Here is a 51,726-nt window from a genome sequence, read left to right on the forward strand (position 1 = left end):
GCATTTATATTACGAGGGCTTTTTAATTTGTGTACAAAATGCAAGTTGTGCAGCTAATAGCATCGCCAATTCTTCTGGAAATTCAAACCAGATGCAGCCGCGGCTGGGCAGAGCCTGCGTGACTGGTAACTAACCGGTGCTGAAGGAGCGGCGGCCGATGCCGGCAGCAAAGCAGACAGCTGTTAGGAGACTAACGCAACTCTCAAGGGAAACATGGAAACAAAACACTGCAGACTATCTACATCGTTTTAATTAATCAAACCGCTCTCCATCGTGCTCTAATAAGGGCATTAGTAGTTCAGAGTAATGCACGTATTTCTGTACACATTTCAATTCGGTTATAATTTCCTCTTCACCTCTAGACATGGGTTCAAACGTAGCAAAACTTGGCTGGATGAATGTGAGCCAGACGATTGCGCAAACACACACAAAAACACTTTAGAATTTAAAAGTGAATATGATTTCTAATCATATTCCACTGCCTTGAGAGGAACTTTTGGGGAAACATTGAGAGAAGTATTTCAAGGAGACAGCAGGAAAAATGTTTACTAAAGGAATATTAATTATGCCTCCTTGAGGTTAAAGCAATGTTGACAATGAGCTTATTTAATTAGCGTTTCATAGCATTGTGTCATAAGCAACTTAAACCCTCTATGGAAATACTTGCCTGTGCAGCTGCTACAGGGATGTCATAAGATGACTTGAGAAAGATCTTTCGAAAAAGGTTCTTGTGTTTAAAAGAAACAAAACAACCTCCCCAAAAATCCCCCCTGAGTTCAGAGCCTAAGCCGTATAAGAGCTTAGCGAAGAGGAACAAATATTTCCCAGTTTCTTCACCTTCGCTCTCCCAATCAAAGTACGAACCTTTCAGCTAGCTAAGAGAAGTACTGCAGGCTATTAGAAAAATCGGTTTCCACGCTGAGCATTACATGAACAGAGAGGACTTCAGATGTAATTTTAGTTGTCCAAAGACCGAAGTAGACTTTGAAAAGGAGAAAAAAAAAAGGTTCTATTAGATTGAATTACACAGCATTAACATACAAAGAGATACAAATAGCAGAGGACTGTGGTATAGGCATGGCAAAACTCCCTCTCCACAAAGGACACTGAAGAGAAGCAACAGAGCAGAAAACAAACATGACATTTTGACTTTTAGTGTAACCAAAAGCAATAAACCAAACTGTTCCATCATCCCATAAAGTGTCATTTATACCTAAGTGATACCACATGATAGGTACGTGTTTACAAAGTGGGGCTTAAAAAACCAAAAAACCCCCTTGGTTACCTGTAAGCAACTTTCCGCAGGGACAGCACGAGACATTTCATTTCAGAGACCACCTTCTGCCAAACTTTAGGTCTGGACTCTCAAAACCGAAAGGCTCGAACTTCTCAGACATCTGGACGTTTTTGACAGGGCATAACATTTCCTTTTACTCTAGCCTCACTCCTGAGGACAGCTGAAAGTCTTTGCCAGATTTCCCTGCCCTCCCAGAAGCATTAATGGGGCCTGTTACAGACCCCAGCCATGTCAGGTTTCAGCCAACATGATTAACATCTAGCATACTTTAGGCAATAACGGGACCTTATAACCGGTCACCTCAGACACCAGCAATCACAGACAGTACGTTGTACCACCTTCACCTACATGCAGGGCAAGTGTGAGTAACGAGGAAGAGCTGAACTTCTGTCACTAAAAACCCCGAACATCTCAGTTCCTTACTGATGAGTTCAACCCCAATTGAATCCCCTAGTTAACATTTTTATGTGAGTTTCGGTTCTTGAAACTCAGCTGCAGGCAATGGTGACAGCAATGGCCTTTTGTGCACGTCTTCTGAATAGAAACAGCACACTCCGTGGCTATGCAGAATTTAAGAACAAAGGCATTCAGCTACAAATGAGACAGCAGACAACTTACCATCTCATGAGATTTAGTAGCCAATATAGCACGAGTATTTATGTACCTGAATAAATGTGGCTTATGCCTGCTAGCCTGTAAGAGACAGTTGGATCCCACTATACGTATTCTTCATTATTTGTCCCAGAGAAAAAGAACGAGGAAAATATTTTTTGCTGCCAACCACCACTATGATATTATTCTCTTCAATCAAGTTTAGAGTAGTTCACAATAGCATAGCTTATATAAAAATATTGCATAATACAAAAGATCCTTTTTAACCTCAAAAACTCTTAAGAGACATCTACAGGGCACTTACAAGCACAGTTGCACTGCCCATCCCAAATCAAGATGGGGATGATGCATTTTGTTAGCATTAGGAGAAAAAAAAAATCCAGACTGAAGATTCATTGAAGATTTATGCATCTTCTTCCTACCCGCACATAAAAAATGCCTCGGTCTGAATTAACACCTGGCTGAGTCCCAGAAACCCGTAATGTCGTCAATATTTTCATGGTCCTTTTTATTAAAAGCAGATTTCCACAGAGAATTAATGAAATACAAAAAATGTAACTAAAATGTAAATTAACAGTTCCCAAAACCCAGCATGTTGCCGCATCCAAAACAAAATTAACATAAAGAATATGGATTGTGATCATCATCAATCCCAGCAATATCCTCAAATTCTTATTGTGGAATACCATTCTGCTTTATTTTATAATTAAAGCAATCCATTAAGTATTTAAGTCACCACTTTTCTTATTTGACAAACCCATCAATGCTACTTCAAATTCACCAAGTTATAAACTATGGCCACATACTCTTAGATTTTACTGCACTATGTCCACCGGTAGAATCCAGCTGGAGCAACAGCCATGAGGAAAATACAAAGGCTATGGTCCTCTGAAAATGTTCTCAAGAAACCACGTTAATCTAACACGTGACTAAAGCCCAAGAGGGTAGATCTCTTCCAAGCAACACCTCTAGATGTGTCTCAAAGTGTATTCACCTGATGGAATTCTATGCTGAAATACAAGATTCCTCTGTCAGCATTTGAACAGCAGCTGTGTTGGGAAAGCATCTGTAAGGTGCCACAAAGAAAGGAGCTTTTTACGGACGCCTAGTCTTGGGTTACATGGGAAATGAAAAGGAGTCTTCAGTCTTTAGCATCTCCCACTCCATCAGCATTAATAGCAAACATTGCTTCAGCCTCAGGAAGGCAAGGAGAGTCGTAAATTTTACATATTCTGGTTTCACCTCGGCCTTTTCGCAGATACAGTCTAATAGGGAGAAGGAAACAAAAAATAGCCTACTTTCAGTAAATCGTTATGATAAGCATTAAAACATTATGTTAGTACATGAATACAGCACACTGTGGAGCTGTAAGAACTTCTGAAAATGTTGTGTTGATTTTACTGCAGATTAACGAGTGCTCAGAATAGCATTCATTTGTTGAAAAGCAGGCTGGACTTGCTGTTGACAGACTACCTAGAAACCCAGAATTTAAAGGTACTTGGCTAGTTTCATAAAATCTTCCAAAATAAGGCTAATGGAAGATGATAATCTGTTCTCTCACCTCGTGGTGGAAGCATGTGCTATGATATTTCCTCCAATAGGTTTTTTGGGATCTGCAGCAAACATGGCTGCTCCATCTACTTGTGCTACCACTTGGTTAGTGATCACAACTGCCACACCAAACTGTAAGGAGAAAAGCAACAAATCAAAATGCATTTATTTTCCACAATCTGAACAAAAGGGGATGGTGGTGGGGGGAAAGACACATGCACTTCTGCTGTCCTCTCTGCTGTCCATAACCACTCTATCATGCCTCTCAAAACAAAATGGAAGCAGACACCGACCGGGCAGAAAGCCATTTGTACAAAATTGCTAAGCTTTGCAAGAGAAAGAAAGTTGATCACCAGTCCTTTAGAGAATAAAGTAAAGTTCACAGTTTACCTCATCTGCAAGTCGAAGAAGCATACGCAGAAATCTGGCCAGATGCATCTGCCTAGCTGACAGCTCACCTCTTCCTGAGTAATCTGTCCGATAAAGGGCTGTGGCACTGTCCACTATCAGCAGCGCGTATCTGGAGAAGATAAGTACAAGGTTCTCATAAACACTCCCAGGCATGAATAATGCCTCCATTGGAGTGTGACAGTGTCCAGCAAATTGTAAGGCTGCATACTGATGTGGATGTAAGCTCCTCTCAGCCTGCCAGTTAGCAGAATTATTTTTTTTAACAACACTAACTTGATCTGTAAAGTTCAGATTACTAACTATACAATAAAACCCAGTAAACCCAAAGAAAGTTGCTGCATGATTAAAAACTTAGATTTATCAATAAATAAATAATAAGACTCTTATAAACTAGCCCAGAATTTAACGTTTTGACACCACAGATACTCTGTGGAGAGGTTCCTATACACCTCTTACCACCACCTCCTTCCCTCTAAAGGGGTCCATAAATCTTAGTTTTAAACTAAAGCTGTCTGCACAGGTTTCTTCGGTGCTTGGCATGCTCTAAATCAACACTCTTTATTTCTGAAAGCAATTATAAACTGATCTTTAAAATTGTTTCTCAGGCTGGCACTTGTTCTTTGTAAAGTAACATCAGTTGTTGCAGTTCAAGTCAGTCGCCATCATCCAACATTTCAACAGCAAGAGGCATCAACTCACAACTGACTGCTGATACACCAAGCTTCTTATCTGGATATGCCAAAGCATAATCCAGTTTGAGAGTAACAAAACCTGATCTAATGGAGCTAGGCACTGAAGAAAGCAAGTATGTTTCAAAAAAGTTAACTTTTGAAGTAAACATTTACTTTGACATTTCACAATTTTGTAATCTATACTTCTCTTGCACTTGTTCATCATCTACAGGTAGCTTTATAATATGAATAAGCATCGGCACAAAAATCACTCCATCTAAACCAGTCTTATTACCGTGATTCAGCCATCATAGCAGATGCCTGATACAGGAGCTGGGTCTGATGATCCGTGTTAAAACCTCGAGCATACGCCACATTATCTAGGACATCACTGCCAGACAAGCCATACCTGGAGAAATCAGTGAAAAAAAATTAAAAAAAAAAAAATCTTTAAGTGACAACTTCATCAACAGGAGTTACCCAGCAGGTTTACCTAAAGACTAGAGTAAAAACTCACATTCCTGGGAGAGCCTTAGAGATAAAAACAGGCAGCAAGAAATGCAACACAACTTGGCGATGAAAAGTGAACAGAATGATTGGAACCCATTTTTAAAGAATACTTTCCTGCCTAGGAACAATAGTAAAGTAGAACACCAGACATTTTCCTCAAAATAAAACCACAGGCAAGGAAAGCTACCATTCTGGAAGAGAATATTCTGAAAGCAGTATATTGCTAATAAAAAACAGTGGTAAACAGCCTTCCATCTGCAATAACTCTGTCAATGTTTCACTACCAAAAAAAAAAAAAAAGGATAGTTACATTCAACATCTTGCATTTAAATTATATATATGGCACTTTGAGAAATCCCTTAGAATTTGGAGAACCAGTTGATTATCCTCCTTGGATCTGAAATGTAGTAGTATTTTTTTCCAGCGAGAGAGAACATACATAATTTGTTCTCATTTTTCATTTCACGCTACAGCATATTTCACAGAATTACAGACTCTCTGAAGTTGGAAGGGATCTCTGCGGATCAACTAGTCCAATTCCCCTCCCCGCTCAAAGCAGGATCAGCTGCAGCAGATTGCTCAGGACTGTGTCCAGTCAGGTTTTTAACATCTTCAAGGATGGAGTCTCCACAACCTTTCTGGGCAACCTGTTCTAAAGTTTGGCCACACTGAACACTAAAACCTTTTCTTGCTACTTTTTACATACCTCACCACGTTCAACTCCAGACAGACTTTGGCCTTCCTAACCCCATTTCTGCATGCTCAGACAGTGCCTCTATATTCCTTCCAGGTCACCTGTCCCTGCTTCCACCTCTTGTACGCCTCCTTTTTACGTTTAACAGGAGCTCCTTGTTCATCTATATAGGCCTCCGACTGCCTTTGCTTGATTTCCTGTTCAACAGGATGGACCGTTCTTGAACTGGGAGGAAAAGATCCTTGACAATCAGCCAGCTCTCCTACATCCCTCTTCACTCAAAGGCTGTGTCCTATGGGATTCTTCCAAGCAGATCCCTGAAGAGGCCAAAGTCCACTCTCCTGAAGTCTAGTATTGCGATCCTGCTTAATGCCTTGCACCGATCTCCTTGCACCGATCTCAGGATCCCGAACTCCACCATCTCATGGTCACCGCTTCTCTGTGATCACAATGAGCTTTTAGCCCTGAAACTGCACACAGATGTCTAACTCTTCCCGTTTGTTCCCCATTCTGCATGCATGCGTGTACAGGCACTTTGGAGAGGCATACTTGCAATGTCTACCTAAAGCAAATTAAATGGAGTGCGTATGTCAATGGTGCACTGAATGCAGAAGCGCACGTCAATGGACGTAAGTGCACGTTCAGTTGATAAGACGTCCTGGGAGAAGAGTGCAAAACTTTTCTGTTGTCACAGAACTGATTTTTTAGATTCTACCTGAAGAGCCAGCTCAAAGTGGGTTCTCCAGTGAAGGACCACAACTTCTAACAATACAGCTTTACACTCTAATGACACTAGCATGGCTGAATTCGACTTTTATCAATCAACAGTATGAAAGATCCAAGTCATACCAAAATACATCAAATTAAGAACGTGAATTAAGGTAAGTATCTTTATGATTTCAATATCCTGCTTTTCACAGCTGGACATCTAATGTCTCCCTCCTTAATTCCTGTAGAAATTAAACTTCTAGGCTAAGCATAGCTTTGAACAGTACACTTTTAGAATCATAGTTACCGATTAATTTTGTTACCTGCACATGATAGCTATTAATAAATCAAACAATCCAACCTTACGAGGCTACTGGCACCTTACGTTTGAAGGTGAATAACAGCCAACCCTGACTAGCATTTTGAAGCAAGACCACACTGAAATATTACATATTCGAGATTAAAGTCAAGGGTGCTAGTCAAATACTTGGCAAGTCAGCAGACTACAGAAAGAAATGAGTGGAAAGATGGTTAGCCTCCATCCTAGCTGAGCTGAAGAAAAAGACTGAGGGATGGAACACACAGAGATACGTGTGTACGGATGTACCTATGACTGCTGCAAACCTCATTTCTCTTTCTCATCAGTGCCCAAGAGGTGTTTGTTGCCAAATATCCACTGATGACAGGGAATATGGGAGTACTCCTCCACTTGCTGCAGGAAAAGCCAGCAGGGTTAGATCAAATTATCTTCAAAGAGACTTAACAGGATTTAGTTGGTACTGTCCCCAGATGATTAGGAAGCGCACATTCCCTTCCAGTAGCAAAAAAGTGAGGGAAATTACTTCCTGCAGAGGGACAATTACACAATAGCTGTGGGGGGAGAGAAGCAGTGGAGAGAGGGGAGAGGAATAGTAATACCAGATGTTTCCAAAGTGAACATCTGTCAAATTAACCTCTAGGACCTGTGTAAAATGTCTTCCAAAGATTTTTTTTTTTTTGCCTTTCAGTAACAAACCATCCAAATCCAGTACTGACCCAAATCTTCAGCTTACTATTTTTCAATAACTTGACCTTACTTCATTCTTTTAGGATGGTATGTCGATTAGATCATCTCCCTCTATAAAGAAAAGGAAGCACCTCTTGTGGGCTAGCACGTCATATTGGTTTGGTATTAAATCTTATTTGATTTTTTTACCTGCAGTCACGGAAAGGCCCATAAATACTGGCCTTACCTCATGAATCTGTGGTGCTACTAAAAAGCAGCAGTCCTACCCTTTCATCCTCTCTGCTTCCAGCTGCTCATTCTTGTCCCCTCCTTTGCTCCAGCTTCAGCAATTTATGCTGCCCTGCAGTGAACCACATTAGCAACTGCTCTGCTTGAGCCTACAGCCTAACAGTCACTAATGCCAACACCATGGGGCAAAAGGAACGGCAGGGCCGCCTGCAGTGGCACAGAATCGAGCCTCATTAAACCAAATTAAAACTTAAGTTTCTGCCCCATAGAGACTTAGCTATGCAGCATGATATTACAAAGCAGACATACTGTGAAATCAGCCTACAGCATAAGGAAGGCAGCTTTGCCTAACAGGTCACATGGAGTCTTGGCAAAAAAATAACTTCATGAAAAAAATATATGCTGAGGAACGACAAAGGGTAAAAACAAAGAAACTTTAGAGAAAACATCTATAATGATAGGCCAGGCCTTGAAGTATACTTGAAGGGTGACTGAAGGAAACACAGTCACTTGGCAATTAAGTTTTGCTTCTGTAAATGCATGGTAAAAAAAGGAGGACAGCTGCTTTTTAAGCTAGGAAATTTGCACAAAAGTTTTTAAAATACTTTTTAAAATACCCCACATGCACAGCCTGAAAAACTATGAGCCTAAATCAGACTAGCAAAAGTGTAGTAGAAAACAGGCCAACTGATTTTATCTTTGCAGGACGTCTGAGCCTCTGTATTCAAATCAGCTCAGCCTTGCTGCATGATTTTGGCTTGCAGCTTAGAAACAATCAATGTTTGTCATCTTATTGCTTCCAGAAGAAAGTGCACAGCTTACCGACATGAAAATTCTAATCAGTATCTAGGTGGAAATATTTTTTAAAACTACCACATAACTGAAATTGTTAATCTGAAGCTTAGGCCCAAACTCCAATCTGAATAATTGCATTCTGCATCCTTAAAATTCCTCTCCTACTTCAGTCAGGTATGACATGCTTCACATCCCTTCCCAAAGTGCTGGGCTACTTTTCTGTTCCAGCTGACACAATTTCAGCAATTGATAAGCACTGCAAGATAAAGTAATACTTCAACCCAAGTTCACTGAAGTTGCTTACATACCTTGATGTTTAACTGAAACAACGATCATGGAGAATTAAGCCCCACAGAAGCAGTTTTACTTTTGAGAAAGTCTAAAGAACCAGCTGACCAGAAGTAGCTCCTTTTTCTAATGTACAGAACCAGTACTTCTGGCTTTTAAGTCTAACCAGAATCTCTGTGTAGACAGCGGAATTTTTATTTGGGTAATTAAGTTTTACTTTCCAATTGGTATAAAAAACAAGTCAGAACATTCTGAGATAGAGGCAGGAGATGAAAAAACAGCTTTTCAGCTGGTCAGTGGATGCTCTCATATTTCCTAACAGAAGTTTTCCAGCTGCCGTTGCAATAACGTTTTGACAAAAGAATCTTTGTTTCAAGGTAATGCTATTGGCAGAATTTAAGAAAAATCTTTGAATGTATTTCACTAACAGTAAAACTGAATTTGAAGGAGACGCTAGTAAGAAGTGAAGACATCATATTCCAGGGGACAATGATGTTAGCTGCTGTTATATCTAAAACTAGAAACTTTGTTTATAAAATACAGCTAACGAAGTGGTCTAACATGCATGTAGGTAGACAGGCAACTAGAATACAGAAAGGGTTTTGTTTGTTTGGTTTTTTTTTTAGGGACAGCTCTTACTGCAACAGCCCCATGAATTTAAGGAGACAGGCTGATTTACACAGCGATCCTTGCTAACTAACTAAGCTGTCCCATGAGTAAATGTATTCCTTTCTTCAACTAATGCCAGTTTACTTCTAGCCCTAGTACAGACCTTTCAGCCACAGCAAGAAGACGTTCTGGACGGAAGGTCCCTTCTGTGTCAATATACATAGCTTTTCCTTCACCACCACCTCGGTCAATGGGAAGCTAAAGGAAAAGCAAATGAATGAACATGAAACAAAGCTTCAACAAATAATCCAGTTATTGCCTTATGCCCTCAACTGATACCATACAGTAAGTAACATACCAAGCTGTTGTGATTAAAGTCACACTTATCTGGGAAAAGTGAGAAGAAAGATTCCCGTTTTCAATCTCCGATACCTACATAAGAGGACAGGTGCTTAACTTTGAGCTGGTAAGTTTAGGTGCATAAGGGTGTTAACTAAACGATCAAATTAAGCCCAAAGCCTCTAATATTTTATGAAATAGCAACCTCTAGAAAGTAATAAGCACTATTATTTGTTTAAACTAAGATTAGAAAAAAGGTTACCCCAAACTGATCTGCTATTAGACAGCAAGAACCAGCTGAAGGCTTTTACAAAAGTAAAATGAAGTAAGCTTAGGATACGTTAGGGAAAAAAAGCAGCTAGTGAAAGAAACACATTGAACCCAACAGTTTCTTCTCTCTTTTCAACACTCTTGGTGATAAGAAAGGTTCTCTGCAGTCTAGAGCACCTGAAGAGAGATCAAACGCTTCTCTGCATTTAAGACCTAGAATTATGCTACAAGGCTAACGTGTTCAATTTTCTTGTCAGAATACTGAGGAGGGGAAAAAAAAAAAGCTACAGAACATATCAAACACAGGCAAAAAACATCACAAACTTAACTGCAGCTAAAGTAACCCTAGTAGGCAGATTAAGCACGAAACAAAAGATCCTAGAAAGCTGCAAGTACAACCAAGAGTGCTGCAAATACTCACATTCTTTGCAGCTGTTTATATGCATCACATTTGTATTGGTTGAGAAAAGTGCACAAATTAGCAAATATCCAAAAGCTGTGCTGTCTGAATACTTGATTTGAATAAAGTGAACTACTCACTTGACAGGTTACGGCCAGGGTATGACACAACTGTGTTTTTCCAGTACGAAACTCCCCAAATAACTCTGTTATGGACCCTGTTTCTATTCCTCCTGAAGGGAAAATAATAATAATAAAAAAATTTTAAAAAGGTCACATACTTCAAACAAAGACCACGTATAAAGTATTACATTTACAGAGACTCAGTTAAACACTTCCTTGGTTAAAAGTTTCAAAACTCTAATTGGAAAAACTGGTTTTCCTACTGAGGTTTGTTCATGTCGCAGATAAGTAGTTTAGGTAAGTGTATTTCTGAAGATGCTGAAAAGCTGAAATCACTTGTTTTGATTTTTTGATTACAAGTAGAAATGGGGAGAAGATGATACCTGGTTTTGTTTTCTTGAAATAGGTCATAGACTAGAATAAACTAGAAACATCCAAAATGAACAGCTCTGGGTATTGCATCATGACTAAAAGGTTTTAAAACTATTTCTACAGCTTTTAAATCAATTGTGATACAAGAAAGCAGAACTTTTTCGTTCAACCAGAACTTGTCTCTCTTATGTGTTTTTGTCCAAGGATCATGTTCATAGACAAAAAAGCAGATAATGAAGGCTAATCAATAGAGAGAAATAAAATTATTACCTTGAAGAAGTTTATCAAGTTCTTTGGACCCAGTGGTGATCTGGATGATCTCTGACCTTCGCTGGTGGAATTCCGTTGCTGTGGTGAAACCCATCGGAACCAGTTTAGCTGCTTCAGCCTAAAGAAAACCAAACTAAGGATTGCAAGGCGTCTTCATCCCATTCATTTACCCCCTCTAGTAATTAATACTGTAATTTTCTATTTTGTGAAATGGAGAAGCACCTATATAATTTGATGCATACATTTTATTTTATAGACCATATATTAGTTGGTATCTCTGAACAGAACTGAAATTCTGCTCAAAGAAAAAGCTTCAACATCCCTTTTGTGTATTTTATGGAAATCTTCCCCCCCTCGTCCCCCACCCTTTTAGTTCAGTTCTGTCCCTGTGAAACTTGAAATACTTAGGATGGGCGTACAGCCTATTAGGAACACTGTCTTCCTAATAGTGACTAAATATGCAAAGTAAGAAAACTATTGAGTTAAACATTGTGCTGGGTCAGATTTCGATAAACGAGAACTAGTGTGGCAGAAACTCCATATTCTGAACCAGAAGATGCTGAGATTACAACTCAGGCTTCACTCTCAGTCCCCAGAAGTAAACCCCAGGTCTCACGGTGAATACCCATCTGAGGTACACAATTAACATGCTTAAGAAGAACGTAACAGAAGAACAGCTGTACTGGGTCAGTCCAGTTGTTATAACGCAGCATCCTCTGCCTTGACAAGTGCCAACAGTGAATGCTTAGGGAAAGAGTGTAACAAATCAGGGAACGAGGGACTGACCCTCTATCTAGTAGTTCCTCTGGGTTCAGTTAGCGAGCTTCTTGATCTGAACGGTACCCCACAAACACTGCACTTAGCCCCTTTTTAAACCAGTTTATGCTACAGATGGCCACCGTGCCTTGGGACAAGGAGTTCCATAACTTAATTACAACCTGTATGGAAAAGTACTTTCTTTGCTTTAGGCTTATCATAAGCCGCCTTATCACGAGAAATACTGAGCTAGAAATAACAGTCATCTCAGGTATATTCTCCATACCTTCCACGATTTCTATATTATTCCTTCCTATATTATTCTTCCACCTTTCTAATAGTCCCTCCCCCTTCCCCTCTCAAAGCTGGTCCTAGTGTTTTTTGTCTCTTCTCATGAAAAGTCATGTCATACCTCTCATCATCTTTACTGCCCTTCTCAGTATATCGTTAATGGAGACCTTCCAAAATCACCAGAACGCTTTAAGCCAGTAGAAATAAAACTTCCTGAATATCTTGGGTTAAAGCTTTTCCATAACACCCTTACCAAGATTTTGTCAGCTTTGGCTTCACTGATGCCTTTAATATTTAGTAGCTCCTTCTTTGGTGCATAAGCAACAGCCTCAACCGTGTGAAATCCAGCTTCTTCTAATTTCTTCACATCATTTGCATTTATACCACATTGCTGAAGGGGAGGGGAGAAAAAAAGGACACACTAAGACACAGATACCTTAATCTAACTTCCACTGAACACCTTCAATTGGCTTCATCAGATTTGGATCAAACTCTGTTACTACAAGTCAGCATATTGAACGTTACCCCCCTATTCACTTATACACAAAGAACCATAAAAAATAATATCCTTTTACCAGTGTAAAGTTTGCATAAGCTATTAACTATATAGATGGCATAGAACAGGCAGAAGATATCATTCTCTGTTTGGTTTAATAGATGCTGGAGGTGATCAATACATGTTCGGGAAGGGTGCACAGCAAGGCAACATAATAGAAAACATAACTGTTAACGTGTTGGGGTTTTTGTTTTGGGGTTTTTTGACAGAACAAAGTAAGAATTTAGCAACACAATTTTTAGCTACAACTTGTGTTTAAGGCAAAAGACTAGCAGATTTCTTGAAATCTTACTCTAGAGCTAACTCCTTACCTACCTCTAACCTAGATATGAGCTGTGGTCCAAAGCTCTCTTCCTCTGCTGATGTATCTGCATTTGCTTCGAACTGCATCTGCATAGCCATTGCAGCAAGTATTCAGCACAGCCCCGCTAGAAGAAAACCAAATAACTCTGTGATGCAACATCCACCATTCAAACACGCACGTGCAAAGCGTTCTAAAATATATTAACAGATCATTCAAAGTAGTATGTGACGGTTTTCTCCCTCCCGTATCTCTTAGCTCATGGTACGCAAGCGCTGTAAGAAATACCTTTCCTGTGTAGTATTAAACATTAAAAACAAAAAAACCCAAATAACTCTCGTGTTACCCGGTGAGGAATAGTAAGAGGCTTAATAGAGAGCTCGACAGCATTTAGGAGTATAATATAACAAAATTGGTTTACTATTAGCAGTATCTCCCTTTAGCAAGAAGTTACGCGGTCACGTTAGAAGTTCATGTATGACTTGAAAGCGGCAGTTGGTGTTCTAGCTTGGTTGTGCCCAAGAGACTGCCCTCGAGACAACTACAAGTACCAACACGACCTCGCACAAGTTTGAAGGGGCTTTAGATTCTCCCTCTGGGCCCCGCTACGGCTGCGGTGCCTCTGCACCACCTCCCTGAATACTAAGCGGAGGAGCACGATGGGAGGCACGCGCAGCCAAGGGAAACCGAAGGAAATAAGGGCATTTACACGCTCTTTGGAAGCGACGCTCCTCAGGTGACTGTACCTAGGGGCTCGGCAGGAGCCAGATACTGAAATCACCAACCGTCCGTTTGGGGTAAAGGAGAGCCACAGGCAGGCACGGTAGCGACAGTTACGCTATCAGAGCAAGTCTGTTTAGCCCAGTATCTTCCACCGAGGCAGGCAGCAGAAACCCACAGCAAGCGCGCAGGCTCGGAACCATCGCCCACCGCTCACCCTCGCCTTTATCGACTCCTTGACGCACCACGCTTTATAATCCCCTTGTTTTTCCTACGCCGGGTACTCTCACCTTGCCTAATTTTGTTATTTTCTTTAATTTTCCCTCACAAGCCTGCCTCAGGCGACGCCCCTCCCCGTCCCTCAGGCCGCTGGAGGCCTCACTCGGCGCTCGCCAGGCCGAGCCGGCCATCGGCGCGCAGGCCGGTGTCGACCCGCCCGCTCCCCCCACCGGAGAGGAACGGAGAAGGAGAGGGGAGGCCGAGGAGGGGAGGCGGCCGGGCCCCGGCTCGCTCACCCCGCGGCGGGCCGGGCCCGGCGCAGCTCCCGGCCGTTACGCTCGCAGCAGCCGCCGCCGCCGGTTCGGAGGAGCCCGCCACCGCGCCACGTGACGGCGCGCGCGCCTCCCCGGCGGAACGCGGCGGCGCCTTAAAGGGGCCGCGCTCCTCTCCCCGCCGGGGAGCGCGCGCGTGCGCGGAGGCGCCGGCAGCGCGGCGGGCACCCGCGGGAAGTGGGAGGGCGGCGGGTGGCCCCGGGGCAGGGAGGAAGGTCTGCCCGTAAGGAGCGAGCGTACGGCCCCGCGTTGGGCAGGGCGGCCTTCCTTTTTTCTTTCCTTTTCTGCCTTTCCCTTTTTTTTTTTTTTTAAGATAAGCGTAAACCTGTCACTCTGCTCGTTAAAATTCGGCCGTTCGACAGGCGGGACCTCTCTCCCGCTGCGCTGTAGCGCATGCCAGCGCCCGAGAAGGAAAGGCTGGAGATGAAGACGGGTCTGGAGCAGAGGTTGGAGTCCCAGGGTGGAAGCCCCTTCCCTCGGGGTATTTGTCCAAATTAAGTCTCAATCTGATGAATTTGAGAAAAGCCATTTGCCTCGAAGCCTTGTTGGGCAAGGATAGGAGCCCCTGGTTCTCAGCGCGCGCACGTAAAGCTTTCCATTAGCTTTTAAAGATGATGAAGGATAATTAAATTGGGGGGGTAGCAGCCGGGGAAGAGCCCTGCTTGAGCTAAGGGAAGGCTCAAGGTCGCTGGAAGAAGGATGTTTCGCCCTCTCGCGCTGTTTTCATCGGTTAGAAGCAGCGTCTGCATTATTTCCCCTGCACGTCCATAAAAATAAACCAGCTACAGAAAAATCCCGGTTGAGCAGTGAAAGCTCTTCCCATCTATAAAAGCATCTGTTAAAATGCCGAGAGCGTTTTGTACGTAGCGGTCGCACTGACGGGTTAGCAGAGGAGTGGAAGCTGGGAATCCCAGGGACGCCCCTCCGCACGTAGGAAAAGTTTCTCCCAGCCTTTCCACCCTGGTCGCCCTTGGAAGCAAAATAGTGGGCGAGACGGACATTGGTGTGGCAAGCAAGGGTAACGCTAAACAGGAAAATCTGCCTTTCACCAGTGCTTTTCGTTTCTTCAGCTGACCAGGATTTACAAGGAATTCCTCCTGCCTCCAGTTTTGTTTATTAGTACCAAGGATTAGGACAAAACGTAGTAGAACCACGTTATCAGACACTGACAAGAAAGGATTCCGACACTAAACAAAGCATCGTAATCAAAATAGCTGCGGGCCAGGCACGTTAGAAATATCTGCAGAGTTTTTATGCTTTTCATTAAAATGTTTATTAAACCCGTTTCAGTGCTGGCAAGCTATTGGGAGAGTCACACAAAGACAAAGGCTGTGAGATTTTAAAGAGGTACCAGCCTAGCATTAAATACATGGGAATATTTACACAGCTGGTTTTCAGAAGGCCTGTTAGTAACTCCAGCAGGAATCTTAACAGCACAGAACTGGGAAGAAAGGACACAGACCTGAGGTCCACTTGGCACGTACCGCCGTACCTCACGTGCGCTGTATCGTGACTAGCTAGAAAACAAGGTAAAGACCTTTTGTCCGTTTGTACCCCTGAGGGTGTACGGCAATGCACATCATAGCGCACGTAATTATTACATTAATTGTCCTCCGTCACATGGGCAAGACCAAGTGAAAAGAGATGGAGATCTGGACATGAACTGTTCACAGGTGACGAGAGCCTGTTTCCTGCCCCTCCTCCAGTGCCTGACCCCGTGATTGCACAAAATGCCTCATGACTTGAGAGCTCACTGTCCCACACCGTCCAAGGGTGTAAACTGTTTGACTTCCCTGTCGATCCTTAGAGCTCAAGGATTAAACGAGCACAGGATTTTTGAGAGGAGGTCGACTGACTTACCAGTAGCTTCTCTGTTACAACAAATAACTGGTCAAGGACACGCAGTAGGCTCTGATGCAGTGCTGCCCCATTATTGAAGAAAATGATTAGAAAAGCCTACCCCGGCTCGGGACTTTTATTATATCATTGAAGATTATTGATTACTGTACACAGGGCCGATATCCTGCCCACCTGTTAAAAGGATATGAAGCTGTGTGGAAGTGGGTAGGTAAGCAAAAGGTGTTTGTTTCTACGAGCAAAGGTTGTTTTTACTCACTCCCTCAGTATTGTAACAGAGTGGCTGATAAATCCAGAGCTTTTCAGGTTAAGGTAGGTGGTATCTGCCTGTGATAGCGGAGTGTTTCCAAATCAAATGAGATCATCGCAGCCTCTGAGCAGGAAATTCTGCAGTTCCATCTCCCAGTCTTCCATGGATCCATGTTTACAAGATCGTGTGGGCTGGAAGCAAGAGGATTCTTACAGGTTGTATGAGGATGAAAAGTAATTCTGCGAGAATCCATTGACAAGCTCCATAAGCCATCCTGGAGAGTAGGGGGGTAATCAGCCTTAAGACACAGCTGAAGAAAGCTCGCCGCAATAAATGAGTCCAGCGACAGAGGACTGCAGCTGTTAGATGTGCTCCAACTTCTGTACTTGCATGCAGGCAGAAACCATCTTACCCATAACAGATAACACACAAAGAAAAATAGGTTGCCTGGCCTTAAGTGATGGGGCACGTGTGTCTGTAACATGACAACACACGTCAATAAACACTCAAAATACATAGATGTTTAGATTATGGAGTTGTGAATGCAAGCACTATTTGCACAGTACATTTTACCACCACAAAGCCACACCGGGGGTTTTCAGAACAAGCAATGTGGAAGGCACGAGCCTCTTTACAGAAAGCTCTTTTCCCAAAACTAGGTTTCAAGGTCGGAGAAAAATGGATCATTAGTCGCAGTCATGGGCCATACAGAAGGGAATGAGGAAAAATACTTAGAAAGAAGCAGCATTCAGAAAATAATCCTAATTTTCTTCTTATAAAACAAGCCAGCCCAGCTCAAGATGTCAGCATGCCATTGGGATATTGGACATGTGATGCTCATTACTGGACTTTGCTAACCCAGCAGCAGAAGCTGACGGAACAGCATGCGATTGGCATTCATAATGGAAATCCTGTAACCATTTGCATGGTAAGGTCAAGGAATGTTAAGAGCAGTTTACAACTGATGGCAGAAGATGGCGTTTTTAATTCTAAGATCCCGTATCGACCTGAACAGAACTTCAAGTGACTTAACAAGACAGCAGAGCCAACTTTCAGGAAAAGAATATTAAAAGGAAATGTTATCGGTCTCTATAGAACTCTAAGTAAATATAGGTATCCAAGTGCACAGTATAGACTGAAATACATGGAGCACTTCTCATACCCAAGGAAATACTTTTTATGGTCCCTCTACTGACTTAGATCCAATCGTTGTGTATTTTAAAACTTCACAAATAAAAGCTACTAGAATTAAAGCAGATGAGCTCGTGTGCAAGTCTAAGCTGTTAAATGTAACTAAATCTTCCATATCTAACGGTTAATTTGAATTTACCTGCTGTGTCTTCAGAGTGGCTTATCTTGTATAAATATCCTATTTAGAAATTATTTTCCACTCGGAAGTCTTTTTCCCCTGTAGTTCTTGGAAACACTGGGATATCAGACATTGGCGTGAGTAGCTTCCGTTGCTGCAACTGAAGTAGCACTAGAGCTGCAAGGGAGAAATTACTTGGTGTTTTTCAGAGTTCAGGTTTAGAAACATGGAGCTATTTCAACAATGCGAAGCAACGATGCCCTTCAGAGAACCTGGTTTGCAAATGGTAGATGCCCTGGACTCGGAGACAGAGCGCTACAGCAAATCAGTTGATTCAACACCAGAATTTTACTCCAGTTCCTGAGCTAGCCAAACACTTGCTTTAGCGCTAGACTGTCCTTTCATCTTACTCTAAAGTGCAAAACTGATCAATCACTCATTTTACTTTTGGACATTCCTCAAAGCATTGCCATATGTTTAAATGGATACGTTCCCCACTAGTGTTTCTATCCTCTGTCCAGATTTTGGAATGTTTCCCATGAAAACGAAGGTTGGGAACATGAAAGCAGAGTATTACTAATAATGCACAGTAATTTGCATCCTCATTATTTAACCTTTTGCCAATGAGCTAAAGAATTTAGTATGCATTTAGGAAGACAAAACAGAGATCACAAGAGGCTTTTGCATTTATATATACAGAAAGATATCAGTCTTAAGCAATATTGAAGGACCGTAAAAGATTCTTTTCCTGTAACATATTAGAACTTGGGTGCGGTTGACATTCTCTTGGGATTCACACTTATGCCGGGGCATCAGTGCTCATGGATGATCTCCAGATTTACAAGAACAAGTGCTTTAAATTAAATGCAATAAAACAATGTGCACTATTACTGATATCCATAAACTAATCATTAAAGAAAGCCATAGTCAAAACAACATTCCAACTGTATTAGTGTGAAAACACGATAGTGCTCATTCTTTCACAGCTAGTATATTACCAAATATGAAATAAGAATCATCTATAGACTTTTTTTTTCCTAGAAAAGTAAATTAATTCTTGAAAAGTAATTAATTTCTTCTCCCTTACACCTTTTCCCCCATCCTTAAAAATGGTACAGCCATAACTTGAGATCTAATCTGAGCTTTACTCCACAAATTGCACTGGATTGTTGAAGGAAATGAGAGTTCTCTAACATTATATATCCAGCTTTATGATTGAGCAATGGTTACAATAAGCACTGTGTGTGAAAAGCTTTAGTAATGGCATTCTCAACAAAATTTGGCTTGCAAAATAATATAGTTTTTGTAAATATATTATCTCTATGAAGATTTTAACAGTAATACATCAAGCCCTATAGATGAGAGATGTTACGATCTTTAAGTCCTAATGCCCTGGGAGGAGTTTAAATAAGAGTGTCAACTACAAATATAAATTAAATACAAAACTGGAACTGCTTAATTTCTGCCTAATCTCCTTTTTCTACTGCAAATGCATGGCTTTGTTTTGCTTTGTTTCATCTGCTGCTTTGATTCAATATCCAGAGCAATATAATAAACCCTACCAAAAACTCACTTCACTCTTCATAGTTATCATATTCTTTAGCTTGTAAATATGCTGAAAGAAAACTAAACCAGACAAATAAAAAAGCCCGAGCTGAATAATGCTCATGAGGTACTGCTGCAGCACCCTCTACTGGTTACTAATGCTGATACAACGACCTTAGGAAATTCAAAAGTCATTCCAGGTATAATACCCAAGTCATTTGCAACTTAGGCACTATTTTCCCAATTAAAAAAAAAAAAAAAAAAAATTATTCTGCGAAAGCCAGGCCATAGAAAGCTAACACTAGGAAATGCAAGGAAAAAAAAAATACAAGTTCATATTATGAAAAGCCCTCCCAAATAGCTAACAAAGTTATTTCAATAGTAGTAGGCAAATTTTCAGTCACAAGTTTAAATCGAGCAGCCGATAATCACAACTTGAAGAAGGAAGAGCAACAATTCAAATGTTTAATGAACTTCGACCTTCCAAATAGAAGGAAAATTTGTAAAAAGACAAAAATATATAAACACTTAAACACATGAAAACATTTTTAAATTCAACATATTTTACAGAGATACAAAAATTTGCACCTGCCTACAGAATGGACAGTTGAGAAACGGTAGGCACTTCTACACGATAAACTCAGTCAGGGTTAGATCAGTTCCAACAGCTCAACCTACATAATATACAAAATATATACAAAAGCAATCTAGACTGCACCAACGATATGACGGATACCTCCTAAATTTAAATGGCTCAGTCTCCTCACTAAAATTCTAATGCATTACAAACTCAGACAACATACCAGAACCAAGAGACAGATTGTACTGGACAAAGACGCTGAGTATCAGAACAAACTTCTAGTTGGAGAGGATCGCACAGATGGAACCTGATGGCTTTGAGTCTGTTGCACCGCAAAGTCTGTGGTCAAGCACAGGGATCTTTAGTCTTCATGACAAAAGTATTTCTGACTTTGGCCACCTGGTTAATTATGACAGGTTATTTGGTTAATCAGAAAGAAGCAGGACTATAGTTTCTGTGTTTTGGGAGGGGTTCCAGGAAACTGATAAAAATCAAACGTGATATGTTAAAATGCTACGATGTAAGTGATGATAGTGAAAGTAAATTCCAGTCGTGTTAATTTAGAAAATACTCATCATTGTTTTATACAACAGCTCTGTAAATCAACCCAGAACAAAATTAACATGCTATGTCAGAAGAATATCCATACTAGGAAAGACTATATATACAAGGAGGCCAAGACCACCGGTGACTGAAAGAAGATAAAAGGCAGATTGGATGTATAAAAGACATAAGAAATTCTCCCTTTTCCTCTTTAGAGACCTCTGGTTTTATAAAAACTTGTAGCCTACACCAAGTACCCTGGATATCAACCAATTATTAGACAAGATTACTAAAGAGCTGAGTAGCTAACAGCACTCCCATTCTGGTGAGAGACAGCTTGAATTCTTACAAGACTAAAATCAAAGACTATCCAGTCTCACTTCTTCAGTCCTGCATGCGGATCTAGCGAATCAGCTGGGATCCTGGAGCAAATTTTGATGAATCAAGCTGACTATTCTCCGCAGATAGTGGTAACCAATCGGTACATTGGACAGAACAGCAGAAATTTCCTCCTCCCTGGGAAAGATGAAATGATCACACGTGTTTGAGAGGATACACAACAATAAATTCCCCATCCCTAGCTTTGAAACTTAAGTCATATGGAGTGGTTCTTTTCTGTTCAACTCACCCAATATTCCCAATTTGGTTTTGGACAGTAAAAGGCAGTGAAGCAGACGGGTAGTTGGCAGATAGAGACAGGGTCAACTCAAACTTTGCAAAAGCTGTGGAAGCGGAGAACAAAAGCTTCACTCTGTATGCAAAATAAACACAAACAAAAAGATGAATACAAAATATTCAAATGTACTGCCACCACCTTTGAATTAGATTCCAGAAGTGAAAACAAGTGATGTAATTGATGCAACAAGCTCAGTAACTTCTAAAGAGTTCCAGCATAGACTAACAGTTACTTCATAAATAAAGTCATAAATAAGGTTAAAAGAACCTTTCCACTCTAATACTATCAGCATTCTAACACTGAGTTAGAATACAAAACCCCAACTTTCCTTGCAGAAAAAGTTAATACACACATAATTCACAGAACCTTTCAAAAATTATGGGAGAATATAAAGTAGTAATCAAAAATATGTTTTCTAGTTAACATAAAATATTCCTAGGTGGCTAACATTTTCTGAAGTTTTAAGTAGGACTGATTTACCTCCAATTCCACAATTCTAAGATTGTTTCATGAATCCAACCCTATTTAAATCAGGCCAAATTTCTATCTAGCACAGTACTCTTGTCTATGACAATATGCAGGAAGGCCAGAGTTGAATTTTATTGTAAATATGGGTAAGACCATCACCAAGGACACAATGCCCAGGAAGCAGATGCTTTGGGATAGCGTAAACTAGAACGAGCTTAACACGGGTCTTTGCCAGGTAAATCTCCCACAATGTGCAACTTCCTGAGCACAGGCCGCCCTTGCATCTGTTTTGTTGACTTAACTAAATATAGCTTTTATGGGATTTTTGGCACGTAGTAGAACACCACTCTTGCAAAGGGTACTACAAGTTAGAATAACCTATGGGAACAGCATCACGGCATGCAGAGCAAGGTTAACTGGGCACTTCTTAGTTAAGGACATATATCAATAATAGAAGGATAAGGTGAAGTAGTATTTATCTCGTTCCGCTGGGACATGCCACAAAACTGGTAAGATACTATGAGAAAATGAAAACTAAAGAAAATTAAAGTTTAGTTTAAGTGCATTCGTCCTGCAACGACCGATTCTGCTTGGCTGAAGCAAATAGAAGAAACAAAACACTAAGCTACAGGTAAACTCTTGGCTGTTTCCTTTGCATTACTACACTCTGGCCTAAAGTTTTAAGTGAGAGAGTCAAGTCAAACAGCAAAGCAGCAAGGAAGGAGAGGTTATATGATAGTAAGGAAGTGTCCGAATCCAAGAACAGCTTAATTTCCATGCACTTAAATATTATAGTGCAATTGTATTAAAATAAATTAGATTGTTGTTGAAAGTAGTGGCATAAAATCTCAGTTTCAAGAAAACCAAATTGAAAGTATTTCAGTGTTTTGTTCCTGATTATCTAGAGACACTCTCTGAAGGACTGGTGTAAACTCCATCTGAAGTTACTCACTTTGTGTCATTGATATCTGTCTTCAGAAGATTAAATTTTCCACCCCATCTCTCCAGAAATTCAATCTCCTCTCCTAAGATCTTGCAGCGACTCACCACCAAAGAGATGTCATGAAGAACCTAAGTGGGCAATCAGAAAAGCAATCACATTGGCACTCAGGCTGGTAAACGATGACACACTTGAAAATGCAGTTTATCCTAGAAAGTATTAAAAAAAAAAAAAAAAAAAAAAAAAAAAAAGAGGTAGTTTAACTGCTATCTCAGTTTGGATGTGAAAATGAAATTGTACAAGCGTAACAACAAATACACATTCTTTGCCCTAAGTTTCTCCCTTCAGCTTTGTCAACAGGGGTACACAGACATGCAGAAACACCAAGGTTGGCTTGGCAATTTAAACCATTTAGGAAGCAGAATGGCATTCAGCTCAATTCTTTAATTTCTACTAGCAGAAAAAAAAGGATTTTAAGAAATCACTAAGATAGGCAGACATTAATGCAGCAAACAAGGACGAAACCACAGCTTTTAGGACTCTTGCCTTCAGGGACAGGTACTTCCCCTTGCACCTCAGAATATTCATGAAGCAGATTTTAATTTGCATTGACGAAGCATTCATTAAGATGCTTTTGTTCTCAGTATCAGCCCTATTCTCTGTGACAGAAAAGATTTAATGTTTTTCCAGAGTCTTATAGGCTTTCCTGGAATGTTACCTGGGGCAAGTAGTACAGTGTGGGACACTTTTCCTGCCAGCATCCCTGACTTTCAATAAACTGGAAGATGAGTCTTTGGACTAAACATGAGGAGGGTGGAGCTTTTTCCTCTGTAACACAAAAGAAAAACACGTTGCCAGAAATCTTTTAAAAGCCATACAGTAATGCATTTTGCAGATAAACCACAAATTTACAGATGTCTTCCCAAGAACAGATTATCAGGGCAGTTACTTTCAAGCTACTTGAAAAACCTTACCATCCAAGAGAGATTCAAAGTTCAGGCTAACTATCTTTCTGGAAGGATCTTCACCGAAAACATCACCATCTGAGAAGGAAAGGAAAAAACCCACACAGTAGCTATTTCCATACTTAATTCTGGAGCTACAGCTCTTCCTTTTCAGAAACAGCCATTCATTACATACTTTTCTGAATTTTCATAGACAGCACTGATAAACATGTTCAAAGCCATCTCTCTCAGCTTACACGCTCCTGCTGTAGTATGTTTTCTATTTCCTTTTAGCAGATCTTCACAAATATAGAAACTTTAGGTTTCCATTGTGTAACTATTTAACCTTTCAAATTCATAAAACTGAAACCTACCAATTTTGTGACTTACCTATTGGGGGTCCAAACACAACTGTGAGTTCAATAGAATCATAAAGAAAATTAAAGACTGCCCGCTGTTCACTCCATTCAGTAATCTCCCACTCAGTGAAGCTAAAAAGGGGGGGAGAAAAACACAACCATCCTAAGTTTCAACCAACCAACACAATTATCTGAAGGACAAAGACCAGAGCATTAAGTGCACTTGCAGCTATTACCACATGATATACCAGTGAAATTTTCACTTTCCAACAGAATGTAGGAATCTGTTGGGAACGCAAGCATAATACTATTCATTTTACATAAATGTTCATTCTGGAATTGGAAGAGTGTTGGATATAGAAAGACTGAACGTAGAGTATCACTGCAAAGTTGTTAATAGAAAAACAGTGCATCACACATGGAAGTTCACTGAGGCTCTATTGCTTATCCTAGGCTGCGAGGAGATGGGCGTCCAAAGATTTCCCAAATCAAATAACAAGGAAAACCAGAATCAAAAACATTTATATACGAATGTGAGGCCCCAGAACTAGCTGATAAAAATAAAACCTGAAGGTCTTTTCCTTACTCGTATCTCTCCAGGAGTTCCTGGCAGCTTTTTTCATTTTCCTTTAGCTGGTTCATCTGAGCAAGCATTTGCTCATTCTGAGTCTCCAGATCTGACAGTTCTCTGCAAAGATAAACCAACCACATGAGATGTAGCACACTGGTTGAAAAAACACCAACCCTCTAAAACCTGAATGTGCACATGTTATTTAAGGTCTTTAGATCCTCTTTGACATCTTACCTTTGAAGTTCCTCTTCTTGGGCTCTGAGGCTTTCCAATTCTAAGAGAAAGGGAAAAAAGCAGTGAGAGAAAAGAGCAGCAAAGAAAGCCCTAACTTGTGCTGCAGTCACTGTTCTTAACAATATGAAAGCCATCAACTTGATGGCTGTTACTCCTACCTGGATACAGATATGTTGTCAACAAAGGTTAGTAATTATTGAACAATTAAAGTGCTGAATATGATAGCCAGCACACACCAAGTTCTAAACTCCATTTTTCCAGGGGGAAGAACAGTCCTTTTTTTTGTACTTTAACATCTGTGTAATTAGCTATATCCAATGTGGAAAAGAAAGCAGCAGTGTTTGCATCCATATCAGAATTAATGTATCACGGTGGGTTTGAGTATCACCCTCTCCAGAATTTAAAAAACAAAACAAAAAGTGCCATTCAGCTGGTACCATTACCTTCCCCTAGGGTTTTCCCTTCTGCCATTTCATCACTGCAGTCTGCTTCCCATTCTTCCCAGTCAGAATCTATGGGAAAGAAGTTTCAGGTTTCTGCAGAACTCCCAGAATCAATACTTAGATTCCATTTTATTTGTCTGTGGGTTCTATAAATCTTAGTATTTCAAAGCTAACTAAGGAAAATGTACAAAAAGCTGGAAGGGTATCTACCAAAAACCTCAAAAAGTAACAGATAACAAGGAAAACTCCTTTCATTGCGTTGTTCCAAAGCTGCTACTGTGCAATTTGATTTCTACTTAAGTAGAAAATTCAGTTGGAAGAAAAGGAGTGAAAATACACAGAGCATCGTCATGCAGCCATGCCAAGTACTGACTGCAGCTTGTGTGAACACAGCTGAACAAGTTTTAAACCATCCAGCTATGATGCTGATAAACAGTCCTGGAGTGCAAAGCTTAGTCTTGCCTACCTGCAGGATCGCTGGCAGGTTTTGCAGCCATTTTGAACTGTGTGCTGCCAGCAGCTGTATCGTTATCGCTAGCAGATTTAGCCAGCTTGGTTACATGTTCATAGGCTACAATTATAATTCTGTATTTCAGCACAGATATACTCCTAGCTTTCATATGATATGTAAGTGGCTCCCACAAGACAAGTTTGCAGACGCAAATGAAGGCATTTAGGCCTAACAAATACTTGTGACAAAGGAATTGTAAAATTCCAAGCAACCACCGAACACAGAATCTTGAACTGACCCTTTAAACAGCAGCTCTGCAGAAAAATAGAGAAATCAGCAAATCAGTCACCGGTTTGGACACACATACCTGCTTCCAGAGCAACAAGACAGCTCTCCGCCTCCTTGAGTAATTCATCCACCTTTTCTATTCTTGACTGTAGCTTTCCGTGTTGTTCCTAAGATAGGACAATTGTACTCAAGTCAATGACATTTTTTAAAAAGCTGAATTGTCTTCTGGGACCACCACGTGGATCTTTGCTTGCTAAGAAACTAATTAAAGAAGCTGATATAATCTGTCATTAGAACAAGGAGGCAGACTGACAAACATTAAGGCAGTAGCCATGCGTTAGAAAGTACTAGATACTTAACAATGTATCTTCCTAATGACTTTTCTTATGAAGGGATGAGATAAAACATGGAAATAAATAAATTCCTAGAGCTTTTAACACATACAAATTTCTGATACCTATCACAATGCATTACTCCTGCATTTCCTTGTTAGTTACTAATACTGACATTTCTAAATAAAGAGCTAATTTCTGATGGCGTTTCCTTTAACACTTCAATTTTTCACTGTTACTTTAATTGCCAAAACCCTTAGGCAGAAAGTTCCTATAGTGTAAGTGCAAGAAAGTCACTGTCCCAATGTTTTACATGTGCCTATAAATAAAAGGGGAGTACGTTTAATAAGAAGAAAACTTTCAAGCGAATGCACACTTACATACAACAATTAGGCCTCTACACTTGACAGTCAAAGACGGACGAAATATGGTAGAAGTTCCTTTTTTTTAAAGGTAAACCTCTGCAGCCTTGTGGCACATTACCTGTGCGCTCTGCAGCAATTTGCTGTACAATGTCACTTTCTCATTGTGAGCCAAGATTTTACTCTCCTTGGTGAAATAGGATTTCATTTTGTTCAATTCTGCTCCAAAGCTCTTCAGCTGCAATGAATGGAAAATACAGAAGCAGAAGCGAATGGGAATGTGCAACAAAAGGTTGTTCAATCGACCCTTTAGACTCTTTCTCCCTTCTTTGCTCCTCCCAATACCCCATTTCTCTAGTAGCAGTATTACATGACACTTGCAAATCAAAACAAATTTAAGACTGGACAATCCCTGTTAATGCAAGTACAGTTGCCTACTCAAGTAACTGATTTTCTTTGCAAAGATCCAACAAGATCTTTATTCAAACAGGGAGCCGCACAAATAACTAAAGAGATGCTTTTACCAAAAACCAGAGCACCTTCATTAAGTACATCAGAGGTCTCTCATCCCAGTTGTTTGAGACGTATTTAGAATACTTGCCCCATTATGGTTAAGGAGGCTAACTGAAATGCTCACGGAAGTCCAGGCAGAACCCAAACCACAAGAAGTAAACTTAAAACCTGTTTTAACAGAGCATAGCTACAGATCATGCAGTTCAATGTTTTCTCTGACAGCTGTCAATCCAGAAGCTGCAGAGGAATGTACAAAAAGTTTTTCTATGATGTTTGCCATCTGCCTATTTCCACTAGGTGGTATCATTCTAACTGCAGTGTGTAGAGATTTGCTTAATAAGCTTTCAAATTTGTTACTCTTAGCTAAGGGTTCTAGGTGCTTTCATTGTTCATTAAGTATAATTCTTCCTGAATCTAGTTAATAACCTAGCCTCGGTGATATCCTGTATCTATCTAATTATGAACTATGAAAAATACTGTCTTTTATAATTTTGACTCTCTATTTTCATTTAATAGAACTTTATTCTTGCCATTAGAACCACGGAAAACAGAATCTCGATCTACCTTCTCAGTTCTGGCTGGGATACTTTTATAATGCTTCTGAGTTTTAAATGCGAATGTCTTGCATGCTTTTTTGTGCCCGTTATCATTAGCATTCTCCTTTAAATACCCTCTGGCCTCAGCTTTTGTTTTGGCATGTGACACCATTGTTGCACTCCAAATCCTGTATGCAGCTTTATTTTTGTGTAATGACAGGTATTTTCTGTTCATTATATGTCTTGCAACATCGCATGTCTTTCTGGACTAAATAAGCATTTAAGTTAATGGGCAATTCTGCTCCACCAATGAAGCAACAGAGTCTCTACAGTAAGAGCAGTTCATTTTTTCCTTCCAAAATTGCACTGTTTGCTTAGGCCCATCTAAAGTTTCCTCTTCTCTTTTCTGCCCTCAACTAAGCAGAATTATCAACTTGAATCATCAAGTTTTTCTGTTTTATAGCAACATATTCCCTTTAATATATTTTAAAGGGCACAAATCCTTGCATTCTTCTGATGTATTGGAAGTTCTCATAGCAGTTTTCCATTCAGAAAATATTTTGCCTTGTATCACCTACCTGCCTACTGTTACTCTGTGACCATTCTGGTTCTTATTTTATCTGACTTAACCTTACTTCTTCATTATGTAAGAAACAACGTTATCTCTTCATGCAGTATTACCTCTTCATCAGAGCAGGTTCTCATTACTTCCCACAAACTCTTATTCACATTCACCAGGAGTTGATCCTGGACGTTTGCATACGGTTTTAACCTGAAATGTAGAAAAAAAAGTTGAAAGAAAGTCTTGTTGCAACTGCACCGAGCACATAAAGCAGCACATTGGTATTTATACAATTCATTCCCCTTTTCTAATTACCACATGGAAATGTAAATATTTTCATTTAGTTGGGTCTTACATCTTGGAGAGACCTTCTAAAGCCTTGATTAAATGGGGGCCATGTTTGTTAAACTCTAGCACATAATACAAAGTTCATTTCCTATAGTCGTCTTGTTGAGGGCAGGTCTGAACAGGAGGTGGAGAGCTAGAGAGCCAAAGAAATAGGAAGTGGTGCTAATGAGGCTGTGAAAAATCTTACTACTGATTTTGAATTTTATCATAAAACTTGATTTCGCACATGATTTGTAAAAGGCATAATGAATCAGACCAGAAGTGTCCTTCAGATAAGAAAATAAATCATGATAACTGCATTTCAATCTAATAAACCACAGATCGTAACCTGTTACGATTCTGCTTTCTATGTTTGATCCTTTTTGATACAATTTAAAAAGTTTTACTCTAACTCTTCTGATGTGCAACCAAAACACTTCATTAGTAAAAGATAAATTACTTGAGGAAAAGCAAATTTTAATTATCTTTATTATTATTTATTATTATTATTGCATGCAACCAGAGCTGAAAAAACAGAATTACTAATATACTCTGTGACTGAAAAAACACTTACTCATCTATCATCTGAGAAAGGGCCTGGCAATCTTCTTCATAAATACGCAGCTTGGGGCGGTAAACGTATTGGCTGTAAATAAGGTCTTCTGGAGTAGGTGGTGCACTGACTTCACACTGGGGAAAAACAGAGGGAAAAATTGTGAAGAAAAAAAGATGCATATTTTTCAGAAACAGTAACTTCCGATAAATTCATGTACAGAAACCAGCAAAAGGCCCGGAATCTTTATTTTTGCAGAACAGAAAAGAAAAAAAAAAAAAAAAACCCTAATGGAGGCAGCCTGACATACTTAAATGATTGTTTTCATTCTGGACTTGTCCTATTTCATTCTGAGACAAGTTAGTCATATAACCTTAGATAGCTCATTCCACTTTTATGCCCCACATTTCCTCACATTTGAGCATGGACTTCCTTTTGGGACATATGCCTCATCACCAGAGCTCAAAAAAAAAAAAAAAAAAAAGAAAAATTGAAAGAGGTTAACTTCCTTTTAGATGAAGACTTGAAAAACGCGTGTACGTTATCCAGGTAACAAGAGTGCTCTAGAATAAAAGAAGATAGCTATGCTTGATTCAGAATCGAAGTTCCCAATTTTCAACAAGTCTTAGGCACATCAAATAAATACGATGGGGGTGTTTCAGCAAGCTACCTATCTATTGACGCACATGAATAACTGACATTAATTCCATCCCTTCAGAGAAAGCTTTTAGGGGCTTTTGGGGGGTGGGGGTGGTGTTTGGTTTTTATCGGAGATCAGTCACTAATGAATGGTATCAGAGTTTTGTAAGCCTGATGAATGTTTAGAGACAGCTCAGTATGAATAAATTTGCAAACTGAAAGCGTAAACTAAACTGCAACTAAGATAGTACAGCATTTTAAATAAAAACAGAAGAGATTTAAAAGCCATAAAGGAAGCAATTTAATTGATACAAATTATATTAATTTAGCTGATTCTTTTTAATCAGTTTTCATTCTTTTATCATAACGGTTTTAAAGAACTTTAAAACGGACAGACTTTTTACTCGCTCTTGCTAAGTTGACACACAGAAATTTTATTCAGTCAGCCATGAGGCAATGAAGAAAGGCAGAACACACCACCACGTGTGCCCCACAAACATATCAAACCAGCTGTGTGCACTGGCTTTCTGCAAACTAATAAAACAAGGTCCACAGTTGCAGTCCTTATTTCCAAGAAGATATCTAAATTTCTAATGCGAATATCCTACTGACATATTTGCCCTGACAATGTGACATCTTACAGCAGTAAGACTTGGTTATATAGGAGCCAGTTTTCAACTAATGTGAAGTACTAGAACGAATTTCACAAGTAAAGAATTTTCACAAATGTGCCACTTTCCATGTGAAGAATATGATCTTGACCACTCCTTTTCATACATAGCAACTACTTCACTCTTACACTTATTATCATAAAGATGTATTAAAAATTCCTACCAAAACAGGTGTCCCGCTACCCATTTGAAAGAAAGAAGATCAAATCTCATTAGAACTTACTTAACATTGAACATACTCCTGAAAAGTTCCCCAGCACTCTAGAATAAGTACTGGCATAGAAGAAACTCCCAAACCAGTGACAAAATTATGCAGACACTGCTAAGGTTTTCCACTTTCCAGGATGGCTTTTCCATTGTCCCAGTGCATCGCTGACTGTAAGTAAGCAGCAGGAAATGGAAGTATTTGAACTAAATCCCCATATACTTTATTAAATAAATGCTAAGCATTGCAATCTTGCAAACAAACTTTCTTTGTTTATGAAACTGGAAACTTCTCCATGTCAGTATAATACCTATGTACAGAAAACTAAGCAGCTCATTCACACTACTTCATTGCATAAGTACCATTCGTTATAAAGATTATTTGTGAAATCCAGACAGATGAGACCAGCCCCAGCATCCAGCTAGAAATTCAGTTGGCTACACAAATGTGTACAAATAACCAAGTCTGAAACACTAGTCATAAGAAAGCTTATATGAAAATAAGGTGCCTTTACTGAAAACAAATTACAAGGCCCTGCTTTCAGGATGATTGCGAAGCAAGATTACTGCCTCGCTCAGCATCAAGTTACTACCAATGAGTGGTACTTGTCTGCATGCAAAAAACCAGTTGTTCCCATGTCTGCAAGAATTCAACAGAAACCTTTCAGGATGAGGATACTGAAACTGGGTTCAGGCAGAACAGACTTAAGGGGAAGAAATAAAGAGCAGTAATGTCATGGTGAAGCACTTATGAAGGAGAGTAGAACAGGTAGTAGGAGTGCAGAGTAGCATTTCAGGATTCTGATTTCAGTGGCTGATGGACATAGTAAGATGATAAAGTGAAAAGGTCAGACTGAGCTTTTAATTCTTACTTTCAAACTTACCATCCTTAAAACAAGTTAAAAAAGCAAGAATTAGTATATTTATCCAAGAACAGATAATACTGGATATATGGTATTTTGTGAAGGGACTGAAAGTTATTCTGTTTTTCAGTACTGAGGAAAAAAAAGCATCAGACTTATCAGAGGTGAACAAGGCAAAGAGACAAGAGGAAACATGCAGTGTCTGACACACTTGCCAAGGTGGAACTGACTTCTGGCTTAACTCATTTAGAGGCCTTTAATACAGACTGGTTAGCTGATAAAAATTAAAAGGCAAAGGAATATAATTTAAGGTCAATTATATTATGCGCATCAACGGACAGATACTCACATTGGCTGGAAGATGGCTATGCCGGGGCTTCTGAATCGGAACATGGACTTGAAGAAGTGTAAAAAACTCCCCAACTGTGATAACACCATTCTGAAATTTCTGTGAAGATTAGGAAAAACATACAGATAAGTACATTTTTCAAGCAAGAACGCTTACTTGCATATACGCACGCAAGTATTTTTCCTGTTAGGACAAGAGGTTAGCATCTTTCAGCTATTTACATACCTCCCGTAAGTTATCTTCACAAATGCTATCTGTGAGAAGCTGGGACTCCATCTGACTGCTTCGCTGAACTAGCCAAAAAACAACAACAAAAAAAAGCGGGGGGGGATATTGCGGGGGTTAATAATATTCTTATGGAAATATGAACCTAAGCTCATTAGCTCTAGAAAAAAATGCAATTTTAATGCAGAGTTTGACCTTTATGTGCGTTTCCAGTGCTGAATGAAGTAACTGAGGAAACAACTACTTGGGACAAATAAGGAGGACTAGGTTAAGAATCTAATGTAAAATAAAATCTGTGTCAGAGCGGTAATGAAATGACAGAGTTCACTCTTCTGTGGGAGGAAAGCCATATGTAACATACTAAAAAGTAATAAAACTGAGAGACTCCAACCAGTTCACAGAGGGCATCCTATGTAGACAGAGACCAAAGCACATCTGAGCTGCCAGCAGCTTTCAAGGTAAAAACATGGCATTCAAGTTCTGAGCCAACAAGAGCTAGTTTCTCACTCAAAGGAAAGAGCCCAACTTCTGCTGGATAAGGCATATGCTTTCACGGTTGCAGGAGGTCAAAATTGGAATCGATTTTGTAAATAGAGGCAAAATATCACTTACCAGATGATTGGCAGATTTCTGCCTCATTGTTAGGTATTAGCTAATTAGCAAGAGCTAATTAAACCCGGGGGCTGAATCTGCTTAGAGCCTGTCCCTGCAATGCCCTCTGAGGAGTCGTCTTCCAAGAGCGCAGTGCTGAGACACGCAGACTCATTCTGCGTGGAACCAGCTTAAAATCACCTTTGGGCCGACAGAGTTTGGGTTGGGACTTTGCTCTGTGCTAAGGTAACTAAACTGCCTCATGAGCCCAACTTGCCCTTGAAAACAAAGCTGTACTTAAATTCTGCTACTTTTTCTTCCCATCTTGGTTTTCCTTGAACGGCTTGGACTCTGAGCCAGAACATAAAAGCATGTTGACGGGCTGGGTGGGAAACTGTGACGCAGACATTCAAGGCCTTTCCCAAATGACATATATACTACGGGTGAGGCTCTTCCTTGATTAAGCGTAAAGAACACAAGGTTTGAAACCATTACCACAAAGAAAGTCTTACTTGTTAACTCTGTGTCAGCCTTAACAGAATCCAGAGAGCTGCTGGTGCTGGCATGAGTACAATCAGGGCTTTTAGCCGATAGATTTGGAGGATCTTCACCTTCATGAACTACTTGGCTTTGAGACACAGCGCCAAAAGTAACCTAATATTAGCAAGTTTAAAAAAAAAAAATTAAGAGAGTTATATGAAACAATACAATAAGAAGTCGATCAGTAGTTTATTGTAGCTGTTTCTTGACATTCAGAATTGTTTCATTTTTGGTATCGGCACATTTTATATCTAATCAGTGTGACAAACCAACGTATGGCTAATTAAGCCATTTCCTACGATGACATATAGGAAGTAAAGCTGCAAAATCCTTCATTCATTTCTCAATCAAAGCAGTAGCCACCACAGCACACCCTTCCAGCTTTTGGAACTAGAAAGTTTCTACTGATGATGTACAAATTTATTTTTAAGGTCAGATTAACGTTCCATATTTGCACAGATTTTCTTGATTGAGCTGCAATTTGTGCTGTCTATAAAAAAGCTAATTTAAACTAAACATCCACGTTTGGATTTTAAATAATTGCTTTAGGCCTTACTCTATCATTGTACCTAAGCAACAACTAGCAAATAGTTCAGTTCAGAGGACTAAGAGTATTTAGTTGAGAAAGAATTAAAAGGATACTATGGAGGGAATTATTTAAAATTGACATATGCCTTACTCTGTCTGTTTTGCACCGTTCAGGAAAGTTGCACACATCAACCTGATTCGTCTATTTTGGCAAAACAATGAAAAATACAGGGGATGACATAGCAAAATGACAGCAAACTGGTGGTTAAGGGAAACAAGAAAACCTACCGATAGATCTGCTTACACCCCAAAATTGAAACAGAAGTCCTGTTAGCATTCACTGTATCCTTATAATGAGTGATGAGGCTCACCTGCAAGTCTCGGGAGGCCTCACCATCCAAGTTTTCATCCCTCTTGAGCTTCTTTGGACTTTGAAGATCCTCCTCGTGTTGTTCCAAAGCTCTTTTTGTGTTGTTGCAAGTTTTTGTCTCTTCAAATCGATCCTTTTCATTGTGGGAGATTTGTTTTTTGCTTATCTCATTGCAAACATTTTCCACGAGTTCAGAGCTTACAGATTCATTTGAATCCATTTCTTCCAGGCAGACGGGAAGAAATTCTTCTGCTATAAACTGAGAAGGGCTGAAGTTCTGCCTACTAGACTTCTTGTTATCTGGGGTTTCACCAGCGTTTACGCTTACTTCTGAAACTGGTGCTTCTCCTTTGTCTGAAGATTTTGCCTTTATGTCTTGTATGCTAGAAACAGAAGGATTTCTTCTGTTCGGTAATTTAGGCTGGAAGATACCTAGAGGGACATTTATTCCTTGATATTTATCCTTAAGTGCCATGCCTAAATTTGCATCTGTGGGAGCAGCTCCAGATTGAAGACATGTGTTCTCCTGCTCTTTGATATAAAATAAATAATTTGGTTCATTTACAGTATTTTTTCCTAACCTCAAGGTATCCTCTGGCTGAGTTGATGATTTGGGCAACTGGTCAGAAAAAGCAGTTTCAGAATCAGAGAGAACTGCAGATTTCCTTCTAATATTTTTCAGTTTTGAACAAACATTTAAAATACCTGATAGTTCAGGTGCAAGAATGGGATCTATTTGATCTCTTGGACCGTCACTGACCAAAAGTTGCTTAGTTTGTTCAGAGTTTATTTGAAAGTCTTTTAGAGGTGCCTCCCCTTCAGCTGACGGCCCCTCATTTTCCTTTGATTCCTTGTTAGAAACTGGAACAAGGCTTGCTTCAGCCAAGCCTAAATCTGTAGCTAAATCTTCACGTCTAGATGAATCACCTTTCAATACTTGGTTTCTCTGAGGACTACGTGCATCTGGAGAACCCGTTAAAGAATCTGGTTGCTGGATGGGAAGTGAAACACGGGATACCAAATTGCTACTTTCTTCACTGCAATCCATGGGCCCATTACTTGGAAGCTTGAAAGATACTCCCTTTGATTTCATTTTTTCTGGCTGTATGAGATCCTGCTGACCGTTTACAGGGGCAGAATTATCCGTGGGGAGGTCAAGATCCTGTGGTGCCCGCACATCCATAGTCTCTTCTGGAAGTGAGACAGAATAAACGGAATCTGGTGGTGTGCCACTGTGGACTTTGATAGCTCCTTTCTCACTAGGAAACGCTGAGGCTGATGAAGCAGAAGAGGGAATGCTGGGCTTATCCTTAGATTTTGTATGATATTCACCATTCAGGTCTTTTGTATGCAGGGAATCTATTTCATCTCTGCAAGAAGACAACAACGCACTGCGCGAGTCTGGTTGCTGAGTGCTTTTATGTGACACTTCTTGGTTCTCAAATCCATTAATATTGTTATTAACAGCAATAGTATGAGATGCAGTTATTTCCATATCATCTTGGTTGTGGGTAAACACAATGGTTTTATCAGCAGGAACTGCAGAAATGGCTGGAATGGACTCTCTGTCCTGTACATCAATTTCACCACTTAATACAGCTGTATGAGTTTTAGTGATCTCCATATCCTCAGCCAAAGTAAAAATGATGGTTTTGCTATCTGAAACAGCCTCCTGTCCAACCTGCTTAGCCAGGTTTAACCTATCCTCACATAAGACTCTTTCAATACTTTCATCAACAGAGTGAGACTCGGTCATTTCCATGTCAGCCTGGTAACCCGTAAATATAATTGTGGAAGTTAAAGGAACAGACTGATCGGGTTGCCTACCTTGCAGAGAATTTTCTTCCAAAGCTACATTATGGGTTTTAGTGATTTCCATATCATCCATAGCAAACATAGTAGCTTCGTTATTTGAAAGTGCTTGCTGTCCAACCTCCTTATCCAAGTTCAGTTTATCACCACATACAACTTTTACGGTAATTTCATCAGCAGAGCAAGACTTGGTAGTGTCCACGTCAGCCTGGCTACTTGTGAACATAACAGTTTTAACAGGATGAGCTGAAGAGACAGAATGAAGCCCTACCTCATTTTGCAAGACCATTTCATGGCCTATTGCAGCCGTATGGCTCTCTGTGATCTCCATGTCATTATTCTCATTGTTCAGTGAAAATAAAACAGTCTTTTCCCCTGTTGTTCCCTTCAAGCTTTTCCTTCCAGTCCTTTTAGCCATGTCAAGCATGCCTTGAGATGCAGCCTTTTCCATAGATTTGTCAACTGCAATAGTATCGAGTCTACTTATTTCCATGTCATCATTGTAGGTAAAAACACAAGTTTTATCTCCAGAAATTAAGGATATGTCGTCATTTGAACTTCTACACTGCAAAATTATTTTGTCTGCTGAAACTGTATGACTTCTGGTGATGTCCATATCAGCATCCTCTGAAAATATGGTCGTTTTCTCACCTGCAAAAGGCAAATGTTTTAAACCAGTCATGGTTAACATTTTCTTGCCAGATACCAAGGAGTACACATTGCACGCAGGCTGCTCCTGACCATTTCTTGTCATCATGACCCCTTTTTTTAAGGACATTATTTTATTTTCACCTTGAACAATGTGTCCAGGTACCGCTTTTCTTTCTGATAAAACAGGATTGATGTTGTGATCAGGAACCATTACCGCACAGTTTCCAGTCAAGTCCATGTTTTCACCAGAGGGAAACACAACTGACTTTTCTAAAAACGAAGGCAATTGGGAACTTCCCTTATGTGGTTCAGACGTATTGGCTAGCAATGGCTCTTCAGCACCCCTCAAGTACAGGCCATCAACTGAGTGAGGATTTTTAAAATATTCTTCTGTAGAAACTGTTTTACCAATTGAAAAATCTCTCTCAGAATCTACATGAGTTGACAATACTTTGTGTATTGCCTTCATAGTATGGGGTTTCTCTTGCCTGTCTGAGTTTTGGCAATCTGCTTTTATTCCTAGTATTGTTTCAAGTTGTTCATTTCCTTTCACTCCAGAGGGAACAGGCTCATTACTGGAAATAAATGAACCATTTGGAGGCAAATGAGTAACAGTTTGTTTATTTGTATTCATTTTCAAATCCCCACGTTCCATTGCTGCAGTCTGACTTGTGATATCTACATCAGAACTACCAGAAAACTGGAAGGTCTGGTTTTGCAGCTGCTTGGATAGTACATTATTTTGATTATGATTATTCTCATATTCTTGTACTGTATTAATAGGAGCAACATCAAAGGCAGCAGGATGAGTTTTGTTTATGTCCATGTTTTCGTCATCTGAAAACCTGCCCATTTTGTCATTTGTGCAGGAAACTGAAGTGTTTAGAAGGTTTTTTCCCAAAGGTTGAGAAGCTCGATTATCTAAAGATGTTAGACTCTTTGTAATGTCCCTATCACCATGTGCTGGGTGTCTGTTTTCTCCTAGTGAAGAGTTTGTATTAACTGGCTTTTCTGAAGTTTTATGACGTGAACTGATCATTTCTTTAGTACTGTCATTATAGAATACATCTGTGTAATTCCCAGTAATTTCCATGTCATCACATTTAGAAAAAACAGCTTTTTGACTTTGCAAAGACACGAATGCACAGGTGTCGGTGACAATATTCTCAGGGACTTCTCTCTCTTGCTCTTGTAATGAACACACGCTCTTTGCACAGGAACTTGGACCACTTGCCTGAAAGTTTGTTTTTCCAAGCTTCTTACTGACCATTATCATGTCAAGATCTTTAGTATTCATTTCTATAGCCTGGCTTCTTTTAATATTCCCATCGATACTGATCACCTCAAGATTTTCCTTGTCCATTTCTAAAACATTTGCACCTTCACTGACATTTCTGTTCTGGTTCTTTCTTGGAATTATTTTACAATGCATTTGTTTTGCTTCTGCAGTTATCCCATCGCTTTGATCATCAATGACAACAGCATGGCATTTAGTGATTTCCATTTCTTCCTGTTCATTTAAGTTGGGAGATGTAGATCTGTTATCAAGAAAATGAGGTTTGCAGGTGACAGAGGTGGACGCTCCAGCAGGAGATTCATTTTCAACATTCTTTCCATCATCCTTGACAACACAGGTTTTAGTCAAGTCCATATCTTCCCCTGAGAATATTACTGTCTTCTCACCTGGCAGAGAAACAAGTTGAGAGTTTGCTAGTCTGTGCTGAAGTCTACTCTTAGAAACACCAGTAGACACTGAATTTGTACATGAATCAAAACCAACATTCACTGAAGCAGTCCCGTGATCTTGGGTCACTTTTTCGCGTTCGTCTGAGCCCAAAGGTAGTTCAAGCGCACTATTTTTATATGGCACAGAAGCTCGATTATCTAAAGATGTTAGACTCTTTGTAATGTCCCTATCACCATGTGCTGGGCATCTGTTTTCTGCTAGTGAAGAGTTTGTATTAACTGGCTTTTCTAAAGTTTTATGACGTGAACCAATCATTTCTTTAGTACTGTCATTATAGAATACATCTGTGTAATTCCCAGTAATTTCCATGTCATCACATTTAGAAAAAACAACAGTTTTATCACCTCGGAAGACAGTCTCGGAAGAAATGGATCCTGGGATGGCAGACGTTGTCCTGGCCTCTTGTTTAACAGTTCGCAGCACTGCAGGATCTCGTCTGTCTTCAACATTTACTATTTTCTCGTCTCTACAAAGTTGAGGGTCCTGCCCAACAATTAAGTGCTGATTAGATGCTTTCTTTAATATAGAATTATCTAACTCTGTGGATGGGAAATCCTTTTTGAAGTTTAGACTTTGATTCCCAACACTGGAGAAGGGAAAAGACATTTTTGCAGTGTGACTAGTTGTCATATCCATTCCATCATCTGCAAATGCCTCAGTAACATCCGCACACAGTAATTGCTCTGGTGGAGCTTCACAAATACCAGAAAACATAGTTTTAACATCAGATGCCTGGCATTTTGTCATTTCCATTCCATCATCTTGCCCTCTAAACACTTTTGTTACATTGCAGGTGTCCAGTGGTTCATGGGAATATACAAATTCCACCGACGAGCGTGCCACGTCTTCTGAGACTTGTGAAGGGACAAAAAAAACATTCTCTTTTTCAGGTCCCTCAATAGGATTGAGTGTCTTTTCATTTGACTTCAAGCTCATCAGAAATTCATTGAAATTTATTTTTTTTACCGTAGTAGCATCTTCCTTCTGTTCAAAAGATGGGCACGGATGGTTTGTAGGGTCAGAGAAAAAATGAAATTCTTTGCTCATTTCTGCCTTTTCGTTGTTAGAGTTTAATCCAGCCAGAAATGACGTGATATCTATTTTCTCAGTTTTATCCGTTTGATTGTTTTTCAGGTTACGTGTAATCACTGCAGTGTGACTAGCTGTCATATCCATTTCATTTTCATCTGAAAAGATGAGGGTGGTGTCATGCCTATTTGTTCTTTGAATGGCGTTGTCCACATCATGCCACTAAAATAAAAAGGAGGAAGAAATTACAGTAACTGACACTTAAAACAAATGATACAATGGTTTATTCTATTTAAAGCAAAAGCCAACTGATGCAGTCCTAAGGTTATAGCTCTAGCTTTACATCTTTTTTTCTGGAAAAAAAAATTATTGATTTCAGTCCTCCTCGATAAGCAGTAACACATTCAAGGAAAGGTTGATGACTTAAGTATTACAGCATATCATATTTAATGGCTTTTTTTGAAAGAATGTGTCTCAGTTTTACTGTTGGGCAAAGATTTCATATCTAGACATATCTTGGTAAGCTTGGAACAATTACTGAGTCTTATGGATCAGTATTTTCTATCTCTCTACAGTGTGGTTTCCCCCTTTTTTTTTCCACCATAACTGCAGGTAGAAACCTTGCCCAGCTTATCATGCACGTGCCCCAAAGCAGCAGCACCAAGTTGGAAGTTTTAAAAGACGTTTCTGCCACTGACTAGGGAGATTTTAGTCTCTTTAATAGACAGGATTTACAGTTTTAAAGCTGTAGGAAAAAATTGGCCAGTAACAAGATATAATATTATATTTTATCAAATATAATGAATATCTTGATTAAGAACAGCTTCATGTTTACTTCAAATTACATATGCTATTTTATAAATGCAAGAAATAAAATATACTAGAAGCAGCACAACCATATACATTACCCAAAACAAGGAGAGAGAGAGTTTCAATCTGACCTTTAGAGCCTCATGGTATATATCTTCTCATCCACACTAGATTTTAACTGGGTTTCTCTGTTTTGGTTTGGTTTTTCACATTCATTAACAAGAGCTAACATATGTTTTTAAGCCATATCTTTAAACCTAACATAAAAGTGAGAAGCCATTGCAGTAAGAGAGACGTGTTTCGACAATTGCTTTGTTTAATAACACAGTGCCATAACATCATGATTGAAGTGTAACACAGTTCAGGATTTCTGTGTAATTGTGTCTGTGAAGGTCTTAGCTAAGAATTTGGTGCGTTATTACTTGATTCAGCTGAAGAAATTCAGTTACCTTTTCATGCTAATCATTGCAATTTGTCTAAAGCTTTTTAACAGCAGGAACAGAGAGTACATTTGTGCATATCCATTCTACCCACAGAAGAAAAAAAATACATAAGCAGAGAGTAATACATGAGAAAAAAAATACATAATCAGACCTATCTGAAACATAAGCTCCTTTGCATATTCTTAGATAAAAATTGAAAAGAATGGAGGAACTAGCTCAGGTACTGAAAAATTAGCAGGCAATTATAGGAGCCAGAGTTATCAATACTGCAGTATAATGCCTATTGATTAGGAAAAGACTTCAAAATATAGAAGATTAGCTTTCAGAAGAATTTTATGTGAAGACAAGGATTTCTTTTTTAGGCAGTTGAGTTACATTTTTCATCTTTACTACACAAATTATTGGAATATATTTTGGACACTGATATTTTCAGCACCAAAAAAAATAAAAGCCTTCATATACCTCAGTCTGCTGCACCGATGCCTGGATAGGGGCATGAAGCAAAGTGTTCATCCCTGTTGAAAGAAAAGGAAATACTCCATTTGTTGTGCTATTTTCTTATTATTTTATCCACTGAGCTGAAGATCTGTGCACTTGTTTTACAAATACCACTGAGTAAGTAAGTACAATTAAAGCCAAATATATCCTGAAAAATATTTTCAGTACTCCCTTCAGCATGTGGAAGAGCCACCCATACTTCTACAATACAATGCTTGTAAACAGCTTTACGGGACAAAGCCCCTTCATGCACTAGTCATCTCAGTCAGAGAGATTGTTCTAGGCATGTTAAAATTATTCAAACAGAATCAATAGTTTTGAATAAGGATAGTCATTTTGTTATTAAATCCATTTCCAAACTCACCAGTGATCTCACACGGAACAGCTTCAGGTTCTTCATTTCTGCAAAAGGTGGGTTAGTTAAACAGTTTGTTAAAAGATTTCAAAACAGAAGGCTTCAGCAATATACTGAAAAGGCAGAGAATTCTGTTGCATAGCTCACACGGGACTGGACAGCAGATACCAGACACTACTTCTATGTCTTCAATGTATTCTAATCTGAGTTGCAACCTTATTTTCCCATGAGATTCTCTCATCTTAGCATGCCACAAGCCATTGTTCAACATACAGATGGAATTTTAATTCCTCAGTGACAAGTAAAAAAAAGAGAAAAGAATAATTCTTTATTTTTAACTCAGACCTTCCACTTTTAGTTATTCATTTCGCTTTGGGAAACTGAAGCTGTGCTCCTAAAGCCTGAAATCATAGTTCTGTACAACAAAAAGCCAGACACAACGACCACCTTGTGTGATTTTCCATCTAACTTGTAATGCCTTCTGCTCTCCACTGTTTTATTGATTGCTCTTTCAAGACCAAGAAACCTTAGCTAGAGTACTGATTTTTATTTTTATATATATATGCGCATGCGCACCCCCCATATATATATATGTTACTATAGTGGGTTGATACCTTCAAAAGCATGAATTAACTAGTTGTACATAAGCTGTTTCCTTGCTATACATTTTAAATGTAAGAAATTCCCCTTCATACATAGAAGCTGTCTAAATCTGTTATTTTACTTACCAGGTCATTTTAATTTTAAAAATCCCATCATCGTGTTTTACCTAGACAAGAACTTTGAGGCCAGACTAACACTTTATCTACCTCTGAGGGAAAAAGTTATAGTAATAAATATTGAAGACTATGTCTAGCAGATATGGAATCTGGTAGGTCTTTCCTGGAAAACATTCCCATGCAATCAGCTTTGGAAGGAAGCAGTTTCAAGCCATAATTGTTCAATTATTCAGAAACCGCTATCTTTTTGTGAGTGACCAACACAGCTATATCCTTTTTTTTGCTGTATCCCTTCTTTCACCAATCAAAAGCACTGAGCAATTTTATATCTAAATAAATACATACGCTGCATTTCTTTGAGGAGTAATATTTTGATGGTTGCACATCATGTGACGAAATGTATTGGCAGGACAGAACTCTATAGTCATGGGAATTTTTTTCAAACTTACTGATTAAGCAGGACATCATTCCTCGTATCTGCTGCACACTCTAAAAATAGTAAGAAAATTAGACATTACAATGTGAGAAGCATGATCAAAACATTCAGAGACGAGTAAACTGCACAGAAAAGAATGTTCTGAAGTTCTCACTCTCAATGTGCCTTCTTATCGTGGCAAAAACCCAGAGAAGCGAAGTACTTGAAAATGCATTAGCTTTTCAGATTCTTCCTAGGTAATCTTTGACAGAGTGAATATGACATTCTGCTCAGCCTTCTTTTGATCTAAATCCCCACAGCAGATTTTGTTCTAGGTGCATTTTGTCCAAGAAAATAATTCCTTTTCTGAGCTACAAGGTCCACAATACCAGTAACTAATGGATTTTCAGCCAGTCCATGATAAACGGCTGACCATATTGTTCCTTACCTGTGACTGACAGGCCTGACTTCTTCAGTTCAGGCTAAAAGCTTGTTGCTAATTGTCTGCAAATCCTATCAGGAGGAGAGAAAGGAGCTTTACCTGTACTTTCTCTCTCTGACGTGTTATTCTTAAGATCTCGCTGGAAGACTCTGCAGCTAAGAACAAAAAAACAAAACAACCCAGTTTTTGAAAAACACAAGACCATCTGTTTTGAAGCAAAGAAAAAAAAAGTAAAAAGAAAAAGCCCTAATTTCAATCTTTTCCACATGGTATGTTCTGAAATGAGATATCAAAAGCCAGACGCGTACTGAACCCAACCATATTTTCCAGCGGGAAGATGCTATTATCATACTTAAGATAGAAATCACTAAAAAACTTAATGGGAAACAAAAATTCCTGATTATATTAAATTCACTGAACCGTTTTTTTCTAGCTAGGAAGAGAAGATGAATAATGGCTCTTTTAGGGCTCAAAATCAACTCAATGTAACAACAGTCACCAGTTTGCCTTCACTGAATACTCACAAACGTATGTAAACAGCAATTTTAGGGGGTACCAGATTATTACCCATAGCCTGCATTTTTTGCTCAAATAAAGGATGTAGATCTGCATCCTTCAGATCAAACTTACTTTATGGTGTTCGCAAAGCTGACACGACGAGAGTTTTTCCTACGTTTTTCTATATTGATATCCTGACAATAAAGAACACAACACTTTGATATACAGAGAACTGTTCTTATCCCATAAGCCACAATAAGCATAGCTTTTCAAGAAACACAAAACCAAACAAAAAACCACACCCCCCTCAAAATAATAATCTGTAAACCCAACAAGTACAACAGATATTTACCAACATCCTTAAACTACGTCATAGTTCTCCAACTTTTCCTGACATAAAGACACCTATCTCGTAAGAAGTAGGATCTAAAGATCACTTTGTGAGAACTGCCTGGTTTCACACACAAGAAGCAGAATACCAGTTATAAGGATTTTTGTCTGGCGTTTGTCTGGCATGCTAGGGAAAATATATGTAGTTGCTTAGCAAGAGAGTTGCAGGATTTTTTTTCTTTAGTTTTCCATTACAAGAACTGAAAAAAAAAGTAGTAATAATGGTTTGTCTTTATGGGAGAAAGGGAAGGATTCATGAAAGAATCAAAGTCACCATTTTCCTATAGAAATGTTTAAATGGTGTCACTGACTAGGTGATCATACTAATGCAATGTTACAAGGTATGTAATGATGCAATATTACAGGTACTGGAAAGCTAACTCATCATACCGCTGCTGTGCAGTTGTCTGCAATAAGCTTCCCTAACTAAACAGCTCAGTGTCAGGACAGCGGAACACTCGTTGTTTAAGAAAACACACAGTATTAACATACCAGGCACTACCCGTTATATGTACACGACTAACAAAGCCTGTAAAATACTTTTTTTTTTTCTAAAAAAAATCATGTCAGCAACACAAGCAGTTATGAATGATGTCTCACTACTGTATATGATAGCCTTCTGTTGCTCATTAGCAGTACAGTCCATCATTGTTAGCAGGTATTAGAGTTTAAATGAAGACTGCGAGCCGCTCTTCATACTCAACCCAGTTTTGAAATAGATGCGTTGTGCATAAATATTTCAGGCTCATATTTCGTATTCTAAAGAAATTATTAGAGGCTTTTTCACTGAAAGCCTTATATGCTAAAAATGAGTTTTCAAGTTCTGTAATCAGCAACAGGTAAATCATATAAATATATGATGCAACTAGAACATTAGTCCGTAGAACACACCCTAGGTAGAAATGGCATTTAAAAAGAAATCCAAACTGAACAGGCCTATACTTACAATTTCTAAGAAACAACAGACGCTATAAACATGAAATATATTCTGTATGTATTTCTGGAAGAAAATGTTTATTTTTTAGCTTTTACTTTAAATAAATTGGCAGGCTGGGTTTTTTTCAGATGTAAATCCATCTTACTGACTATACCAGTTTGTACACTGGTGGATCAAACTTCAAGTGAAATGGCCTACAGCAGGAGCAAGTTAGGCCTATTAATCTCTGTTTATTCCTTTTTTCTTGACAGAAGAAATATTCTGATGTAAAATAGAAGTATAAGAAAAACTCAATGGATTTCTTATAATATTTAGTACTCCAAACATCCTCCTGAGCAGTTATTACAAGAGTTTTTATACCTGCATTATTCTAGTGACACAGTTTAATCAGCGACAAGTTGAGGAGCAAACTGAAGAAGTTAAGAACATTGGCAAGAAAGGACTTAATAGACCTACCTGCGTCAATTCATTCCCATTTCCCAGATCATCAAGAGGATTTCGTGGAGCCTTTAAAATCTAAAAGAAAATATGACAGTTGAGAAGACAAGCTCCAACTACAAGAACTGATTACTTGGCTGGAGAGAGTTTATAAGAGCCGCCAGTGCCCCAGTCAATCATATCAATCTAATAGGCTCTTTCTTTGCTTTTGGAATGCTTTTCTTCAACTGTGATGAGAAAACAAGTTCCTCCTTACAGCTTCCCTTTCTTTCCTTCACTCACTCGCACAGTTTTCTTTTGAGAAATGCCTTAAGTTACTCACAGAGGACAGTCGCTTCCCTCTGATGTGCTCTGTATTATCACTGGAGGAGAAAAAAGGGAAACAGGTATTAGGGCATAAACTTGAACCAAGATGTATTTCTTGAACAGTACTGCCACGTTTTTAAGGTTAATAAATTGATTTCTCCCTTGGTTTTACAATTGTGAAATTAAATAAACAAACTTGCTTGGAATAGAGCATTCATTCCAGCACTAGTTCCCAAAAATAAGCTTTGGAAAATTCAGCAGATCGCCCTCCAAACCCCATGGTCAGTTAGTCTCCAGACAATCCGCTGCTACGAAATTTCCTCAGAGCTTTCCTACACACAATCAAAGAAACGCCCTGTTCTTCTTCATCACGATGGAAAACACATTTTATTCAAGAGATCCTGAAGTGCACACAAGGATTAAGAAAAGTTTTGCCTCTAAACGACAATATTTATATTATACCACAATAAAATTCTTAGAAGGTTTCAACTTACTTTTCCATGTTAGGGTCTGCATAGATCTTGTCCATTTCTGAAGGATGTGCTTTTCCTATAAAATACAGTACTGAAATCCAAAAACATTAACGAACCTCAGTAAGAAAATTGCATAAAACCACAACTGGATACTAGCCTTAGACACTGTAATTTTTCTCTCCATCTTTCTCTAGTCACAGAAATGCACTGAAGTGTAATAGGCCTCTCAAGTCCACGTTTTCCTGTTATAGATCATATTATAAAACAACCGTGCTAACAGTTTAAGTCTCACTGGTTAGACGGCCTTTTATTTAAAGTTAAGATTCTGGTAACTGTTGGAGACAAATGTGATCAAACCTTACACAATACAAAGTTTGCTAGTTTGGTCTGACACACAAGACAATTTTTCAGTCTTGGGGTGAGGGAACTCACCCCAAGAATATCATACGTCAATGCAAATAACTCCCACTAGCACAGAAATCTACACCACTTATCAAAAGTTGCATAAGGGGATAAAATGAATTAACCCACACTGACAGGAGGCCAGTGCTAACACAGACTTAATATTGCCTAACATTTCTTGCAAACCGCAACAAAATTCAGAGCTTCGAATACCAGGTTAATATTCCTCATAACTTCAGTCTCCCATGGACCTCACAAAGACCACAAAAAAAAAGTATCACAGAATCAACACTACAAGATCAATAAACACTATTTTCTGTGCTATTTCCTAGATTTCAATGATGATCTTTATCTACATGCATCACTCCACCAATAACTATGCAAAGTATACTTACAGGAGAGCTATAAGCAACCTGTCAGCATTTATCACGTTACTTTATTCTCCCCTTGCTAAACCTCAGCCAGCAACGTTGTAAGAGAAATCCTTGCCTAAGCAAGGATTAAGTGATTTGTAAAACTTACAATTAAGTTTTACAAGTAGAAAGAGAGACACCTACGCAGAACTGCTCAGCTTTTGCATTTCACAGAATCACAGGCTCTCAGGTCTGCAGGGACTCCTGGAGATCATGTAATCCACCCCCCTGCTCAAAGCTACAGCAGGTCGCTCAGGACATTGTCCATTCCAGGTCTGAGTATCTCCAAAGAGGAAACCCCACAGTCTCTCTGGACAACCTGTTCCATCCTCACTGTATTTGTTTCCTCCCTTATGTTTAAATGGAATTTCTTGTATTTCAATTTGTGCCCATTGCTTCTTATTCCTTCACTAGATACAACTGAGAAGAGCCTGGCTCTGTCTTTTTAAACCCTCCCATCAGGTATTCATGCACATTGATAATTTCCCTCCGATAAGCAACATCCACTGCTCTCCCCTTGCCCACCAAGCCAGTTACCTCATTGTAGGTGATTTAAACCACAAACTGACTCTTATTTTCCAAGCTAAAACTAAGCCTTATGTAGGAAAAAGAAATCTCTAGATTTAGCAAAATGCTAAATCACATAAAATACTATTGCATATTATTGGGATATTGCTCACAAGGCAGAGTAGAGTTTGAATTACAGGGGGGAGGGAAGAGGAACAATCTTTTCAGAAATATCAGTTTGCTCAAAGACGATGTTCAGGCAGGGCAAAAAAGCACGATGAGAAAACTTAACCAACAGACTTTTTCCCAGTAAATTTCTGTTTGCTTAAACAGAAAAAAAAAAGCACAATTTTGAAGACACCATTAGATGTGAAGGTATAACAAATAAGAGCCAGAGAAGTTTCCCAGAATGACATTGTACTTGGACATAGAAGCTGATTTGATGAAACAAACTTTATTAATTTTTAATTTATTTTTGCAGACTAATTCCTCTCACCAAAGACGTAGCAGGTTTATGTTAGTACCAGTCAAAAAGGTAGCTGGAGAGGCCTTGGCTTTCAGGCAACAAACCCAAGACACTGCTTTCAGGCAGGCATCCCCACGGTGGCTCCCCGGCCAGCAGCCTGAATGCTTTGGACATAAGAACTGCTGTACTGGATCAGACTAAACACAACAAAGGAGTGACATAAAAGATGGCCGTGCGTACAGGTGTCTAGAGAAGAGCAAAAGAACAGAGCATGGCTATAGAAAGCCTCCTTCGGTCTGCTAGGAGTCTGCTATTAGGAGGTCTATTAATCTGGAATTCATGTCCCAATCAACATGCTCGGTAGTCATTCTCTAATCCTTCTTTGAACTTATTTACATATCTTTGACCTACAAGCATATAGCGGCGAGTTGAAATGCTTTGTTATTCTCTTTATCAAATATAAGAATAAGAAGAGATGCTTTTTCATAATTAAGCACCTCTCAGTTCTACACTGCGAACATGAAGAATCATTCCATGAATTTTTTTCAGTTCATTCATGATCTTACAGATGCCCATCCAAGCCCTCCTCGGTCTTTCCCCCCTTTAAGAGTAAGAATCTGTGTAGTCTCTCCTTACGATTCCCTTTTGTTCTCAAGCTGTCTCCCTCACCGTCCCCGGCGTTGTTTCCTTTACGGCCCTGACAGGGCTGACAGCCTGGGAGCACTGTCCAGAACGACCTCCAAATGCTCATTTACGCCTCGTTGTCACTTATATCGGCGTTTTCCCAAACGTGAATTGCTTCGCATTGATCAGGGCTGCATTTATCGGTCGGTCTATCAGGCGATTCCCCTCACGCTTCGAGGCTGTCCCCGACTCCAGCTACCTCAGGTGAAATCTCCTCAGGCCCGGGCTCGATGCCGCTCAACCCTCTTTCCACCTCGCTCCTAAAGGCGCCAGGCGTGCGGGGGAGGCCTCTGCTGCCAGCAGGACCGACCTTCTCCTCCCGCCCTTTGTCTGCCCTCCCTTCACCCGTCGTTACCCCGCAGGATCCGCCCCAGCGACAGGCAACGGCCGCCGCCTCAGGCGCTCCCGCGCTCCCCCGGCCCGGCCTCTTCCCGCCTTCCCCCCGCCGGGACCCGTCCGCGGCCGCTCTCACCTATTGCTCCGGAGACGGCCCTCACGCCTGCCGCCGGCGGGGCGCTGCCCGCTCCTCTCCGCCGCTGCCCCCCGGCCCCCCTGCTCCCATAGGGCTGGGCCGCCGCCGCCGCTTCGCTATTCAAATCTAACCGCCGCCTGGCGCGCCTGCGCCCCGCGCCAAATCGCCGTTGTGACGACAGCAGAGCGGCGCTGTACAGCGGCCGCCGTACAGCATGGCGCTCCCCAGCGGTCCGTACAACATGGCGGCCTCCGCGGAATCAGCCCGGTGCCTGCCATTTCAGTATTTCCCTTCGCCAGCACGCCCCGCAGCCGGAGCGATGAGGCTGGCGCGGCAGCGGCCGGCCCGCGCAGGGTGGCTCGGTCCCCGCGCGGTGGCCTCGCTCTGCGTTCTGCCAGCGAAGGGCCGAGCAGCCGGCGCCATCTCGCAGAGGGAGCGGAGGGCGGGAGAAGATGCCAGGAGCGGTCGGCGTACTTTCTTAGAGGCTGGGTGAGAAAGCCGATCGTCGTGACGAGGTGGCCGAGTGGTTAAGGCGATGGACTGCTAATCCATTGTGCTCTGCACGCGTGGGTTCGAATCCCATCCTCGTCGGGAAGCGAATTTTTTTCTCTCTTCCCCTCCGTCTCTCATTTTTTTTTCCCCCCACCTCCCCGGGGACCGAGGCGCTCCCTGCCGCTGGCCCACGGCCCGCTCAGGGCGCGGCCCGTCAGCCCCGGCGAGCTGCCGCCCGCCCGCCCGCCCTCCCGCGGCAGCCCGGGGGCCGCGTTCCGTGGCGCGGGGGTGGCGGGGGCTGCGGGCGGGCCCCTCCTCGGGGGTAGGCCCAACGCGGGGCCTGCGTCCCGCGGGGACACCCCTCAGGGACACCTCTCAGGCTCCCGCCTCCCCGGGCTGATGCTTTAACCCTTCTGGAAACAAGGGGAAGCGAAGCTGCAGCCGCCGCGGGCATGGCGGTGCCAGGACAGCGCCCCGCGGCCGGATCCGTGTGGGGCTGGCAGAGCTGCCAGGTGGGGTTGGCCGCCTTCCCTCTCTTCTCCTCAGAAAGCGCCCGTGCTCTGGAGCCGCAAGCCGTGACGCCGCTGGGAACAAACCACCCCTGAATCTCTTCTTGCAATCCCAACAAAGTGTCGTATTCCGGCTGGCCTGGTCCTTAGCGGGAGCTTTGGGTAAATATTTGCAAGCTCAGGGGTTGAGGGAGCTCCAGCCAAACCGATCCTGGCGCCTCATTGAAAATTACGTCAAGGTTTGCTTTAGAAAACTAATTATTGCACTTGGCCTTGCTTTTCATGAAGTTACAACGATTTAAAAAGCATAAATGACTGAAGAGATACAGGAAAGCTTTTCCTCTCTGCCTAATCCATCAATAGTTAACTTTTTTAAAAGTCTGGAGGTAGAAGTTAATGAAACACAGAGCTCCCATGAGACTGCCCTGCTCCACGGGTTAAACACATCATTGCAGCACGGGAAGGGGCCTCTCACACATCATTTGCTGGAGCAGCTCGGCGAGCCCTCCGGGCATACGCTGCGGCAGATTTAACTACACTTAAATCCTTGTGGAAATTAGATTATACTAAATCCTGTGCGGAGAACGACCAGATCATGACTCTGGAGCCTCACAAACGGTACACATAACGGACCAGTTAAAACACAGCTGGAAAAGTGTGATCCTGTGGAAGATGGGCATCTTGGTGATGTTTTAAGGGTTAATTCCGAGTCAATCTTACACGACCACAGCGAAGTTCCCATCAGGGTTTGCCAGGAGGGTTTATTAGTATAGGTAAGTGCTTTAGCTGCTGGTGAGATGCACATTCCCCTGGTCCTTTGCTGTAGCATGAAAAGATGTATCAAAATAAAACGGTACTAGAGAAAGGACTTACACTTTGTATAGATAACTTTATGTCCACAATCACCCCACAACCAGGACACGGTATTTACCTCAGACCTAATCTTAGATGGGAATTTATCACAAGACATCTCTAACAGTAACACTTCCCCTATTAGCAAAACAGCAAATGCCAACTTCTTGTGCATGTTTACAGCATTTATCAGCTGGACACCAGCTCTGAACCGAAATAAAATGAAATATGATGCAATTGGTGGTAGGCTCCTTGTGAAATCAACCTTAAATTTTCATTGTTCAAAGTGTCTCGAAAACAGAAGCCCCAGGGTTTCTTGACCAGCAAGGTGTGATAATTAAAAGATGCTAACTGCAGTCGTTACGCATAGCCAGAAAAAGTAAAAACGCAGCACCGAGCTCCAGTTCCACATCAGGCCCTTCAGCCAGCCAGTCTCCATCTACCGGCACAAGTCAGTAACATCCCTTTCAGGTGCTTATTTCTTACAGAGAGGAAAACAAACAACACACACACACCCCCACAGACAATATAACTTGGGACACCTCAAAGTCCAATTTAAAACTGTTGCCCTAAATCTACTCTCTTTCCCTTGCGTCTAAAGCTAGTAACAGCTGCAGACACCTTTATTTACACACCGAAGGTGCCCAAGTTTCATTTACAGTTACATAAAATATGTATTTCAGTGTATGAAAAATCTGGATGGCACTAGTTTTTAGCGTCATCTCTCAAACACGGGGGACCTTTTATCTCCTTTAACAAGCTGCGTGTAGCTAAGTACTAGACCTGGCCTTAACACATGGTGGCAGGAAAAAAATAAACGCAAATCTGTGGTTAAATTAGAATCACGAGAGACCCTTGGCAGGATGTGGAAGAGCAAAGCTCAAGCCTGAGTGAACTTTTATGGAAACATTCAACGCATCAGCTGGATGATCCAGGAGAGAAAGAAATCACTTGGCTACTTTGAGCTATTGGAAGAAGTAAGCGCTGGTTTATTCTGTTTTGGTACGCAAGCCCT

General features: G+C 40.4%; 2 protein-coding genes and 1 non-coding gene across 5 annotated transcripts; 1 reads left to right on the forward strand and 2 right to left on the reverse strand.

Moving 5' to 3' along the window:
* Positions 1 to 2,093: 2,093 nt before the first annotated feature.
* RAD51 (RAD51 recombinase) lies at positions 2,094 to 14,337 on the reverse strand. Of its 3 annotated transcripts, none has more exons than XM_076343324.1 (10): positions 14,293 to 14,337; positions 13,072 to 13,184; positions 12,454 to 12,591; positions 11,154 to 11,271; positions 10,530 to 10,621; positions 9,544 to 9,638; positions 4,838 to 4,951; positions 3,851 to 3,980; positions 3,471 to 3,592; positions 2,094 to 3,174 (listed from the first exon to the last, which is right to left on the reverse strand). In XM_076343324.1, the coding sequence occupies exons 2-10, from the start codon at positions 13,156 to 13,158 to the stop codon at positions 3,051 to 3,053; spliced, it is 1,020 nt and encodes a 339-aa protein (XP_076199439.1). In that variant the 5' UTR covers positions 13,159 to 13,184; positions 14,293 to 14,337; the 3' UTR covers positions 2,094 to 3,050. The 3 variants fall into 3 exon arrangements, with proteins under 3 accessions (XP_076199439.1, XP_076199438.1, XP_076199441.1); XM_076343323.1 differs by lacking the exon at positions 14,293 to 14,337 and adding an exon at positions 14,068 to 14,218; XM_076343326.1 differs by lacking the exon at positions 14,293 to 14,337 and adding an exon at positions 13,995 to 14,014.
* Positions 14,338 to 20,822: 6,485 nt separating this feature from the next.
* KNL1 (kinetochore scaffold 1) lies at positions 20,823 to 45,992 on the reverse strand. The gene is made up of 26 exons (XM_076343327.1): positions 45,936 to 45,992; positions 45,458 to 45,497; positions 45,154 to 45,213; positions 43,503 to 43,564; positions 42,972 to 43,027; positions 42,465 to 42,504; positions 41,306 to 41,343; positions 40,906 to 40,958; positions 37,516 to 39,412; positions 33,953 to 37,326; positions 33,026 to 33,167; positions 31,923 to 31,990; positions 31,698 to 31,796; positions 28,993 to 29,108; positions 28,211 to 28,301; positions 26,602 to 26,718; positions 25,866 to 25,953; positions 25,048 to 25,116; positions 24,605 to 24,644; positions 24,386 to 24,487; positions 23,831 to 23,931; positions 23,471 to 23,539; positions 23,215 to 23,324; positions 22,509 to 22,627; positions 21,041 to 21,163; positions 20,823 to 20,928 (listed from the first exon to the last, which is right to left on the reverse strand). The coding sequence occupies exons 1-26, from the start codon at positions 45,968 to 45,970 to the stop codon at positions 20,823 to 20,825; spliced, it is 7,215 nt and encodes a 2,404-aa protein (XP_076199442.1). The 5' UTR covers positions 45,971 to 45,992.
* Positions 45,993 to 49,367: 3,375 nt separating this feature from the next.
* Positions 49,368 to 49,449, forward strand: TRNAS-GCU (transfer RNA serine (anticodon GCU)). Its single transcript has one exon. It is a non-coding gene; the product is annotated as a tRNA-Ser (tRNA).
* Positions 49,450 to 51,726: the final 2,277 nt, after the last annotated feature.

Source organism: Aptenodytes patagonicus, chromosome 7, assembly GCF_965638725.1.
Source record: "Aptenodytes patagonicus chromosome 7, bAptPat1.pri.cur, whole genome shotgun sequence".
NCBI classification, from domain to species: Eukaryota; Metazoa; Chordata; class Aves; order Sphenisciformes; family Spheniscidae; genus Aptenodytes; species Aptenodytes patagonicus.

Excerpts from the sequence above, each read along its gene's own strand:
- KNL1 (XM_076343327.1), bottom strand. The coding sequence starts at position 45,970 with ATGGACAAGATCTATGCAGACCCTAACATGGAAAA. Across the intron at positions 28,302-28,992 it reads CTTTCTCAGATGATAGATGA|GTTAAAACCGTATGCAAACG; the intron begins GTAAGTGTTTTT and ends TCTACATTTCAG. Across the intron at positions 25,117-25,865 it reads TCTTGTTGCTCTGGAAGCAG|ATTCTGACTGGGAAGAATGG; the intron begins GTATGTGTGTCC and ends TCTTTCCCATAG.
- RAD51 (XM_076343324.1), bottom strand. The coding sequence starts at position 13,158 with ATGGCTATGCAGATGCAGTTCGAAGCAAATGCAGATACATCAGCAGAG. Across the intron at positions 10,622-11,153 it reads ACTTGATAAACTTCTTCAAG|GAGGAATAGAAACAGGGTCC; the intron begins GTAATAATTTTA and ends TTTTCCCTTCAG. Across the intron at positions 3,981-4,837 it reads GCTATGATGGCTGAATCACG|ATACGCGCTGCTGATAGTGG; the intron begins GTAATAAGACTG and ends TATCTTCTCCAG.